Source organism: Lithobates pipiens, unplaced genomic scaffold (assembly GCF_037356315.1).
Source record: "Lithobates pipiens isolate NorthernLeopardFrog02 unplaced genomic scaffold, aLitPip1_a1.2 Scaffold_27, whole genome shotgun sequence".
Classification (NCBI taxonomy): domain Eukaryota; kingdom Metazoa; phylum Chordata; class Amphibia; order Anura; family Ranidae; genus Lithobates; species Lithobates pipiens.
The window spans coordinates 43,277,380-43,333,277 of NW_027507788.1; the positions used below are offsets into that span (position 1 = coordinate 43,277,380).

General features: G+C 42.4%; 1 protein-coding gene across 1 annotated transcript; it reads right to left on the bottom strand.

Moving 5' to 3' along the window:
• Positions 1-1,591: 1,591 nt before the first annotated feature.
• Positions 1,592-52,309, bottom strand: CXCR5 (C-X-C motif chemokine receptor 5). Its single transcript, XM_077456905.1, has 5 exons — positions 52,141-52,309; positions 39,474-39,500; positions 35,113-35,139; positions 23,805-23,831; positions 1,592-6,770 (listed from the first exon to the last, which is right to left on the bottom strand). The coding sequence occupies exons 1-5, from the start codon at positions 52,201-52,203 to the stop codon at positions 5,751-5,753; spliced, it is 1,164 nt and encodes a 387-aa protein (XP_077313031.1). The 5' UTR covers positions 52,204-52,309; the 3' UTR covers positions 1,592-5,750.
• Between the last annotated feature and the right edge of the window lie 3,589 nt (positions 52,310-55,898).

Sequence of the window (55,898 nt, forward strand, 5' to 3'; positions counted from 1 at the left end):
TGGTGCTTACTTCAGAAATTACTTAATCAGATTTGGGCACCATTCAGTGCTGTAGTACTGTGAGCCCAGAATGATGTGATAAAGCCTCCCCCCCCCAGGGGGTTGTGTCCATGGAGTCTAGTTGACCTCTGTCACAGAAACATAAATGGCTGCTTTCCTTTCTTGCAGTAGCATCCAGCTGAATTGTCATTTCATTTGGCGTGTCATAGTATGCTATTGGTCCCGATCATCATGTAATGTTTTTTCATTTTGTTAAATGTATTGTTCCGCTGTGTTACTGCGAATTAAGCATTTTTTTTCCCAACTATTTATTATTCTAAAATAAAACCAATCCAATCACATTTTTTTAACCATTTTTATTGCTTTTATCTGTTTTATATTGTTTATAATACAGAATGCTGTACAGTAAAACATCTAGTCTACAAAGTGTAAGAACAATTGTAAATTACTTCTGAAATATTTGTAGATAAAAGATGTAGCATCACAAGGCACATTACATGAAACAACTAAATAAATATATACAAACAATAAATCAAATAGTGGCTGCATTACATTGAACTTGTCAGGAAGACTGGCATCTCCCATCCAAAACTGGATGTCCAAGCCCTGACAGCACTGGTAGTTCCCAGGCAATAAACACACCCGTAGCTGTGACGTTCTTGCCCTGGATCCACCAATGCTTCTGGCAGTTGAGTAATAGCAGCCCTTACTGGACAGGGGCTCTTCTGGGAAAAGTCCTAGCAATCTCCCTTTACAGTTTGTTCTGCAAGTCAATTCATACACATTATACATCTCAAATCACATTATAATTGTATACAGTCCATTCCACCAATATAATATTTCTGTAAAAACAACATCAGGAAGAGGTAGACCCTAACAAGCAGAGTTAACTGGTTGGCCTGAGAACTCAAGTACAGTGGCCTGGCCACTAGAGTGATGAAAAAGTTATATAGTTAGTCATGTTGAAAAAAGACACACGTCCATCTCTAGCTCAACCAATAATAATAAAAAAAAAGATTGACAGCCCCTACAAGCACACCTACAAATAAATGACATATTTTAGGACATACTGACAATTTAAAGGGGTTGTAAAGGTTCATTTTTTATTTTCTACATAGGTTCCTTTAAGCTAGTGCATTGTTGGTTCACTTACCTTTTCCTTCGATTTCCCTTCTAAGTGTTTTTTTTTCTTTGTCTGAATATCTCACTTCCTGTTTCTCCTCAGTAAACTTCACACCATCATCTGAGTGGTGTTTAGTCAGCCAGAACAGCTTATTGAACAGCTTACTGAGGAGGAACAGGAAGTGAGAAATTCAGACAAAGAAAACAAAGAAAAAAAACATTTAGAAGGGAAATCGAAGAAAAGGGTAAGTGAACCAACAATGCACTAGCTTAAAGGAACCTATTTAGAAAATAAAAAACGAACCTTTACAACCCCTTTAAGGACTTGTTTAACAAGGCTGTCTAGTTACAGCGATGCCTGCCAGAACTGGACTGAACTATTTCAGAGATGAGCTTCATCTAAAGAGATACATAGAGATTATAAACACATAAAAATATATATAATTCTATATAATACTGAGGTCACTTTACAAAAGTCTGTTTTACTGAGCATCTTAATCCTACTGTTTTTTTTTCCACTCTGAAAAACATTGAATTACTGTACATTGGTCACACTTTTACAAAATGCAAACTCAAAGCAAGAAATACTGTAAACAAAGTTTACTAAAAAAGAAATACTGATGAGTCATTTTCCTCCTATCTCTGTACAGCTCATGCTGATCTACCAGAAAATTAGATCGACCTACAAAAAAGTAATAAAGTATTGCTTATAAAAATAGAAAAAAAATACTTTCAAAAAGTAATGTGTATCAAAATAAAAAAAACTACCTTTTAAAACTTGATGTTTTTAATTGAATTTTTAATTTACAATTTATTTATATGTCCTTTTAAATAGGTGATTTGATGGCTGCAATTTTCACAGTTGTTAGAGGGTGGAAAAGGGCCATTGTTAAAAGTGTATGTAAACCCTAACAATTAGCTTCTCTTATTTGCTCCTTTTTGGTCTGCTAAGAATACCATTGATAACACTTTGTTATATCGTTTGAAAGTTACAAAAAAAGGGCTGTGTCCTTTGTAATTCATCAAAGATCAAAAGATGCGCCAAGATAGAAAGAAAGGTGAAGACTATATTCTGAGCACATCTACAGTTATTTTATTGTACTTGTGGCAAATCTAAAAAGGATAAAACATAGGGAAATGTTCATGCATTCAAGATGTACTTACCATGTTTTTTTAATTATTTTTATTTTGCATTGTACATTATATGCTTAAATGACCACCAATTAGACACCAGCTGATGATGTCTGTTGCCATTTGTCAACGCACCTGTAGTTCATCTTATAGCTGCATAATATTATATTACAGTAACAAAAACTATACTGTTAAAAAAATAATATTCTACCTATGTACACTGAGCAAAATTATAAACTCAACACTTTTGTTTTTGCCCCTATTTATCTACGACTTTTTCTATGTACACAAATGGCCTATTTCTCTTAAATATTGTTCACAAATCTGTCTAAATCTGTGTTAGCACTTCTCCTTTGCCAAGATAATCCATCCACCTCACATGTATGGCATATCAAGATGCTAATTAGACAGCATGATTATTGCATGGGTGTGCCTTAGGCTGGGCACAATAAAAGGCCACTCTAAAATGTGCAGTTTTATCACACAGCACAATGCCACAGATGTCGCAAGTTGAGGGAGCGTGCAATTGGCAGCTGTTGCCCTTGAATTGAATGTTAATTTCTCTACCATAAGCTGTCTCCAAAGGTGTTTCAGAGAATTTGGCAGTACATCCAACCAGCCTCACAACAGCAGATCACATTTAACAACACCAGCTCGGGACTTCCACATCCAGCCTCTTCACCTCGAAGATCATCTGAGACCAGCCACCCGGACAGCTGCTGCAACAATCGGTTTGCATAACCAAAGAATTTCAGCACAAACTGTCCGAAACCATCTCAGTGAAGTTCATAAAAAAGCTTGTCGTACTCATTGGGGTCTCGACCTGACTGCAGTTTGTCATCATAACCAACTTGAGTGGGCAAATGCTCACATTCGATGGCGTCTGGCACTTTGGAGAGGTGTTCTCTTCATGGATGAATCCCGGTTTTCACTGTACAGGGCAGATGGCAGACAGTGTTATGGTGTTGTGTGGGTGAGCGGTTTGCTGATGTCAATGTTGTGGATCAAGTGGCCCATGGTTATGGTATGGACAGGCATATGCTATGGACAACGTACCCATGTGCATTTTATTGATGGTATTTTCAATGCACAGAGATACCGTGATGCAATCCTGAGGTCCATAGTTGTGCCATTCATCCAAGACCATCACCTCATTTTGGAGCATGATAATGCATGGCCCCATGTTGCAAGGATCTGCACACAATTCCTGGAAGCTGAAAACATCCCAGTTCTTGCATGGCCAGCATACTCAGCAGACATGTCACCCATTGAGCATGTTTGGGATGCTCTGGATTGGCGTATACGACAGCATGTTCCAGTTCCTGCCAATATCCAGCAACTTTGCACAACCATTGAAGAGGAATGAACCAACATTCCATAGGCCACAATCAACAACTCTATGTGAAGGAGATGTGCTGCACTGCGTGAGGCAAATGTTGGTCATACCAGATATTGACTGGCTTTTGGACCCCCCCCCCCATACAGTAAAACTGCATATTTTAGAGTGGCCTTTTATTGTGGCCAGCCTAAGGCACACCTGTGCAATAATCATGCTGTCTAATCAGCATATGGTAATGCCACACCTGCAGGGCAGGTGAAGGCATTCTGAAGGGCAATTACACCTGTACCGGTTATGTTGCTCTCCTCTTATTAAGAGAGGTCAAACCTTGATATACCCGAAGGTATGTTCCTTTCAGGGCCTTCCTTCAGATTGTGCTGAATCTGGATCACTCCCGGATTTGACCTGCCATCTTTTTATACGTGACTCCTCTGCCTATGAACTCATGACTATCTCATTTATTTTTGTGTATATTTGGTACTGGTATAGGGGGGTGACAACTCCTCCTGTTGCACTTAGTGCAATTTCGTAATGTTTTTGTATTCAACTCTTGTAAAATTTCCTACAAACTTTCAATAACATTTATTGAACCAGAAAAATGTAAATAAAAGAATAACATGAATACATGTTCCAGTTGTCTTATCTGAGCACATTTGTGCCTTGTGCCTATTCTTTAAATTATGATTTTCTGCAGCAATTTTGTTGGAAAATCTTTTTGAAGAGTTGTCGTTGGGCATAATTTTTGTAGCTAGGGCAGTGGAATTTTTTTCTATTTGTCAAATCAGGATTGTTACTTGGTGGTACATCTAGCATGAGATCAACTGGATATTGTTTTTTGAGGTTGTCAGAGGAGAAAGCCAACCAGGAGGAAACACACATGTAGTAATATCTGAGAGCACCATGTACTAAGCTGGCCATACACTAAATCAGGGGTGCCCAACCAGTGGCCCGCGGAGCCCTCTGATGTGGCCCTCGACCTCCTGCTCTCTGATGGTGGGTTGGCAAGCCCAGATTGTGGGTTGCTGACCCACCATCCCAGACAATCAGTGTTGTTAATGATGCCGGTGGTAGAGAAAGCAAGTGGCTACAGGCGGAGCAATACCAAATGCACTCTGCCTGGGACATCAACAGCCGGCGATACCTGAATGGAAGACTGTTATTAAAGGTAAATTTATTACTAAAATCACAGTGTATATATATGGGCATATCTCTTTTGCAGTGGCTACTGGGCTGCTTTCAAACTGATCCGCAGGTACAGCGCAGAACACCTGTGGGTTGCCTACACTGAGCCATAGACTTTTGTTATTACCTGCAGGTGTGGTGAGCTTTCAGAAAGTGCATCACACCCGCAGGCTATAATAGAAGTCTAAGGCAAAGTGTAACAAAGCCACAAGTGTACTGCACTGCACTTGCAATACAGGTAAACCACAGCACAAGCAGCATTAGGCCCCTTTGGCATGATCGGTCCGACCCAATCGTACCCTCCGTTCACCTCTATTGAGCCACAGATGTAAACGGACTTGTGGCCATATACACCCACCTACCTCCAATCCGGACAACTAAAAAAAACAGAAGGGGGGATCTGTCCTATTCCATCATGGCAGATCAGATCGGAAGGCCCATAGAGTAGAGCGAGCCATGTCCGTGTTCGCTCTGCATATGCAGGGTGGACATGGATCTGTCATCCACACATTGTGGCCCGCAACTGGTTACTAAGTCGCTTAAGAGGCCCTCGTTCTTTAAAAAGTTGGGCACCCCTGATCTAAATGTTGTCTAGTCAATGCTGAACTGCCTGAAATTCACTCACCATCCCTTGCTTCAAAAATAAAAGGAGCCAGATAAAAAATTTTCAATGGAACAGCAGCTGTATCCAATTTGCATAATTTTTGTTTAGTAATCATGTAAATACTGTATTTTTGCATTGCATTATATCAGCCGTTTTATAATACCTTTGGCAAATCCCGTATTTTGTTGATAGTTGTTCTTTAAGCTAGAACAATTAAGTGTGTGGAAAGTTCATTTTGAAATAATATTTTTAACTTATCAATTGATCCTATACCTTCTCTGCTTTTCTTCTGATTTGAATGGTGGCCTTCAGATGGTCCACACTATTTTTTATAATTAATACTGTTGTACATTTGAGAGGGGTTTTTACATTTTAAAAACTGGACATGACTGTACCACTTTCAGATTCTATACTACTTCCTTTCCTTTGAAGTGTGTTTAGCTTACTAATCATCTTTGATTTGAAGCATGTGATATGCATTAAAACACGCAGGGCATCATTTCGGAATTTTACCCCCACAAAGGCATAAAGCAAGGGATTCAGGCAACTGTGAATATACCCTAACAACTCTGTAATTATCATTGCTAAGCGAAGTTGTCTTAAATCTACACAACTATTGATTAGTTGTAGCCGATCCAAAGTGTCCACAATAATGACAACATTGTATGGTGTCCAGCACAAAAAGAAGACACTGGTTATCACTATGGCCACACGGACTGCCCTCTTTTTTTCTCGTCTTGGTGATTTGCACAAGGCGACTATAATGTGAGAATAGCAAAAGGTCATGAGGATCAGAGGCAATAAAAATCCTACCACATGGTTGAGGAATCTCTCAGCCTGCCAAAAACGATTTTCTTGAAAAGAGCCATCGTAGTATGCACACCTTGTAATATTTCCATCTGGAAAGGTTCCTAATATGAATAGGTTTGGCAATGATAGAAGAAAGCAGAAGAACCAAACACAAAAACATGGGATATGTGCAGTCATGGCATGTTGCTTTCTGAAAGCATTGACAGCATGGATTATAGACATATAACGGTCAATGCTGATACATCCCAGGAGGAGGCTGCTGCAGTAGAAATTCACACGGCTGATAACTCTTACAATCTTGCAAAGGCAATCTCCAAATACCCATCCAGCTAAAACGTCAGTCACACCAAAGGGGAATGTAAAAAGCATCAGTAAATCTGCAATAGCCAGGTGCACAAGGAAATTATCCGTACTTGAGCGTAAGCGACGGTGCCTCATTAGAATATAGAGGACAAGGCCATTTCCAATAACGCCAACTACAAATACAAGGCTATAAAGCAATGGGATGAAAATGCGCTGGAATTGCTGAAGTTCTTCTTGGTTTTCATTGATGGTACTATCACATATGTAGTCATTCTCATCCTGTTTATAAAGCAAAAAAAAAAAACTGAGGATTGCAGGAACAGTATGCATGATGAATATATGTAACACACATATGGCAGATGGCAGAACGTCTGTATTTATGCTAAAATTGCTACATGCATTCCAAAAAATAAAATATAAAATTACATAAAATTCACAAAAAGCTTGCACGGCTTGGGAGCCAAACCACTTTAAGTGTTTGGTTCCCATGATAAGGAACCAATTCCCCCCCCCCCCCCCCCCCCAGTCACTAATACTCTCCTTTGTTGAACTCTCCCATTGCTCTGTCCCTCTGCAGGAGCATTGAAACATACAACAAGGAAGGGAGAAGGTGAAGGTCATTAATCCTGTGCAATCTCCAACAGGCACTTAAAAAGGGTTTAGAGTCAGCGCTACTATCAGCGGAATAGCAGGTAAGAGAAGTTTATGGATAAAAGGAAGAGCATGTCCTATCAATAGAACCTGCCAGCCCTGAGGGGGCAAAGTAACAGATTCTCTTTTATGTGGTTCTAATGGCTGAAGGATTTCTACCTTAAAGCATTTTCTGCATTAAGGTAAAAAACCAGAGTGAAGCTCCCTTCCCCGGACCCCTTCTTATACTTACCCGAGCCCGATCTTGATCCAGAATTGTGCACAAGAGTAGGGGCTCTTTCCTCTCTCACCCTCCTCACAGGCCCAGAGACTTCATTGTCTCCTGCTGCTGTCTATAACACCTAGTGAGCACAGAACAGGAGGTGGGCCTGAGCCAAGCTGTGTGTGTGTCAATGGACACATACAGCATGGCTCCAGAGCAAGCCTGCATGAGTGCACCAATAGCAGGCAGCTTGCTATGGGGTCACTCGGCAGGGGAGAGAAGCCAGGAGCACCATTAGGGGACCCCAAAAGATGAGGATTGGGGCTGCTCGGTGCAAAACCATTGCACAGGGCAGGTAAGTATAACATATTTGTTATTTAAAAAAAAAAAAAGATTTGATCCTTTACAATCAATTTAAGGCTTATCCTCTGCATGCTGCCAATGGGTACTGTAGAGTGCTGCAACACATACAGATACCATACATACTGATTGCACGTAAACTGTACCTAGCTTGACAATCATGTTCATGTTTTTGCTGTCCTACAAACCAAAGACAGAAATTTCTTCCTCACTATTTTCATGGGCAGAACACATAAAGAGTCCATTATGGGAACTAAGAAAAAAGGCTTATTGACAATAAGCTAAAAGCCAGATCGATCGTGAATACAAAATTATAATTCAGTCAAAATAACTTTTATCCAAAAACCTTTTTATGCTAAAAAAAATATATGCCTGGAACTATATTAACCCAAAAAATTAAAATGTTTAAAAACAGACCCAATCACCCGGCTTTATCCAGGATTAAAGTAAAAAAAAAAAAAAAAACAAGATTTACAAACATGTTATACTTACCTCCTTTGTGCAAGGGTTTTGCACAGAGCAACCCCAATCCTCCTCTTCTGGGATGCCCTGCTGGCGCTCCTCCCCTTCATCGGGTGCCCCCATAGAGAGCCGATTTCCATTGTGGCACCCATGCGGGCACGCTCCTGAGTCCCGCTGCTGCATCCATTGACACAGACAGCGGGACGCACCCCCGCTCCCGTCTCACTGGATTAGATGGACAGAAGCAGGAGTCAATGGCTCCTGCTGTTATCACTCTATCCAATGAGGACAGAGACAGCAGCTGGAGCTGCTGCACTCATGCACATTGCTGAAATGGATGGGCTGAGGGGGGGCTCTGGGGGAAGCTGCAGCAAAGACGTTTTTTTACCTTAATGCATAGAATCTTTAGGCCCTTTACAATCCCTTTAGGGTAAAAAATAGATATAAGTGGCCAAAATGACCACATTGGAGTGATCTCTTATTCGTTATAGACTAACTACTAATTATGATGACAAAGTACACTTCACAAGATCTCTATAATTGATGCATAAGGAAAGCGGAAATGTCCCATAGTCATCCAAATTTTTCATCATATTGCAATTACATACCTTCCCTATAATAGATTAACTGGTGGACTTAAGCCAGGTACACAATATTCATTTTTATTCGTTCAACCCATGCAAGGTTATGTGATCTCCCCTATTGAGCGTGTTCTGACAGGGGGGGCGACACCCCCACCGCAACACTCCAATCAGCACTCTCAGCCAATGGCAGCCAATGGTTTTCCAGCATGCACGTCCGACAGAAGCCAACCAATCGACCAACTTCTGTTTGACAGACCGAAATACACACAGGCCGCATGTTGGCCGATTTTTTTTTTTAAACGGCCATTGTCTCCCGACATTCGGCCTGTATGTACCCAACTCAGAGACAATATTAGTGGCACAATAAGGTCTTTGTTCTGTCTTATTTGCTTTCCAGCAGACATGCAACCAGTTTAGGTATCTCCAACTATTTCCCTATTTGTCTTAAGCATTGATAACACTCCAGAATGTAGTATAAAACTGTTTAACAGTAAAACATCCATACTGTTGTTCTGACTTTCACAGGAGACATGTAGGTTTTCAAATATGCATGGTAACACGCATAAATGTCCTGAAGGCAGTGTTGCCAACCGTCAGTATTTTTACTGGCAGCCAGTATAAAACAGGCACTTTCTCCTGCCAGTAAATGCCAGAAAGAGGAAAAGCTTGCCAGTAAAAAATATAGCTGTGACGCTTGGCTCGGAACTGGGCCAGCACAGCTCAGGTCCAGAGCCAGCCAGGACCATCCAAGTGCCTGCTAAATTGTGTTCAGGTGGCACCAGTGGGGGGCAGGTCTGGCGGAGACGGTGCCTGAGCGTGTCGTGTGATGTCATGGCACAAGTGAGCTGAGCAGAGCAGCCAGAGCCTCGTGTGCGGGTCTGTGGGACGGGAGAAAGGTTAGCCAGCAGTGGGACTATCAGTCCTGTTTGGACTGAAGGAGACTGAGAGGACCACCTGGCATTGAGAGAGACTATCATTGTGACTCAGGATGGGACGTGTCAGTGATCTGTGCCGCTGCACAGTCCTGTCCCTGAGCCACTTTCTTACTATATTGAAAATAAAATAAGAAATATGTTTTTTGCTTTAATATCTACCCTAAATCACATTGCAAATTACATATTATATTTATTTGTAGCCTAAATACTGAAATTTGCACTTTGCACAATTTGCACAACTGTAATTTTGTAACTTTTGGAAATGGCAGTAAAAACTAGGCTGTGCCAGTAAATCTTGGGTGTTGTGTCAGTAAATTTCAATCTGGTAGGTTGGCAATACTGCCTGAAGGTCAAAGACCAATGCATTCACAGTCACTCCAATTCATACATATACTAGTCAACTAGTTGAATGGAGCCACCAATCCACACCAATAAATAGGATTACTGAATATAATATGTACTGTAGCTCATAAACCTTTGGAGACAATGTATTAAGGTAAGTGTAAACAACATACATTTCGATTCTGGAGTGTTATTAAAGCGGGGTTCCACCCTAAAGTGGAACCTCCGCTGATCGGATCCCTCCCCCCCCTCCGGTGTCACAATTGGCACCTTTCAGGGGGGAGGGGGGGTGGAGATACCTGTCAAAGACAGGTATTTACACCCACTTCCGGGCATAGACTCCCGTGGGAGTCTACGCCATTTCCTGTCCTGCCGCGCTGTCTGCTGGGCTACACACGGGTCCCAGTGACAGCGCGGAGAATTTCTATTGCGCTGCGCGACTCGCGCATGCGCAGTAGGGAACCGGGAAGTGAAGCCGATTCGCTTCACTTCCTGATTCCCTCACCTAGAATGGTGGCGGCAGCAGCCGAGGGCCGAGCGATCGATCGGCCTCGGCTGCTGGCATCGCTGGAACCCGGGACAGGTGAGTGTCCATTTATTAAAAGTCAGCAGCTGTAGTATTTATAGCTGCTGGCTTTTAATATTTTTTTTTTGGTGGAATCCCTAAGTGTGTGACTACAAGGGAAATAATTGGAGATATCCAAACTTGCTACATGTCACTAGAAAGCAAATCTGATAACAAAACAAAGTCCTTGGTTTAAACCTAGAACTGCCTCTGACACCAACTAATCTAGAAAAAATATATAATAAAATAAAAATATGTAATTGAAAAATAATTAAACATTTGCATGTATATGAGACATTTTAGGTTTTCATAAAGTTATTTGTGCTTTGCAATAATTATTTATAGTTAATTTATAATATAAGATATATATATATATATATATATATATATATATATATATATATATATATATATATATATATATATATATATATATAATAAGAAGTCACTCCAAGGCACATTTTGGTCATTAGTGAAAAAAATTATTTTGAATGAATATTATGTTACTATATTCATGATGGATTTTGTTTTTTAGCTTATTGTGTCTCAATGCACCTTTTTTCTTAGTTTTAATGTCCACATAAGCATTTTTGAAAGATAAAACTGCACAGCAACAGATTATTGCTTGAAATGTTATTCACTGATTTGGGTATATTTAATAGTTATCGTAAAAACAAAGTAATAAATCCTTGCTTTATAATAAATTTTCACTATAGATCCAGTAAATGTTCATTAAATTGCTTCAAATAGTGCTGACATTACACATCATAACTTTGGTAAGCACCTCTTATCTGCTTTTGTTTCAGGTAGAATCTTAACCGCTCATTTGCACATTACAGCTACAGAGCGCGGTATTTTTCCATTCACCCACCCATGTTGGAAGCCTGTTCACACATATTTACATGGTTACTGAAAATGAAAGTTCTATTACTGCTTTTCATGCACTGATAAGCATTGCTTTGCTACTAAATTCAAATCAGCACAACCTCATTTAGGGTAATTTAAAGGGCAACGTATGTAAGTAAAAACTGATGACAGGGATAAGGGAAAGTGAGTATAATATGTAAATAACACCTCCAAGCCACTTTTCTGATGATTTACTGTTGTTTGCACATTTGTTTTAGCAAATCATTGTCAAAGGCTTTATAGAGTTCTCAGTATAGTAAAGTTTTGTAGTCTTAAGGTACTAACCCTTACCAATACGTAATTCTGACCGGTCCTTAAAACAATCAACAGAGTGTACTCACCTCTCCTTCTGAATTAAGGGAACCTGCCCTAAGCTTTCCTATATAATAAATATTTCCTTTTTTTGCTAGTTTTAACCAACTTGACCACTAAGCACTTAAACCCTCTTCCTAACCAGACCGATTTTCAGCTTTCTGTGCTCTCACAGTTTGAATGATAATTACTCAGTCATACAACACTGTACCCATATGAAATGTTTGTCCTTTTTTTATACAAATAGAGCTTTTGTTTGGTGGTATTTAATCACCGCTGGGTTTTTTATTTTTTGCTCTATAAATCAGAAAAGACTGAAAATTCTGTAAAAAAAATAATAATAATTCTTTGTTTCTGTTTATTGTAGAGTATTGGCAGAGTATTGACAGAATACTGCAGAGCATGGGCACTGAGCAGAGCTGTGGGCACTACAGATCCAGCCCTCTCTCCTCGCACTGTATAGATCGGTACAGAGAGGGGAGTGAGAAACTGGCGTCATGACATGACGCCGGTTTGTTTACAATGCATAGGATGCATTAAAGTGAAAAAAAAGGAACCTTTACAACCCCTTTAATACAGCTTTAAGCAATGTTGCGCTACTGCTGTGTTGCCGTGCATTAAGGAGGAAGGGGCTGCTTCCAGGTCAGCTTGTTTTTGCATTGCTATATACTTATATAGTGATATGTTTGTTCTATAGCTGATAGTACAAATAGTTTACATGCTTTGCAAACGTGCCCTCATGCGGCAATGGCTTCACATGTATTTTCAAATGTGTTAAACCCAAGGGCTTTCACACTGGACCGGTGCCCTTGCAGTAGGGTCAAAAAAGTTCTGTAAGCACCATCTTTGGAGTGCTGCAGGAGTGGTGTATTTACTGCTCCTAAAGCGCTCCTTCCTATAGAAAACCATGGGGCAGCGCTGCAAACCCGCCGCTAGTGGCCGGCCGCATAGTGCCGCTAAAACGACGGTAAAGTGGCGCTAAATATAGCGCCGCTTTACCGCCAGTGCCTGCAATACCCCAATGTGAAAGTAGCCGAAGATCTGTGCTTTTTTAGTATGATTTCTTCAATAATAGCATTGGTAAAAGAAAATAGTCTGCCTACTGCCTGAATGTGGGACAAATACTGTATATCTCCTATCCTACAACCAGCTGTTTTCCTGGCCTCCTATCACAGGTTGCCAGGCATGGGTGAACCTGGGACATACCATTTGCATTTCCCCATCCATCCTAGGTGGTGTTACACTGTAAAGCTAAATTCTTAAAGGACCAAGAACCACCTATTAACCTTCCTAATGGTTTCTTTGTTCTGTGCCATACAATTTAATGGAGCATGATCCGTAATCAGCTCAAAAGCTCTATCCATATCGAAGCCCACTTTACTGCTAAATTCTCTTTTTCAGTGGCGGCATAATTTACTTCATGGGACTTCAGTTTCCTGCTAAGGACAAATATAGAAAGCTCTTCCTACTTCCAAATCTGAGAAAATACAGCTCCCGACCCAATGTCCGATGCATCGGTCTGGACCACAAAGTCGCCCGAGAAGTCAGGAGAGTACAGCACTGGCTAACCACACAAAGCCTATTTTAATGACTCAAAAGCTGCTCCGGCATCAGGGATTAACTTGATCCTGACATATTACTTTCCACTCTGTCAAATTTATTAGCAGAGCAGCCTGGGAGGCAAAATGTGGAATAAAATTCAGGTATTAGTCAGCAATCCCTAAAAAATGCTTGTACCTGCTTCTTGCCAGTGGGGCGTGTCAATTTGAATTAGTGTCAATTTTGTTCACCTGGGGCTTTATTATACCTCTTCCTATGGCAGGGATATGCAATTAGTGGACCTCCAGTTGTTGCAGAACTACAACTCCCATGAGGCATAGCAAGACTCTGACAGCCAAAAGCATGACACCCAGAGGCAGAGGCATGATGGGACTTGTAGTTTTGTAACAGCTGGAGGTCCGCTAATTGCAGATTCCTGTCCTATGGTATACCTCAGATACTTTGCCTTCTCTAGCCCAGTGGTCCATTTTTGTGGACTGGCTTAAAAAAACAGACTTTGCAGATAGAGTTTAACATGGCCTGAACCTCTGGCAAATGCGAGTCCCAATGTTCACTATGGATGATCATGTCATCTAGGTAAGCAACAGCATAGGCTTGATGGGGCTGAAATTAAAAAACAAACAAACTAGGAGGTAGTAAAGCCTGATGTCCAGATGTAAGTCAAAGTGAATTTTTGAGTTGAACATTATTCCTCCAAAGGGTCTGAATCTGGCCATCAAATAGTTTGCTTTGAAAAAATGGGTAGATCCCTATTAACAATAAACCAACAGTGATGCTTATCAGACTAAGACACTTAGTAGTGTTAAGAATTGTATGTATGTTTTTAGATATTTGTATATACACTATATTGCCAAAAGTATTGGGAACCCCCCCAAATCAGAGCTCAGTAAATTCAAGCGTGGTACTGTGATAGGTTGCCACCTGTGCAGTAAGTCCACCCGTGGAATTTCCTTGCTGTTAAAAATATTCCACAGTCAACTGTTAGTCAAATTATAACCGAGCAACAGCAACTTAGCCACAAAGTGGTAGGCCGCGTAAAATGTTAGAGCGGAGTCAGCGCATGCTGAAGCGCAGTGCGCATGAGTTGCCAACTGTCTGCAGAGTCAGTAGCTACAGACCTCCAAACTCTGTGTGGCCTTTAGATTAGCATAACAGAAGTGTGTAGAGAGCTTCATGGAATGGGTTTCCATGGCCAAGCAGCTGCAGTCAAGTCTTACATCACTAAGTGCAATGCAAAGAGTCGGATTCAGTGGTGTAAAGCACGCCACCACTGGACTCTAGAGCTGTGTTCTCTTGAGTGACGAATCACGCTTCTCTGTCTGGCAATCTGATGGATGTGTCTGGGTTTGGTAGTTGCCAGGAGAACGGTACTTACCTGACTGCATTGTGCCAAGTTTAAAATTTGGTGGAGGGGGGATTATGTTGTTTTTCAGGGGTTGAGCTTGTCCCCTTAGTTCCAGTGAAGGGAACTCTTAAGGGGTCAGCATACCAAGACATTTTGGACAATTTCATGGTCCCAAATTTGTGGGAATAGTTTGGGGATAGCCCCTTCCTGTTCCAACATGACTGTACGTCAGTGGACAAAGCAAGGTCCATAAAGACATGGATGAGCGAGTTTGGTGGAGGAACTTGACTGGCCTGCACAGAGTCCTAACCTCAACCCTATAGAACACCTTTGGGATAAATTAGAGTGGAAACTGTGAGCCAGGCCTTCTCATCAATCAGTGTCTGACCTCACAAATGCGCACATCAACATTTCCATAGACACACTCCTAAACCTTGTGGACAGCCTTCTCAGAAGAGTTGAAGCTGTTATAACAGCAAAGGGTGGGCCAACTCAATATTGAACCCTACGGACTAAGACTGGGATGCCATAAAACTTCAAGTGCATGTAAAGTCAGGCATCACAATACTTTTGACAATATAGTGTATATGGGCAGTGCAGTGGCCAAGTGGTTAGCACTTCTGCATAGTAGCACTGGAGTCATCAGTTTAAATCCCTGTTTTTCTACAGATGGGAGATTTTATCATTTACATTTATAAAGATATACAGTATATTATTATTTTTTGCACTTTATTATATTGATATGAGTAAAAACATTTTATTTTTTATTATTTGATATTGTATGTGCGTGCGCACACACACATGCACACCTATATATATGTTATAATTTTAGAACGTTAAAAACATATTTTACTTTTTTTTTCTTTACCTGATTTGATTGCCGGCTGCAGTCATTTGTGCAGTGAAGGGTTCATTAGTGGATCCAGTGCAAGAAGACAGTATTTAAAGATAGCAGTGTCCCCTGACCAGCCTTCCTTTCAGAAAGATTAGCGATATCCAATTGAAACATGTCGGTATAGACAGGAAGTGACACCACCAGTACAGGGGAATTGCTGTGGAGTGTGCAATGTCATCAGAGTTTTTTACTATTGCCTGCATGCTTTCGCTGTTTTGTCAGATTAGGCGACCCATCAGAATGTGTAACGGAAGTGATGTTTCGTTGCCACTATCTTGGTACACTCTGCACTCCTCCAAAGTAAGGATACACTGAGAAAGGGCAAGCGGACATCTTGTTACACCCACCGGAGTTTTGCATTTTACACTTTTTTAACAGTAAACTGAGTTTATATCGTGAAATACAGTACTTACTAGGTGTAAATGTTTAGATGTTGAATTTTAACTACTTCCCACCTGGCCAATGTACATAATCGGCCGGGTAGGCACTCTCTCCTTCTGAGTGGACGTTCAGGAACTCAGAAGGAGGGGGATCGCGCGCTCGTGCCCGTGCAGTGGCGCGATCCCGATGCGCTTGTGTCACCCGGACATGGCGCATCTCCGATCGGCAGGAGGGCTCTGTGATTGGCCCTCCTGATCACATGACGGCCGTGTCCAATCATAGCCTTCATGTGATGTAAACACAGAGCCAGTTACTAGGTAATCTGCTCTCCTCTCCTCCCACAGAAGTTGTCGGTGAGGAGAGGAGAGGGGATTGCTGCAGCCGGCTGGTGATCAATGAGTATGAGCTGTTTTTTTACAGCTTTTTACTCACTGATCACCAACCTAGTGTAAACACACTCATATCCCCAAAACACGTCTCCAAATAATAAAAACACCTGTCCCCCACATATGTCCCACTAAAATCATATGTCCCAATGATTATTTGAACACATATGTCCGTGATCACCTGCGCTCATCTGTACATGATCATTTGCGTACATCTGTCTGTGACCAATTATTATACACTTAACAGAATTTTTTTACCCAAAACATGTAGCAGAATACATTTTAGCTTAAATTTATGCCAAAATTCAATTTTATTGGATTTCTTTTAAAATAGAAAGAAGAAAATATAATTTTTTTTTCCCCAAATTTCTGCTCTTTTTTCGCTTATATCACAAAAAAAAATAGAGTCGTGAATAAATACCATCAAAAGAAAGCTCTATTTGTGCAAACAAAATTATAAAAATTTCATTTGGGTACAGTGTAGTATGACCACACAATTGTCATTGAAAATGCGAGAGCACTGAAAGCTGAAAATTTGCCTGGGAAGGAAGAGGGCAAAGTGCCATGTATTGATGTGGTTAAAAGCAGCAAACTTCTGTCAGATTAGCAAACCTGTGTAATCAGCAGGCTTGCCACTGCTTTTACAATTCAACATCTAAACAGTGAGATGGAGTTTTAAGTACTGTATTTCACTATATAAACTCAGTTTACTGTTAAAAATAACTATAAAATGCAAACCTCCAGTGGGTGTAACAAGATGTCCGCTTGCCCCCTTCTCAGTGTATCCTTAGGCCGCGTACACACGGGCGGACTGTTCGCTCAACTTTGTCCGCTGAACAGTGTTTCAGCGGACAGTCCGCCCGTGTGTGGGGCTTCAGCGGACAGTTTCAGCGGACAGTTTGACGAACAAAGTTTTTCGGAAATTCCGAAAAACTGTCCGCTGAAACTTTGTTTGAGCGAACAGTCCGCCCGTGTGTAGGCCACTTTCGAAATGAGCAAACTGTTCCCGCTCGGAGGAAAGTCTGCTCATTACGAGCGCGCCTCCAGGTAGGCGGGGCCCGCGAAGGAGACGTCGCGGGCCCCGCCGCCTGGTATGGACTTAAAGGGGGACCCCAACGCCGAAAAAATCGGCGTGGGGTTCCCCCCAAAATCCACAACAGACCCTTGTCCGAGCACGCTACCCGGCCGGCCAGGAAAGGGGGGCGAGCGAGCGCGCCCCCCCCTCCCGAGCCGTACCAGGCCGCGTGCCCTCAACATGGGGGGTGCCTTGGGGAAGGGGGGGCCGCACGGCCCCCCCACCCCAAAGCACCTTGTCCCCATGTTGATGAGGACAAGGGCCTCTTCCCGACAACCCTGGCCGTTGGTTGTCGGGGTCTGCGGGCGGGGGGCTTATCGGAATCCGGGAGCCCCCTTTAATAAGGGGGCCCCCGGATACCGGCCCCCCACCCTATGTGAATGAGTATGGGGTACAATGTACCCCTACCCATTCACCTGTGAAATAAAGTACAAAAAAAAACACAACACAGGGAAAAAATATTTTATTGCACAGCTCCGGGGGTCTTCCGTCTTCGGGGGTCTTCTCGCCGGACTCCTCCGCTATCTTCTTGTAGCTCTTTTGCTAGCGGAGGAGTCCGGCTTTCTTCCTCCCCGCCGCCGGCCTCTTCTCCCGACTTCGGGGGTCTTGTCCCCCTCTTCGGTTCTTCTGCCGGGCCACCGCGCCTTCTTGTAGCTCTTTTGTAGGCGGTGGCCCGGTCTTCTGTCGCCGCCGCCTTCCGTTCTTCGTCTTCGTCTTCTTCTTCTTCTTCTTCTTCTTCTTCTTCTTCTTCTTCTTCTTCTCCAGGAGATGTTGACACGTCGCTCTCTCCGGCCGGAATGCCAGAGCCGCCCTGCGCTGCCACTTATATAGTGACAATGGGGCGGTGTCACATGGTATATGTCACATGGGTTGGTCACATGGGTTGATGTCACATGGGGACTATGACATCGTAAGGGGGTGGGGTCACCATGTGACCAACCCATGTGACATATACCATGTGACACCGCCCCATTGTCACTATATAAGTGGCAGCGCAGGGCGGCTCTGGCATTCCGGCCGGAGAGAGCGACGTGTCAACATCTCCTGGAGAAGAAGAAGAAGAAGAAGAAGAAGAAGACGAAGACGAAGACGAAGAACGGAAGGCGGCGGCGACAGAAGACCGGGCCACCGCCTGCAAAAGAGCTACAAGGCGGCGCGGTGGCCCGGCAGAAGAACCGAAGAGGGGGACAAGACCCCCGAAGTCGGGAGAAGAGGCCGGCGGCGGGGAGGAAGAAAGCCGGGCTCCTCCGCTAGCAAAAGAGCTACAAGAAGATAGCGGAGGAGTCCGGCGAGAAGACCCCCGAAGACGGAAGACCCCCGGAGCTGTGCAATAAAATATTTTTTCCCTGTGTTGTGTTTTTTTTTGTACTTTATTTCACAGGTGAATGGGTAGGGGTACATTGTACCCCATACTCATTCACATAGGGTGGGGGGCCGGTATCCGGGGGCCCCCTTATTAAAGGGGGCTCCCGGATTCCGATAAGCCCCCCGCCCGCAGACCCCGACAACCAACGGCCAGGGTTGTCGGGAAGAGGCCCTTGTCCTCATCAACATGGGGACAAGGTGCTTTGGGGTGGGGGGGCCGCGCGGCCCCCCCTTCCCCAAGGCACCCCCCATGTTGAGGGCACGCGGCCTGGCCGGCCGGGTAGCGTGCTCGGACAAGGGTCTGTTGTGGACTTTGGGGAACCCCCACGCCGATTTTTTTCGGCGTTGGGTGTCCCTTTAAGTCCATTCCAGGCGGCGGTGCCCGCGAAGTCTCCTTCGCGGGCCCCGCCTACCTGTACACGCGCTCTAAATGGGCGGACTTGCCTCCGCCTTACGTGGGCGAGTCCGTTCATTTCAAAAGTTGAGCGAACTGTTTGGCAAACAGTTCGCTGAAACAGTCCGCTCAAAAAGTGCCGTGTGTGGGCAAGTCCGCTCATGCAAATTTTGAGCGGACTGTTGCGGCAACTGTTTGACGAACAAAGTTTCAGCGAACAGTCCCCGCGTGTGTACGCGGCCTTACTGTGGAAGAGTGCGGGGTGTACGAAGATGGCAGCGACAAAACATGACTTCCGTTACACATTCTGATGGGTCGCCTAATCTGATCAAATGCAGCCGCCATGCCTAACTGCACTTTCTAACTGGCCCAGTGACAGAGGAATAAGGAGAGGGGCTGGAGCGCCGTCTCCCGGAAGTTAGGAAGGGAACCTGTCAAAAACAGGTACCCGTTCCCTCCCCTCCCCCTGAAAGGTGCCAAATATGGCACCGGGGGAGGAAGCAATTAAGCAGAAGTTCCACTTTTTGGTGGAACTCCACTTTAAGTTGTTTGTGCTCCTTTCCTTTGCTCTGCTCCTATTATACCTGCCATTAGGCACATTTGCACTGCATTAGCCACATTGAAGCAACACAGCTCAGAAGCAACATGCAGCTGGCAATATAGAGTGAGTGTCTTGTTTTATTGTTATACACGTTATTTATTGATTCATGTTCATTTTTGCACAAAGGATTTGTGTGTGAGCGCAGCAGGAATTGTTTATAGAGTTTGAATTTGATTCATTCCCTGGTGGGGTAATAATGTCATGTTTAGTCACAGAGGCCCAACCATGTCTCTGTTATGGAGCACATATTCTCTAGCTTCCTGTTCCTGAGCTTTTGACAACGTTTCTGCTATCCTTACTTCAAGAATTATAAAGTCAGACAAAGTGGGAAGTAGGGTAGTCTCAGTAACTAAAGATCCCCTATCTTTCCACAATCTAGCAAATTCACATGATACATCTGCTTGGTTTCCTATCTCTCTGGTTGGTAAATCACTTCACCCACTTTTTCCATCATTTTATAGGGGCCCTGCCATTTTAATTATTACAGGTACTTGTATAGCGCTTGTCAATTTACGAAGCGCTTTACATATATATTGTACATTCACATCGCTCCCTGCCCTTAAGGAACTTACAATCTAAGGTCCCCATCTCCCATTCATAATACACTCTGAGGCCAATTTAGACAGATGTCAATTAACCCACTAGCATGTCTTTAGAGTGTGGGAGGAAACCAGAGTACCCAGAAGAAACCCACGTTGGCACAGGAAGAACATGCATACTCCAGGTAGGTAGTGTCGTGGTTGGGATTCAAACCGATGACCCTAGTGCAGCTAGGCTGAACTGCTAACCACTTAGTGCTGCCACTTGGCTAGAAATGTACTTTCCACCATGGGGACCAATACCAATTCCCTATTGGTACAAAAAGAACAGACTTAGGTCCCAGGTCAACTGAGTTTGGGCCAATTGTTTCTTAACAAACAGCATCATATGCGCAATTCTATCTTGCATTTTGCACCACATGCTCAATCACACTTCAACAAAGGGTACTCTTAAGCCTAGTACGGTACACAATTGTCGGCCAACAAACACAAATGTAATGATGTACTATGAGGAATTTCAGCTCTTGAGTGCCACCCTTTGGGCCCCTTCTGCTAATTTCGTGCTTGGTGAGTATTGATTCTGAGCATGCGTGTTTGTACTTTCGACTTTTGTGTAACAGACTTGTGTACTGACCATCAGAAAATCTGACAACAGACTGTTGTCTGCCGAAAATTTACTAGCATGTCATCCAACATTTATAGGTGGAAAGTTGAACAAAGTTCATTAACTACAGATAAAAAAAGTCTTAGTGTGAGATGATATATCTCAAGTCCAATAAAGTGCAAAGATGATTGTGCAAAAGAAACCCATCTACAGACGATTTCCGGTGGTGATTCCAGCAGAGAGCAAAAAAGAATCCTTCACCACACCACTTGTGCCAACCCCTGAAGGTATTGTACTTACCAGCTGGTTTACACGCCCATCAAGTTACACAACTGAACGATCACAGAATGCTGGACATCTCTCGTCTGTATCAAGCTCATAATCAGATAGAGGAAAACAATGTAATAGCGTAATCCAGTGCCACACGATTTTATTAGTAAAATTGTATCTCATGATAAAACACTCACAAAGGTAACATCCAAATCAGTCATATAGAGCATAAGAACATCATAAGTCGCGCCATTTTGCCTGACCTTTCACCTCTCCTGCGGTGTTCCCGGGAAGGATTGACAAGCTCACGGCCGACACAGAAGGGTGCTGCGTAGCGACTTATGATGTTCTTATACTCTATATGACTGATTTGGATATTACCTTTTTGAATGTTTTATCCTGAGATACAATTTTACTAATAAAATCGTGTTGTACTGGATTATGCTATGTTGTTTTTCCTCTATCTGATTATGAGCTTGATACAGACAAGAGATGTTTTATTGGCTTCTGATAAAGTCACATGTTTGAAAAATGTTCCCAATCATGTGCTGATCAGTGTATTCCGACAACTTTATGTGCCACTCTCAGAATACAATGTACGACAGCGGTGATTCCTCCATTCACCTCAATTGTGTGGCTGGAGAAATCTATTTTTTTTCCTTTAGCCCACTTTTTTGTAGCTTGCTCACTGGATTTGACATTGGGACACATTGGAAGCCTGCAGCTGCCATTGTGCTTTTGCTGAGCTTCCAACTTGTCCCATGGCCTTTAAAAAGGGATGGGCTCCGTCCAGGCACACCTGCTCTTGATTTATCCACTGCTATATATACTCCAACATAAGGACTCTCAAACATAGAGTTAGAACTGCATGGGAGCCATTGCAGCTTCCACATATATTTGCAAATGTGTGCAACTAAAACCCTCCCCCCTGATCTGCCTGCCCCCCTCCAGTGGGTAGATAGCTTTAAATACTTAGGTATCCAGATCCATAGACATCTACCAAGTTATATGGAGGCCAATGTTCGTCTGGTCCTACAGCGATTCCTTCATAAATGTTCAATCTGAAAAAATTTGCCACTTGCGCCAGTGGGTAGAGTAAATTTAATTAAAATGTCCTTCCTCCCTCAGTTTTTATATGTGTTTAGACACACCCCCATTAGTATACCTATTTTTTTTTATACTAAACTTGACGAAGCTATCAGCGCCTTTGTATGGCAGGGGTCAGTCCCAAGGGTGGCTAGATCCATGCTCCAACTTTAATTGTCAGAGGGGGGCCTGGCACTACCACATTTTAAGAAATATTATTGGGCGGCTGTCCTGGCATTGGTGGTGGTTTACCCAGGATTAGTCTAACCCATCGCAATTGTCCGAAGAAACTCTATAAAATCTGGTTGGCATGGGTGGAGGCCAGACGCCTTACAGTGTAGCCTCCTGCAGTGCCCCTTTTCCTTTCCCTTTCTGCCCCCTCCTCTCCCCCGCCCAACTCTATTTCATGTCTCGTATGTCCTCTCCCCCGCCCCCCCTCCTGTTCCTAATAAACCCATACACCACTTCCAAACCTGAAAGGCTCCTTTATTTTCCTTCTGTCCAAATGAAACCCTTGTCAGATGAATGTAACGTGTTCTGATGGTATGTTATAGACTTAAACATTGTTTTCTAATGTAACACCTGATGTTATTCACATGTAACCTGATGATTTATCTCAATAAACATTCCTTCTGAAAAAAATAAAAATAAAAAAAGTCCTTTTTGCTACATTCTTGGTGTGTGTTTAATTTAAAAAAATCTTGTCTATAGTGTTGGCGCAGGCGCACTTTAAATGTTAACTTATTTTGGACACTGTTGGCTAAATCTTCCCAGACACACACACTTTATAGAGTATTGGTTTATTAGAAACAATCAAATCTAGTAGAGTTTTCCATATAGTTCATTCAGCCACCAATTGTGTAAGCCCTTGTACACACGGTCGGAGATTCCGACGGAATGTGTCCGATCGGACCGTATTGTCAGATAATCCGACTGTGTGTGGTCTCCATCGGACTGTTTCCGTCGGAATATCCGACGGACCAAGTTTTCCAACTTGTCTATAAAATTTTCCGCCAACATGCTCCGATCGGGCATACTCCGATCATGTGTAGCCTACTCCGACGGACAAAGTGCCACACATGCTCACATCATATTCCTAGACCAAAGCTATTGGCTACTAGCCTGAACGTAGTCCCGTCGTAACGAAATAACGTCATCATGTTATGTACAATCGGATTTTCTGACAACTTTGTCCGACCGTGTGTATGCAACAGTTTCGGACAAAATCCGTCTGACAAAATCCAACGGATTTGGTTGTCAGAATGTCCGACTGTGTGTACAAGGGCTTAGATTATTGCCTTGAAATTGGGATGCAAATTGTTATTAAAAAAAGCTACTAGGTCAATGTCCTAATTGATATATGGATACCCAAAACAATTATTTATTACGCTACTTTTTTACTTACTTTTGGTTTTCATTACTTATTTAAGGTGACTTATGACAAACTAGTACAAAAAAGTACATTACAGTTATTTTTTTCTGTGTATACTTACGAATGGTGTGTTTTCAGAGAAGTCAATCTAAAAAACAGAAAATGCCTATGTTAGAGAAAGGATGCTCAATTTGATCTATCTAAAAAAGTAGAGTTTATTATAAAAGTTCATACTAATGAAAATGTCATGTCATCTGACCTGTTTGCATTTTAAAATTTTTTAAAATTTTTACATTTTTTTTAAATGAATTAATTTAAATTTTTTAATTTTTTAACAATTTTTACATTTTACACACACATGTTGTAACTAATTTCCTGTTAGAAAATAATGAGATACCTGTATTGATGCCACCCGCACCTTAATAAGATTTTATCAATATTTTTTTCCAGAAACCGGCTAACGTCCTCTTTCTATACTGATGTAAATTTGCCGGTAGATTTATGTCACCTTGGGGAGTGATATACCATCCGCCAGGGAAGGCTTACAGTAGATGACCAGCCAGAAGTATAATTTGTACGGGTACACTGGTGCAGAGCAACATGTGGTGCAGAATTAACTACCTGTGCCCGAAAATGGAAAAATATCCCTCCTCTCTCTGACCAACCATCCAATCAAAGGAAGTTCAAATATCAACGTGAATGTATGCCTGCTAGATGTCCCAGGTGTCGCCAACTCAATCTGATTGGTTAAAGCTACAGCATCGAAGCCATTTACTATAAGCTACAGGCATCAGCACTGTTGATTCTGAAGGCCTCAAGGCAGATTTATTTGACCATGGCATCAAATGATGGCTATCATGGCTGAAATATGATTGGATAAAAACTCTAACATAAACATACACTACTGAAAGCAGCGAAACCAAGAGAAAAGCTATGAAAGGAAGAGAATAGACTATTGGGAATAATACATTCATTAAAAAAATATATACAGTATCTCACAAAAGTGAGTACACCTCACATTTTTGTAAATATTTTATTCTATCTTTTCATGTTACAACCCTGAAGAAATGACACTTTGCTACAATGTAAAGTAGTGAGTGTACAGCTTGTATAACAGTGTAAATTTGCTGTCCCCTCAAAATAACTCAACACACAGCCATTAATGTCTAAACCGCTGGCAACAAAAGTGAGTACACCCCTAAGTGAAAATTTCCAAATTGGGCCCAACTAGCCATTTTCCCTCCCCGTAAATTTGGTGTTTTCGCTCTCACTCTCTCATACTGATCACTGGAAGTTCAAAATGGCATCTTATGTCAAATAACTGTCTGATGAGCTGAAAAAAAGAATTGTTGCGCTACATAAAGATGGCCTAGGCTATAGGAAGATTGCCAAGATCCTGAAACTGAGCTGCAGCATGATGACCAAGACCATACAGCATTTTAACCGGACAGGTTCCACTCAGACAGGCCTCGCCATGGTTGACCAAAGAAGCTGAGTGCATGTACTAAGTGTCATATCCAGAGGTTGTCTTTGGGAAATAGCCATATGAGTGCTGCCAGCATTGCTGCAGAGGTTGAAGGGGTGGGGGGTCAGCTTCTTAGCGCTCAGACCATACGCCGCACACTGCATCAAAAAGGCCTCTTCTAAAGATGATGCACAAGAAAGCCCGCAAACAGTTTGCTAAAGACAAGCAGACTTGTAGACTTACTGGAACCATGTCCTGTGGTCTGATGAGACCAAGATAAACTTATTTGGTTCAGATGGTGTCAAGTATGTGTGGCAGCAACCAGGTGAGGAGTAGAAAGACAAATGTGTCTCGCCTAAAGTCAAGCATGGTGGTAGGAGTGTTATGGTCTGAGGCTGCATGAGTGCTGCCGGCACTGGGGAGCTACAGTTCATTGAGGGAACCATGAATGCCAACATGTACTGTGACATACTAAAGCCAAGCACGATCCCCTCTCTTCGGAGACTGGGCTGCAGGGCAGTATTCCAATATAGCGACCCCAAACACACCTCCAAGAGGGCCACTGCCTTGCTAAAGAAGCTGAGGGTAAAGGTGGCCAAGCATGTCTTCAGACCTAACCCCTATTGTGCATCTGTGGGGCATCCTCAAATGGAAGGTGGAGGAGCACAAGGTCTCTAACATCCACCAACTCCGCGATGTCGTCATGGAGGAGTGGAAGAGGATTCCAGTGGCAACCTGTGAAGCTCTGATGAACGCCATACCCAAGAGGGTTAAGGCAGTGCTGGAAAATAATGGTGGCCACAAAAAATATTGACACTTTGGGCCCAATTTGGACATTTTCACTTAGGGGTGTACTCACTTTTGTTGCCAGCGGTTTACGGGGAAGGGAGAGCAAATTTACACCATTATATAAGCGGTACACTCACTACTTTACATTGTAGCAAAGTGTAATTTCTTCAGTGTTGTCACATGAAAAGATATAATAAAATATTTACAAAAATGTGAGGGGTGTACTTACTTTTGTGAGATACTGTGTATGTGTAATATATATATATATATATATATATATATATATATATATATACACACATACACAGTATGTACAAAAGTAAGTACACCCCCTACATTTTTGTAAATATTTTATTTATTATTGTAGCACCCTCTAGTGCTGGAAGTACAGATAGTTTCTTTTTTTGGGTGTTAGCCTAGCTAAATTTTTGCAGGGTTGGCTAGTAGCCAAGCTTGTCTGTGCTTTTGTCCTGGGTTGGGGAGAACTGCAGGACTCACAAGCAGCATCACTGAGACGCCCCCCCCCCCCCCCTCCACTTCTCGGATGTTATGGAACCTTCTAGAAGAATGGGAGGAGAGGTAAGGTGGAGCTGCCTTGAGTATTCTGAGGGTCCTGACCAATCCCCAACTAGGATTTGCAAGGGGAAGGTCCCCTCACATACATTGGGTCAGCCCAGCTGGGAAGGAGTTGTTCAGGTGGAAGCTGGAGATGGAGTGTTAAGCTGTCATGGCCTTTGAGAGAGCTCCCCAGTCTGGGGGGGGGGTGACCTTGAGCCTAGGCTTGGGTGTGGACGAGACCTTCCCAAAACTATAAAGGTGTTCTTGCTAGGAGGCACTGGAAGCAAGGAGAGGACAGCGGGAGAACACTGCTGGGCAAGTCTGCAGGAACAACAGGAACAGACAGGAGGGCTGGTGAGTGACACACAGTCAGGAGGACTGGGAGGCACGTCTGACAGGACTGGGATGGAGCAGTCTTGGATAGGTGCAAAGCCAGTTCGTAGGATTGTGGTGGCTCTAGCAGTGGAAAGGGGCAGCTGCAGCCAGAAGGGCTAGCAAGGCCTGAAGCAGGGATGTGTAGACAGGGGAGGCAGGTGAGGCAGAACAATAAAAACAATGGATCAAACTTTGAGGGTTGTAGTTTGGGGTAGTGACCCTTGGGAAGTAGGTAGCCAAAGTCCTACCCCAACACTGGTCATTATTTGGGGTTCCTGGAACCTATGGTTCTGGAAATACGGGGCTCCTTGTGCAGCCTGTCAGAAGCTACATACAGAGTGGCCAGTTCAAATACAAGCTGGTACACTCTGTTTCAAATGTCCTCTTTATTTATATTTTAAAACATACAATACATCAACATTATCCATTCTTAAATCTTTAATCATACTAACATATATCCCAAAAACAAAACAAAACACAACCCTCCCCGCCCACCCCCTTATCCATTCTCTTACATATATTCTCTCAATTTCCCTGAGGTACAGAACTCCTCCCATTTTTTCCAATACTTTGAGATCTGATTTTCCACATATCCTTCTTTTCTTATTTGTTTCTCCATATAGTATACTTCACTCATCTCACATGCCCAATCTGTTACTGTTGGACCAGTTACTTTTTTCCATTTACGTGCTATTACTACCTTTGCTACTGTAGTCATATAATGCAAAAACTCTATCTCCTTCTTTTTAGTATTTTCGGTGTATGGGAAAATTACACTGTATTTATATCTGGTTTTAACCCTATTCTTGTCACCTTCTGATATATTTCTATTATCTTATCCCAGAATACTCTTATCTTACAGCAACTATACCATATATGTTCTAAAGTACCCTTTTCTACCTTACCTCTCCAGCAAATTTCAGAGTTCCCTTTATTTATTATGTTCATTACCACTGGACTCCTATACCATCTTATTACAATCTTATAATTATTTTCTTGATGTTTAGTTGCTATGGATAATTTATGTATTCTACCGAATATTTCTTCCCATTCTTTCTCCAGCAGTTCTTTCCCTGTTTCTTCCTCCCATTTTTTTCACTCCTACTATTATCTTAATGTCTCCAAAAGGGAGTAATAAATTATATATCTTAGATCGCTTTTTTATTCGCTTTATCTTTATTTACTGCTATTTGTTCAAATGTAGTTAATTGCCTATTGATCGTCGTCGCAATTGGGTCAATAAATGTTCTCAACTGACGATATTGTAGCCATTTGTTTTTACATTCATGTCCCAATTCCTGGAGCATTGGCAGTTTTCCATCAACCAAAATTTGTATTACCCGTTCATACTCATCCATATTCCATTTTAGATATTTTGTAACTTTAAAAGCTGGCTCAAATTCAGGATTAGCAAATAGTGGAGTCATAGGGCCTATTAAAGAAGACAAGTTTCCTTTTTTATTATGCCATCCCAAGTTCTTAATGTTATTCTTACAAAAATAGGTAACTCCTTCTCTTTTGGTCTTAAATTAGATTTTATCCATGGTTGGTATTTTATTTTCACCCCTAATATATCTTCTAAATGTACCCATTGTTTGTTTTTCGCATTATGTTGCCAATCTATTATTCTTATTAATGAGGCTGCTTGTAAGTATTTAAAAAAAATCAGGCAATGCTAATCCTCCATTTTTTTTGTTCTATTTCGTACTTCTCTACCTACTCTAGGGGTCTTATGGGACCATACAAAACTTTCCACCATTTTTCTTAAGTCTTTCATAATCTTATTTGATGGTATAATAGGTACTGTTTGAAAAATATACAACATAATTGGTAATATCTCCATCTTTACAATACTTATTTTCCCTAGCCATGAATTTGTTATTTTATCATATTTTTCTAAAAGTTTTTTTTACCTTATAAACTGCCACATTATAATTCATATCTTGTAAGAGCTTTAAATCTTTTGGAATATATATTCTCAAATATTTAATTGCATCTTGTTTCCATTTAAATGGGAAATCCTTTTGTAAGACTATCTGCATACTTTCCTCCAACGTGATGTTCATCAGTTCGGATTTATCATAATTTACTTTAAAGTTATTCAATTCCCCAAATCTATCCAGCTCTTTTATTAAGTTTGGTATTGTTATTATAGAGTTGGTTATATACAGTAAAAGATTGTCTGCATATGCAGCCATCTTATATTCTTTACCCTTAACCTTTATCCCTTTAATGTCCTTATTTCCCCTTATAGCTTCCATAAGATGTTCCATTACCATTATGTATAGTAATGGGGATAAAGGGCACCCTTGTCGAGTTCCATTTGATATTTTTATATATTCTGATAGTATTCCATTTGTTCTAACTTTAGCTCTTGAGTTTTTATATAATGCAACAATCCTTCCTAACATTTTGGGCCCAATTCCTGTTTGCTTCAATACTTCCTCTAAGCCCTTGTACACACGGTCGGAGAATCCGTCGGAATGTGTCCTATCGGACCGTGTCGTTGGATAATCCGACTGTGTGTGGTATGCATCGGACTGATTCCGTCCGAATATCCGCCGGACCCAATTTTCCAACATGTTGGAAATATTTCCCGACCAACTGGTTCGATAGGACATACTCCGATCATGTGTAGCGAATTTTGATCGGACCAAGTGCCACGCATGCTCAGATCAAATTCCTACATCAAAGCTATTGGCTACTAGCCTGAATGTAGTCCCATCGTAACGAAATTACGTCATCACGTTCTGAAAGATCGGATTTTTCGACAACTTAGTCCAACCGTGTGTATGCAAGAGTTTCAGACACAATCCGTCGGACTAAATCCGACGGACAAAATCCGATGGATTTGGTTGGCAGAATCTCCGACCGTGTGTACAGGGGCTAAGAACTGCCATCCCACCCTATCAAATGCCTTCTCGGCATCTATGGCCAATAGGCATGCTGGGATGGCAGTTCTCTGAGCGTATTCCATCAGCCTACATGTCTTAATAATATTGTCCCTTGTTTCTCTCCCTTTCATAAATCCTGTTTGTTCCAGATTTATATGATCTGATATAATCGCTGTTATTCGTTTAGATATAATCTTTGAGTATATTCTTATATCTATATTTGTCAAAGATATAGGTCTATAATTCTAGCATAATGATTGATCTTTTTCAGGTTTTGGTATTAATACAATATGAGCCTCTGTACTTTGTACCGCAAATAGCTGCGTTTGAGATATAGAATTATATGTTTTCTTAAGTATAGGTATAATTAAATTCTTAAATATCTTATAAAATCTAACGGTATACCCATCTGGGCCTGGACTTTTTCCCAAAGCTAGCTCTGCAATTGCTTGTTGTATCTCTTCTGTTGAGATTTCCTGCTCCAAATCCTCAACACTTTCTTTTGAAAATTCAGGTATGGCTGTTTTCTTTACATATTTTCGTATCTCCTCTCCCTTATCCCCTTTCTCCTTATATTCCTGCCTCTCTTTTATATTGTATAATTTAGAATAATAAGTATGGAAGGTTTCAGATATTTCTACTGGGTCATACGTAATTTCCCCATTTGGTTTTAAAAAAATTTCTATATGACTCAGAGGCTGCTGTTTTTTTAATACTCTGGCCAATATTTTCCCAGATTTATTTCCAAATTTATACCACTGTGCTCTATTTTTATCTCTTATCCGAAGGGACTCTTCATCAAGCACTGATTGCAATTCCATTTGTTTTTCCTTTAATCTTATTCTGTCATCCGAGTTCATACTCAGCTTGTGTATCCCTTCTAGTTTTCTGATCTCTAATTCCAGTTGAGATTTTTTTTGTATTTTTTCTTTTTTTATTCTTGATCCGTGTTTGATGAATGAATTGGAGGTGAAGTTTCATCTCCTTCATGGATTATTAAGAATTCTTTTATAGTTTGTTGAATCTCCATTTCACATTTTTCATCTTTAATTAAATTGTCGTTTAACCTCCATACTCCATTCATTTTCTTTGTTTCAATTATTTTAACTTCTACAAATATTGGGCATGATCCGACCATAGAAATCCCCCTATTTCTGTTATTGGTTTTATCATCAGACCAGCTTGATTCACAAAGAAATAATCTAGTCTGATAAGAATTATGAATATTTGAATAGTATGTATAATTTTTTTCCGTTTGATGCTGAGCCCTCCATATATCGTTTAGTTGATATTTTCTCAATGTATTTTTAAATTCCTTTATTTTAATATTATTTTTCCTTTGAGTTTGGGTATTAGTAGTATCTTTTTTTATATCCATTAAAAAAAATTTAATCTCCACCCACTACTACTATTCCCTCCGCTTTCTCCATTGCGTCCGATAGGGCTTTCACTCCAGCCTCTATTTGCCCATAATTAGGAAGGATTGATTATTGTGATTTTTTTGCCACAAGCTGGTACACTCTGTTTGCAGCAGACTGAAAGGATGAGCTCACAAGGCCTCTGACTTCTTGTGAGAGGCACTGCTCTCAATGGACAGCCTGGAGCCTTGAACCAATGGTAAAAAAGGAAATAACATGGGTTTATGGGTATAAGATTTACCCATAATCCCAAGTTTATCTCACAGGCACATCAGGGTTCCCTCCAGGCACATCTACTCTTGATTTATCCACTGCTATATATACACTACATGGAGACTCTCAAGCATAGAGTTAGAACTGCATAGGAGCCTTGGTGCGGCATTGCAGCTTCCACATATATTTGCAAAGGTGTACAGCTAAACCCTCTGTTTTTTAATGTGTATTGTTAGACAGGGTCAATTTGATTTTGTTGCAGGCTAGCTGGAAAGTGTGCTGGAAAATCGTTTGTTTTTGGTGAAGTTGTGCGTTTTTACTCAGGGTTTTTCTACCAGCAAGATTCTCTACATAGCCATCAATAAATAATGAAGTCCATTTGCAAGATGCCTTAATGGTACTGCTCCCTAAGGTTACTGCAGATTTAAAGCATACTCAAAGCATGTTATTTGAAAGTTTTCTGTATTTTGAATATTGCCCTTCAAAGTGGTGGTAAACGCTGTACTACCACTTGTACCTACAGGTAAGTCTATGATAAGGCTTACCTGTAGCTACTGTGAAAATCTCCCAAACTTATACAGTTTAGGAGATATTCAGAGTGCATGCAGCTGATGACATCCTTGGCGCATGCGCTTGCTCTGAAGGTCCGGGTTACAGTGCCGGAATTGGCAGAGTGACGTCGTGGCTCTGGCCAATCAGATAGCCAGAGCTTGTGAACCTGCAAGAGAGACGGGGTAACATGTCAGCCCTCTCAGTGGTGACTTTACAACGCTGGAGGGCTTCATTCCGAGGTGCGATGCATACTAGCACATTGCAGTGCAGGTTTTTTTTTTTTCCTGAACATTGGCAGTTTACAACTGCTTTAAGCTGCATAATGCATTCTTTTAAATCCAGTGGAACTCTTCAATGGTCAGTTGCATTATTAAAAGTCCCGTTTGCTGTTGAGCCATTGGCTATGCTGCTTTGATCTTCTCCTACAGTCACTGGCAAATCAGTGCACCCCATTGTCGAAAAAGTGTCAATGTATGCGGACGAAACCCTTCTCTATCTTAACGATGCCAACCAATCCTTGACAGCCGCCTGGCACTTATTCACTCTTTTGGTAGATTTTCTGGTGTTAAAATAAACTGGGACAAATCAGTGCCATTTCTCTTAAATCAGACGGGACCCCCCCCCCCCCCCCCCGATCTGAGTGGGTAGACAGCTTTAAATACTTAGGTATCCAGATCCAGAGACATCTACCAAGTTATATGGAGGCCAATGTTTGTCCGGTCCTACAGCTATTCCTTCAGAAATGTTCAATCTGGAAAAACGTGTCACTTACGCCAGTGGGTAGAGTAAATTTAAGTAAAATGTCCTTCCTCCCCAAGTTCTTATATGTGTTGTGTTTAGACACACCCCCATTAGTATACCTATTTTTTTTTACTAAACTTGACAAAGCTATCAGCGCCTTTGTATAGCAGAAGTCAGTCCCAAAGGTGGCTAGATCTACGCTCCAACTTTCATTGTCAGAGGGGGGGCCTTGCACTACCCCATTTAAAAAAATAATATTGGGCAGCTATCCTAGTGTCGGAGAGGTGGTGGTTTACCCAGGATCAATCCAACCAGTCGGTGAACCTAGAGGCGGCCATACTGGAGTCCTATTCTGAACTTAGCAACCTGGTATATCGGGGGCCTAGATCCAGCACACAAATTACCACCCCCATGAGGAGGAAGGTCTCGAGGCTTCTGGTTGAGAAACAAAAATTCTCTTATACCCCCCTATGGGGTATGGGGTAATCCATCTGTGTCTCACCTGGGGACTGTGCCTGATCCACAGCTGGTGTGAGAACGCTATGTGATATCATGCCTGAGGGGCGTTTACTCTCCTTCGTGAGCTGAAGAATAAATTTGGGCTTCCCCCCCAGATGTACTTTAGGTTCTTGCAGCTCCGGCATGCGGTTCTATCACTGTGGTGCCCCATTCAGTTAAGATGCTTCTTACGGCCTGCATTATAGATATAACACTATCCTCTATTTACCTCTGACTCCCATGTACGGGTGGTGCTTGGGCTTGGCAGCATGACTTACCGGCCCTGACACAGAAAGACTGGTCCTAGAGCCTCCAACAGTACATCCCTCTTGTGATTTTGGCTAGGGATCATTTTATATCATTAAAATTCCTTCATAGGGTGTATTATATGCCACAGAGGCTATCGGTTATGTATTATACCTCCGATGATGTGTGCCCAAAATGTAAAGGGGGAGGTAGCAAACTACAAACATATGGTATGGTTGTGCCTGCGTATACAGGAATTTTGGCAGGTGGTGGTTGCTGAGATGAGCTCAATTACTGGGGTGCCCCTTAAACTTGATGCCTTGATCCTGCTACTGGGCATGATGGATAACCTACCCACTACCACTCACATTAAATTATTTATCTTTTACATTGCATATTATGCTAGGTAAACAATCTTGCTTCAATGGAAGGCACTGTATCCGCCTAGGACTTCCGCCTGGAAGGAACAAGTCAATTAGACTCTCCCATTATACAAGCTGGCATACATGGGTCGTAATTGTCTGAACAAATTCTATAAAATCTGGTCGGCATGGGTGGAGGCCAGACGGCTTACAGAGTAGCCTCCTGCAGTGGTCCCCTTTTCCTTTTCCCTTTCTGCCCCCTCCCCTTCCCTTCCCCACTCTATTTCATGTCTCCTATTTCCTCTCTCTCTACTCCACTCTCTCCTGTTCCCATAGGTGTGAGCACAGGGTGTGCCAGGGCATACCCTAATCACCCTGTGCAGTGCAGATTCCCCCTACTGCACTGACTCCCCCCGCAACGCTGTCGGCTTCCGTCCTCTTCTCTCCCACCAGCTGCTGATGCAGATACACACAGGGGAATGTTTTAGAATGATTGAGGGAAATGGCCTGTAAATATGTAATTTACTGGCCACTTCCCTTTCTAAATGAACACAGTGAGTGATTGGTAGTATGTGTTTGAGCTTTGCAGTGCGCACCCTAATACAATAGGCTGCGCATTCCTAATAAACCCATACACCGCTTCCACTGTACCCCTTGCTGGTCCAAACGCAGCAACTGCTGTGGTATTGACTGTTTTGTTCTGAGACAAGCCTGAAAGGCTCCTTTATTTTCCTTTCTGTTCAAATAAAACCCCTGTCAGATGAACGTAATGTGGTCTGATGGTATTTTATAGACTTAAACATTGTCTTCTAATGTAACACCTGATGTTATTCACAGGTAACCTAATGATTTATCTTAATAAACATTACTTCTTTAAAAAAAATAAAAAAAATAAAAAGCCCTGTTTGCTACATTCTTGGTGTGTGTTTAATTAAAAAAAAAATCTTGTCTATAGTGTTGGCGCAGGCGCACTTTAAATGTTAGATTATTTTGGACACTGTTGGCTAAATCTTCCCAGACACACAAACACTTTATAGGTTATTGGTTTATTAGAAACAATCAAAGCTAGCAGAGTTTTCCATATAGTTTATTCAGCCACCAATTGTGTAAGATTTTTGCATTGAAATGATGCAAATTGTTATTATAAAAAGCTACTAGATCAATGTCCTAATTGATATATGGATACCTAAAACAATTATTTATTATGCTACTTTTTTACTTACTTGTAACATTTGGTTTTCATTACTTATTTGAGGTGACTTATGACAAACTAGTACAAACAAGTACATTACAGTTATTTTTTTCTGTGTATACTTACCAATGATGTGTTTTCAAAGAACTCATCCTAAAAAACAGAAAATTGATATGTTAGAGAAAGGATGCTCTATTTGATCTGTCTGTCTAAAAAAGTACAGAATTTATTATAAAAGTTCATACTGATGACTGATTGTCATGTCATCTGACCTGTTTGCATCCAAGACAATTTTTAAATTTTACACACAAATGTTTGAAATATAATTTCCTTACCTGTAATGATGCCACCCGCACCTTAACCGCTTGCCGGCCACCTCACGTCGGCAGAAGGCAAACTAACATACCTGTATGTGGCCCTATAAGAGGCAGCCAGAGACACGATCACCGCGAGGATACCCGCGATCGTCTCACGGGGAGGAAGAACGGGACGATGCAAATGTAAACAAGCATCTCCCCATTCTGCCTAGTGACAGTGTCACCGATCTCTGCTCCCTGTGATCGGAAGCAGAGATCAGTGACATGTCGCATGTAGCCATGCCCCCCCCCCCCAGTTAGAAACACTCCCCTTCACTGCCAGTGTAATTTACATAGCAATCAGTGCATTTGTATAGCACCGATTGCTGTATAAATGACAATGGTCTCAAAATGTGTGTCAAAAATGGGAGATGTGTCTGCCATAATGTCGCAGTCACGATAAAAATCACTGATCGGCGTAATTACTAGTAAAAATAAAAAAATTATTAATAAAATGAATAAAAATGCCATAAAACTATCCCCTATTTTATAAACGCTATAGCTTTTGTACAAACCAATCAATAAACGCTTATTGCGATTTTTCTTTTGCCAAAAATACGTAGAAGAATACTTATTGGCCTAAACTGAGGAAAAAAAATGTTTTTTTACATATTTTTGCAGGATATTTATGCATATATATTTATAGCATAATGTAAAAAAGAATGCGTTTTTTTCAAAATTGTCCCTCTTTTTTGTTTATAGCGCAAAAAAAAAAAAAAAGGCAGAGGTGATCAAATACCACCAAAAGAAAGCTTTATCTGTGGGAAAAAAAGGACGTCAATTGTGTTTGGGAGCCACGTTGCACGACTGCGCAATTGTCAGTTAAATCGACGCAGTGCCGAATCGCAAAAAGTGCTCTGGTTGGTCAGGAAGGGGGTAAATTCTTCCGGGGCTGAAGTGGATTTTATCTATATATATATATATATATATATATATATATATATATATATATATATATAAATTTTATTTTATCAATATTTTTTCCAGAAGCCTGCTAATGTCCTCCCTTTATACTGATGTAAATTTGCCTGATAGATTTATGTCACCTTGGGGAGTGATATACAATTCGCCAGGGAAGGCTTTCAGTAGACGACCATCCAGAACTATAATTTGTATGGGTACACTGGTACGGAGCAACATGTGGTACAGGATTATCTACCTGTGCCCGAAAATGGAAAAATGTCCCTCCTCTCTCTGACCAACCATCCAATCAAAGGAAGTTCAAATATCAACGTGAATGTATGCCTGCTAGATGTCCCAGGTGTCGCCAACTCAATTTGATTGGTTAAAGCTACAGTATCGAGGCCATTTACTATAAGCTACAGGCATCAGCACTGTTGATTCTGAAGGCCTCAAAGCATATTTTCTTTGACCATGGCAACACATGGTGGCTATCATGGCTGAAATATGATTGGATAAAAACTCTAGCATAAACATACACTACTAAAAGCAGCGAAACCAAGAGAAAATCTATGAAAGGAAGAGAATAGACTATTAGGAATAACACATTCATAAAAAAAAAAAATATATATATATATATATATATATATATATATATATATATATATATATATATATATATATATATATATATATATAAAATGTAGCACCCTTTAGTACGCTGGATGGGTGCAGGAGGACTAGCAGGGCCTGAAGCAGGGACATGTAGTCAGGGGAGGCAGGTGAGACAGAACAATAAAAACAAAAGAAAAGTTACGTGGAAATTTGTGTTCTACAATGTCAACTTTATACGTGTTTATTTGTTCTCATGATCAATAAAAATTATTTGAAAAACAAAAAAAAAATCATACAAACTTTGATGGTTGTAGTTCAGCGAACTTTGAGAGGTAGGTAGGCAAAATCCTACCCCAACACTGGTCAAAATTTGGGGCTCCTGGAGCCTATGGTTCCAGATATACAGGGCTCCTTGTGCAGCCTGTCAGAAGCTACATACAGAGCGGCCAGTTCAAATACAAGCTGGTACACTCTGACTGAGAGGATGAGCTCACGGTACCTCTGACTTCTTATCAGAGGCACTGTGCTCAATGGACAGCTTGGAGCCTTGGACCAATGGTAAAATGCTATTGGCCCCAGCTGTCCAATAAATGTGCTGCAGTGGAGGCTGTCCTCTGACTGCAGTGTCATAGAAGGGGGCATGTGTCTAAAAGACACATGCTCCCTTCCAGCCCAGCCCTCTTAACTAGAAGGAAAAAATATGTGTTTATGGGTATAAGATTTACCCACAATCCCATGTTTATCTCACACAGTTAAGAGGGAGAATGAGAATTTTCTACTGCTGAAAAAGTACTGTTTTAATCAAGCTAAATCATATATTATTATGCTATATGTTATAACATAATAATGTATTATTTATCTATTTACTGTGAAACTACTGGTTTGAAGTTATCGTTCTAAAGTTCACGGCGTATGTAACCTGTGTGTATCTGGCTCTGATACTAGCCAATGCCTCACCAGTCACTGACCTCACTGCACATCCCTGGTCTGAAGAGCTGGTACTGGGAGCAGGGCTGTCTTTAATATTGATTAGGCCCTGGGCAAAAATTCTCATGGGGCCCCCAACGCCAAAGCCCAACCCGCCCCCCCCCCCCCCCCCATGCAATTTCGCTCTCCGCCTGCTCTGAGATATACAATAAATAGCAGCTAGATTCAAAAACAGTTTACTGTATCAGATCAGGCATGAATGAAAGGATTCTACACCAAGCCCCAATGTAATGAGAAGATTTACACTGACCACCAATTTAACTGAGACATTTAGCCTGCGTTCACATTTGTGTTTCAGGAACGCATGCAAAATCTGCAGCTGCCCTTTAGCAGATACGCAGTAATGACATCAATTGTTAATGACACCCTCACACATCTGCTGACATGTGCCTCGGCACCATGTGATTTTAAAAAAGGGTTAGGGACCTTCTTCCGCATTTCTAGCACATAGAGCAGCCCATTGAAATTAATGGGCTGCCCCACACGCAACCTACATCTTTATCCACCCTGTCAGTACACCTTTGCATTATAAAACCCCTGCTAATGTCTGCACCCCAAACCTCCCCCATCCTCTCCACACCAACCCGCCACCCCCTTTAACTCTACCTGTCTACTGTGCTCATCTTTGGACCCACCTATTCGCTTGCCTTTGCAGAACAGGCAGATGTTAGGCTTAATGACCACAGTTGTAGGCAGGACTTTAAAGCATGCCCTTTTACCTCCCCAGTGGGCAGCATTCAGTATAGGTGATGGTGGATTTGACCTGGGGGGGGCATGATATACATATGAATGCCGACACTATTTACATGTAAACACAGGGTCTGCAGGCGAGTCATCTGTACACAACAATAGGGCAGAGCTGGGCAGCATTAGTAGCAGCATTTCACATTGAGATATTGGGACACGGCACAGGACTAAAACTTCAAGGAACAAGGGAATTTAAACCAGGATAGTTGGCAAGTATGTGGTAGCTGCTTTGGGCCCCACAACAATGACAGGGCCCAGGGCAGCTGCCTCTTTTGCCCTGCCTTAAAAACGGCCCTGACTGGGAGCAGTAGCCACATGTGGGACAGCTAGCACTAAGGACTACCTATATCTGCAACACCATAGGGGCACGTGGTCCTTGCCTGCAAAATACATTTTCTTTGGCTCTGGCTGAGCCAGTGTCAGACTCTTTATAACAGTGCTAGCTGTTCCTGGGAGTGATAGTCTCCAAGCAAGTGCATGTGCTGGCAGTGAAGGAGAAGAGGTTGTATATACCAGAGTGAATATAGTTCAGTCCCTGTATATTTCTTCAATCAAGCAGGCATTCCATATGCACCCTATCCCCATCCAAGTTCTATTCCCCTAATAAAACAAAAAACGAAATAAAGTACAAGGACTGTTTCTTGACTAAGTGTGTCTGGAAATTTGTGTGCCTGGCTGTGCAGGGTGGGAGACGGATCGCAATCACCAGCAACCCCTTTGGGGGTACCGCTACATATATTAAAACGTAAGTCAGTGATTCTGATTTGGGTAATGTTTAGGCCATGCCTTGCTGGCACTGACGTCCCACCACTGATACTTACCAATGCTATGTTTTCAAAGATGACACATACATTATAGTTATTATTTTATATGTATACTTACCAATGATGTGTTTTCCAAGAACTCATCCTAAAAAACAGAAAATTGATATGTTATAGAAAGGATGCTCCAGAGTTTATTACAAAAGTTCATACTAAAGAAAATATCATGTCATCTGACCTGTTTGCATCCAGGTAATTTTTTTTATTTTATACACACACAAGTTGAAATCTAATTTCCCACTGGAAAACTATGGGATACCTGTATTGCTGCCACCCCCCCAGCTTAATAAGATTGTATCATTATTTTTTCCCAGAAGCCTGCTAATGTCCTGTTAATGTTAAACCACTTTTCTTCTAAATTTAATGAGTGGCCATGAGTCTTGTTAAACTCCCTTCTGTGAAAACTTTTTATCCCTATTGTGGAGTCACCAGTATGGTATTTGTATATTATAATCATATCCTCTCTTAAGCATCTCTTCTACAGAGAGAATAAGTTCAGTGTTCACAGCCTTTCCTCATAACTATTATCCATCCTCCAGACCCTTTATTAGCTTTTTTTGCCCTTCTTTGTACTCGCTCCATTTCCAGTACATCCTTCCTGAGGACTGGTGCCCAGAACTGGACAGCATATTCTAGGTGCGGCCAGACCAGAGTCTTGTAGAGCGGGAGAATTATTGTTTTATCTCTGGAATGAATCCCCTTTTTAATGCATTCCAATATTCTGTTTGCTTTGTTAGCAGCAGCTTGGCATTGCATGCCATCATTTACTAGGACCCCAAGGTCCTTTTCCATCCTAGATTCCCCCAGAGGTTCTCCCCCCAGTGTATAGATTGCATTCATATTTTGGCCACCCAAATGCATTATTTTACATTTTTCTACATTAAACCTCATTTGCCATGTAGTTGCCAACCCCATTAATTTGTTCTGATCTTTTTGCAAGGTTTCCACATTCTGCGGAGAAGTTATTGCCCTGCTTAGCTTAGTATCGTCCAATGTGGCGTGACAACAGCAGACATCGGGACACAATAAATAAACTGGGACACACTGGGAGCAAGGCAAGAAACAACCTGGGACACAGTGGGAGTAAGGCTGGAAACAAGAGAACACACACTAGGATCAAGGCAAGAAACAACCTGGGACACATTGTGAGTAAGGCTGGAAACAAGAAAGCACACACTGGGAGCAAGGCAAGAAACAACCCGGGACACAGTGGGAGTAAGGCTAGAAACAAGAGAGCACACACTGGGAGCAAAGCAAGAAACAACCTGGGACATACTGGAAGCATGGAAAGAATCAACATAGCACACATTGGGAGCAAGGTTGGAAACAAGCGGGCACACACAGGCAACAAGGCAAGAAACAACCTGAGGCACACTGAAAGCAAGCAGGGCCACACGGGGAGCAAGAATGGTGGTGTGCTGGCAAATATTTACACTGCATCATGTATGTTCCAGTTTCTAGCTGGTGGTTGCCGCAGCCGCACTGTTTTAGAGCTTGTTCCAGGATTGTGTGCGATGGGAATACGGGTGGTTACCTGGAACCCAACTGAGACACAGTAGGAGCAAGGCTGAAAACAAGCTGGGACACACTTGGAGCAAGTCTTTAAAAAAGCTTGAAGAATTAGGAATGCTGGTGATCAGAAGAAGCACAGGAAACCACTTGATCACATAGGTGGGAGATCTGGCTGCTAGCATTGCTCAAACACAGAGCAATCCCCATGCTAGCCCTTTAAAACAGCGCCCCGCTGTGATTGGCTGGAAACATGTGGCTGCACACAGAGGGGAAAAACCCAGCACTGGAGCGTGAAACAGGTGCAGCAATACAAGAGGCGGCATTTCTGTACGCTCATTCATAATGACATCACTTTTCTACTAAATTACTATACCAAAGTGCCGTACCATCAATACTTCTTGTTGCAAGGTTACTTTAAACTGTTTATGGAATATATTTATGAATGACAACACAGAAAATACCCATTGTCTGCTCTGTCAGTCATGTAAAAATTAAAGAACAGAGAGTAAGCTCACGATTCTAGGCTTAGGAGTATGCGCAAGAAATAAGTAAGTAGTAAGTAATATTCCATTGGATCGGATTCTAGATAAATCTGACACTGCCAAGGCGATTTTGAAACAAGTACCTAAAAACAGCAGCAAAGTGGCACGTCTGTTACATTTTTATGATTTGATCGATGCCTGGCACGAGGCCCAGCCCTCCACTAGAGATTACACTCACTTTTCACAGGTGCACCATACATATTCTCAAATAGACCACATTCTTGTACACACTTCATTACTATTGTACATAACGTCAGTGAAAATATTGTCCGTCCTCTGGTCAGATCATTCTCCAATAAAGTTATTCGCTGATGATGCTAGCTAGAAAATTGGTACCCTGGGTGAATACCCCTACTTTACCTAAACTACGCCTATCTACTGGACACCCAACCCAAAATTCTGAACTGATTTTACAGGAATTCCATGAATTCTATTCTACGTTATACCATGCGCCTGTCCAGTTTTTTCGCAGGATAAGGCAGATGAATTTCTTTGAGATATCTCACTATCACAGCTTAAAACAAACCATGTCAAGCTTATGGATAAGGAGTTGGAATCTGAGATTAGAATGGCCATAAAAATCATGCATCCCTCTAAAGCTCCAGGCTCGGATGGCTTCTCTGGCCATTACTATAAGAAGTATTAGGAGATACTGACCCCCCATCAGTGCTCCTGTTTTAATGACTTAAGACGGGGTAATAGTATCCCAAAACACAAAAAAATGTGGCATACATTCACGTTATACCGAAACCGGGAAAAGTTCATGGAGTTTGTTCTAACAATTTCCTTGATAAATGTGGACTTAAAAATAATGACAAAGGAGCTAGCCCCAAGATCAAATTCCTTTATTTCACAATATTTTCACCTAGACCCGACGGGATTTGTCCCCAATCGCCAGGCATCCGACCAGACCAGGAGAATTATAGATATAATTTCAGCCATTCATTCTGATTGGGACTCCAACAGGGCATGCTGCTCTCTTTAGATATCCATAAAGCATTCAACTCCCTGTCATGGGACTATTTATTTCATGTTCTATCTCGATTCAGTCTTGGTCAAAAAAAAGTTATCGCTTCTCCAAGCATTATATAACACGCCCACTGCGTCCTTAATGCTTCAGGGGTATTCTATTACAGAGGAACTCGGCAGGGGTGCCCATTGCGATTTGTTTTAGCAATGGAACCACTTGCAATTAAAATCCAAAATTGTCCAGATGTTTGGGGAATAGAATGTGAGGATGTATAATGTATAATATTCATGGATGACATCTTGATGGTCATATCATCGCCCGTTACCTCCCTTCCCAACCTGTATGCAATACTTTAACCTTTTTCAGAAATCTCGGGTCCTACATTCAATCATGACAAATCTTGAGCACTAAATAGGTCACCACCAAGCAATTACAATATCAACCGAACACAGTCCTCTCCAAACAGGACGATATGGAGAATCGTCTCCGTAGATGCAACTTGCACTTTATGGGGCCCCCCGAGAGGTCTGAGGGAGTGGACCCCCCCACGTACCTGGAAAACCTGCTGATCAAGACTCATGGCAGGGAAGCATTCTCCTCCACGTTTGTGGTGGAGCGCACCCACCACCTGATTTATGTATCAAAAAGGGTAATGGTTGGGAATGGAAAGGAAATAAAAAAAAAAGGAAAGATAAGAAAGCTCCAGTCCATCGAATCAGCTGTACATTCTAATGAGACGTATTAGCCCTTGTACACACGGTCGGACATTCTGACGGAAAATGGCCGATCGGACCACGTTGTCGGATAATCCGACTGTGTGTGGGCTCCATCGGACTGTTTCCGTCAGAATATCCGACGGACAAAGTTTTAGAGCTGGGCTATAAAACTTTCCAACAACATGTCCAATTGTGTGTAGAGAATTCCGATCGGACAAAGTGCCACGCATGCTCAGATCAAATTCCTAGACCAAAGCTATTGGCTACTAGCCTGAACGTAGTCCCGTCGTAACGAAATAACGTCATCACGTTATGTACGATCGGATGTTCCGACAACTGTGTCTGACCGTGTGCAACACAAGTTTCGGACAAAATCCGTCAGACAAAATCCGACGGATTTTGTTGTCGGAATGTCCGACCATGTGTACAAGGGCTTAAACTAATATCATGGCACATAATACATTATAAATAAAATAAAATAGCGTGGAGACCTATTCTAATAAACTGCATGTGGTGAGATAAAATTCCATAAACATACAATTTCAAATTCAGGAATGATACACAGGAATATTAGGCAAAACACATTAATTGGCTGTGTAGAGGGATACATACAATATATATGTACATACACACACACACACATATACATATATATATATATATATATATATATATATATATATATATATATATATATACACACATTTTTTTACACACACACACACACGTGAGATAGGACAAAGTGTTTAAGGTGAATATCCAGAATGTTTCATTGCGGCATAGTTTCTGAAAACGTTTGACCCGAGAGTTGCAAGGTGAAATGAGATTCTATTACCCAGACTCTCAGGCCTTCTGTGGATTTGTTACGATGAGTAAGGAAGTGCCTGGGTACATTATGGTCCCCTTCTCCCTCCTCAATGAACCTCCTGTGTTCTCCAAATTGGGCCCTTACCATGCAAACAGTGCGGCCCACATAGAGGAGAAGATCACATAGGCAGGACAATCCATAAACCCCAAATTCAGTGGAACAGCTAAAAAAGCTTTTTATAGGGTAAGTCTTGCCTGAAGTGTCATTAAATGTCTTTTGGCAGTGCTGTACAAAATGACACATCTTGCATCTGATCTTTTTTGCATTGGAACATACATGTTAAATTGCAAAAAGAAACCAGAGAACTATAAGGGGTGGTAACAGAATGGGAAATCCTACTGGGGCAACAATGTTTTTAACGTTAAGGGCTCTTCTATACATTACCCTAGATCTAGCTGGCAGAATGGGCCCTAACTTGGGATCCTGCAGGATACCACAATGATGTTAAATGATTTTCTCCATCTTTTTATGTTTAAAATGATATTGGGTAATGAACTTGACTTCTGTGCTGGTTATGGAAGATGCAGAACTATTGTTTGAGGTTAGGGATAGGTAATCTTTAAAGGCTTGATTGACTAAATCAGGGTCATATACATTATCTATAAACCTATCTACAAGGATGTTCCCCTGGGGTAGGTAATCCCCATCTCGGGTGCAGTTTTTTCTTGGGTGGCAAAATTGGCCCTTAGGCTGGGTTCACACTGCTGCGGGGGGAGATCCGGATGTGATTCGCACAGCAAATCACATCCGATCTCCGTAGCACTGCGAGTTCAGCCATACAGATAGTATGGCTGAACTCGCAGCTGTCCCGCAGCAAACTCGCACAGGACCCTTTTTTGGGTCCGCAACGGAATCGGATCGCATGGGGGTTCACACCATGCGATCCGATTCCTGTGCGAGTCGGCAGATCGCACTGCGATATGCCGACGGATCTGGGGGTGTCATTAACATATCATTGACACTCCCAGCCGTCCGCATAGGGCAGTGTGAACTGCCGGCGGGAGGTGAGCGATGCGGGAAAACGCCGCGGATTCGCGGCGTTCCCGCATCGCAATAGTGTGAACCTAGCCTTAGGCTAGGTTCACACTATTGCGATGCGGGAACGCCGCGAATCCGCGGCGTTTTCCCGCATCGCTCACCTCCCGCCGGCAGTTCACACTGCCCTATGCGGACGGCTGGGGGTGTCAATGTTATGTTAATGACACCCCCAGATCCGTCGGCATATCGCAGTGCGATCTGCCGACTCGCACAGGAATCGGATCGCATGGTGTGAACCCCCATGCGATCCGATTCCGTTGCGGACCCAAAAAAGGGTCCTGTGCGAGTTTGCTGCGGGACAGCTGCGAGTTCAGCCATACTATCTGTATGGCTGAACTCGCAGTGCTACGGAGATCGGATGTGATTTGCTGTGCGAATCACATCCGGATCTCCCCCCGCAGCAGTGTGAACCCAGCCTTATGGATATTTTTTTTCCATTTGGGATGGTGACAGCTAACAAAATGGAGATAGGAGTCCCCGCAGGGGGCTTAAAATGGGTTTTAGATACAATGTGGCCTTCTGCATGGGATAAATCCAAATCCAAAAAGTTAAGAGATGTGGGGCTACATACGAGTAAAAAAAAAATACCCAAATGGTTATTGTTGCAGTATTGGACAAACGGGGAAATAGAGGAAAAGGGGCCATCCCATATGATGATCATGTCAACAATATATCTGCCCTAGTATATCATCTCCAGATGCATAACTTCTCCCATCAGCCCATGGTGAAATTAGCATAGCAAGGCGCAAAATAAATGCCAATGGCAGTGCCATGAATCTAGATATAGTACCCCCCCCCCAGGTGTTTGAAATAAATATGCTCCAAACTGATTTTCTACACTGTCCAGGACAAACTGGGCTTGTTTATGGTGAAGGTGAGGTTCTTTTGTTATAAAATGTAGTACTGGGGTGAGTCCATCCTCATGGGGGATTGATATATAGACTGACGTAACATCAAGGGATAACCAGGGCTCAAGTCCTGCGGGAACGCATGGGAACGGAGTTCCTGTACTTTTTCCACAACAGGAACTCAGTTCCCGTTAGCAGCTGCATCCTGCAAGACTTTGAAGTATGCAAGCTGTGTGGCAGGTGCTACACCAGCAGCTGCCGACACAGCTCGCAATAGTAAATGCCACACACCAGGGGTGGACTGACCATTCATGGATTGCCAGTAGGGGGCCCCATGACAGCTTCCTCATCAATCTACCTGTCAATCACAGCTAGTTGATGGGTAGATCAGGTCCCTGCTGCTAAGAGATTGTATTTAGTCAGACCTCTCGTGATGCGCTCCTCCCCACCGGCCCCTCCTGATTTTCTCTCTCCTCATTTCTCCCCCAGTCTCCTGCATACTTGCTCTGTGTGTCCCGCTGAATCCCCCCTCCTCTATCTTCAGTACCATATGATGAAAGAACCCAGAGGAAGAGCACAGCTATTCTGCTCACAGGACATGCAGGGAGAGAGGTGAGCTGAGGGAGGAACATGAGTTTGGGGTGGTAAGCTGAGCACAATACCTGGCAAAGTTTAATGCCAGGAGGGAAGTTCATGTGGAAATATGTGAAGGGTTGGAATAGCAGAGAGTGTGTGTGTTGGAGCCCTGCAGAGTTTGCAGCCCCCCAAGCTAACATACATCTCCTAAGCAGGAACACATCACTATCTCCCCAAGCATTCTGTCCAGATAATGTGCAGTTAATTTATGACCTTTCCTTTTAACCCTGTGTTATCCCAACTCTGTTCAATGAAAAGTGTAAACTCACCATATAAACACTCTATATACAAAATAACATTCCCCAATAAAGATCAGAACATGATGTTCATTTGCATGGAAGCACAGTTGAATGAATGCTGATTATTCAGAGAATTACCGTATTTATGTTTATTGAGGATTTTTTTTTTTTATGTACTGATAGTTAAGTTTCATACACACAATACGAAAATTGGATGAAAAATACTACTTTTGAAGTGTTCGTGTATATAAGCGTATCATTTTATTTTTTTGGGTGGGGGAGTGGATCTCGGATGGGAGTTCCCACATTTTTTTCCCCAGGACTTGACCCCTGGGGATAACCAAGTGTAGGAGTCCTCCTCACGTGTATTTAGAGAGAGCCTTCAACAAATGAGAGGAAACCCTGCACATAAGACGGTAAGGACTGGACTATAGGTTGAAGGAAGCAGTCAATAAACTGGGAAAGGCCACTAGTAAAGCTATCCATAGCAATAATGGATCTTCTGGGAGGACAGATGGAGTCTTTGTGCACCTTAAGTAGGTGGTAAAAGTAGGAGTGCTTGTACAATTCTTTGTAAAGTAATTGGTATTCTCCCAAATGAATGACCTTGTCATGGTAGGCTTGGTCAACTAGTGCCTTCAATTTGGACTTAAATGCATCAAGTTCTTTGTAGATGTTTTGGTCTTGCAATAATCTGCCTCTTTAAACTGGCCTATTTTGTATTACTATGCCCCCTCCCTTGTCTGTCTGATTATTAGGTCATTGTTTTGTGATATTCTGTCTAGTGCCTGTTTTTCTTTATGGGTCAAATTTTGATGTTTGTATTTGACAGAATGAGCAGAAGAGCATAGTTGTCTTAATTCTGCAAAAGTAACATGGTAATAGGCAGCTCTTAGCATGTGTGGGGTAAAATATGGCAGGAGGTTTCAAGTCTGTGTGTATAACTGAAGTGTATGAAATCAGTGCAAAAGAAGGATAACCCTCACAGGTCTGTTCAGTCTGGAGTTCCACTAGAATCTCTAAACACCCTCAAATCTTCTTCATTGTAGTCGCATTGGAGGAGAAGGATGCAGAGATGTCATAGTTCTGGGACGTTTTAAGATTAAAATATCACTTACGAGTGAATTTCTGGATAAAACTATTAAAGTCTTAAAAAAAAGCACAAAAGGGTTGGGAGAATTAGTTGGGGCAAATTATATTAAACCTTTTTTTTTATATAGACGTTTCCTCAGAGGACAGTATATGGGATGATAAATTAAATATTTTTTATTGTCTGTGGTATTTTCTTGTGATATATTCTGTTTGATTCCCACCTCGTCTACCTCTTCTCTTTGTTTTCTTTTTCTGGCCTTCTCCACTGGGTGGAGAGCTGGGATGTTCCCAAAAAAAAAATACAAAATTAGAACATATGAGGTTCTCTGTGGAAAGCGTGAGGGTATCCCCAAGATTAGCTGATGCAAAAAGATCTGGGATCTGTGAAAGTTCTGTACAGTGGCGCCTGTCCATAGGGGGCGCCCGGGCGCTGTCCCCCCAAGCTTTTGACAAAAAAATGAAAAACAAATTTAAAAAATGGTCACTTTAAGAGTGTCCGGGCACTGGACACACAGCGGTCTATGGGAAGCTTCCCAGCTTGCAATCAGCTGATTGCAAGCTGGGAAGCTAATCTGCCTGTGTTTAGGGCATGTGCAGGGCGCAAGCTGTGCGCCCGCACACACTCCTACTCGCCACTGATTTGCCCTGGCTCCTGTCTTGCTTTTTTATTGGCCGGGACCGGAGGGTGATTGGGCGGTGCTTTTTCGGCACTGCCGCGTCACTTCTAGTTTCCCAGCAGGCTCACTGATAGTGACTTGTGGAAAGCGGACTCCGGAGACTGACTGCAGCTATCCGGAAGTGGGGACCGAGACCCTTTGATGTGAGGCGGGGAGGATCACAGTGGCAGCGGATGGATGGACACAGAGCTGGCAGACAATGTTCCAGAGAGCACCAGGTGAGTGCGGGGATTGGAGAGGATTGCTGTATTTTCTCCCCCTCCCTACATGTCTCTCTCTCTCCCGGCATCATGCTTCCCCCACCTCCTCTGCAGAGCAGCAAACTGAGTGTGACTGCTCCACAGTGAGTACTGAGTCCTGCCGTGAGCCAGGCTCCCTCCCCACCAGCTCTGATCACTTTCACATTTCTCAGCTGCTACAGGGCTTCATGGAGGGGGGAGGGTGGGGCTGCTGAGTGTTGTTGTGTGTGGCAGTGACTGGCAGCTGTGGGGTTTCTTCACCCCACCTGCATCTCCCCCTTAACATCCCCCTGCCTGCATCTCCACCCTAAACATTCCCCCTGCCTGCATCTCCACCCTAAACATCCCCCCTGCCTGCATCTCCCCCTTAACACCCCCCTGCCTGCATATACACCCTAAATATCCCCCTGCCTGCATCTCCACCCTAAACATCCCCTCTGCCCGCATCTGCACCCTAAACATCCCCCCTGCCCGCATCTCCACCCTAAACATCCCCCTGCCCGTATCTCCCCCCTAAAAATCCCCCCTTCCTGCATCTCCACCCTAAACATCCCCCCTGCCTGCATCTCCCCCTAAACATCCCCCTGCCTGCATCTCCACCCTAAACACCCCCTGCCCGAATCTCCAAACTAAACACCCCCCGACTGCATCTCCACCCTAAACACCCCCAGACTGCATCTCCACCCTAAACACCCCCCGACTGCATATCCACCCTAAACATCCACCTGCCTGCATCTCAACCCTAAACATCCCCCTGTCTGCATCTCCACCCTAAACAACCCCCCGACTGCATCTCCACTCTAAACATCCCCCCTGCATGCATCTCCACCCTAAACATCCCCCTGCATGCATCTCCACCCTAAACATCCCCCCTGCGTGCATCTCCACCCTAAAGACCCCGACTGCAGCTCCACCCTAAACATCCCCCCTGCATGCATCTCCACCCTAAACATCCCCCCTGCATGCATCTCCACCCTAAACATGCCCCTGCATGCATCTCCACCCTAAACATCCCCCTGCATGCATCTCCACCCTAAACCTCCCACCTGCATCTCCACCCTAAACACCCCCCTGCCTGCATCTCCACCCTAAACATCCCCCCTGCCTGCATCTCCACCCTAAACACCCCCCCGCCTGCATCTCCACCCTAAACACCCCCCGCATGCATCTCCACCCTAAACATCTCCGCCTGCATTTCCACCCTAAACATCCCCCTGACTGCATCTCCACCCTAAACATCCCACCTGACTGAATGAGGGAGGGGTCCTGTGTAACAATGGGGGGTAGTTTTGAAGAAAGGGTCCTGTGTAATGATGAGGAGATGAGGAGAGGGATAGTGGTAGGGAGGATTGGATTTGTTTAACCATGGGAGGTATGTACTCTGTCCTGTGATGCTCGGGATGCATACTCTGTCCTGTGATGCTGGGGCTGTATACTCTGTCCAGTAATGCTGGGGCTGTATACTCTGTCCCGTGATGCTGGGGCTGTATACTCTGTCCCGTGATGCTGGGGCTGTATACTCTGTCCCATAATGCTGGGGCTGTATACTCTGTCCCATAATGCTGGGGCTCTATACTCTGTCCCGTGATGCTGGGGCTGTATACTCTGTCCCGTGATGCTGGGGCTGTATACTCTGTTCCGTGATGCTGGGGCTGTATACTCTGTGCCGTGATGCTGGGGCTGTATACTCTGTCCCGTGATGCTGGGGCTGTATACTCTGTCCCGTGATGCTGGGGCTGTATACTCTGTCCCGTGATGATGGGGCTGTATACTCTGTCCCGTGGTGCTGGGGTTGTATACTCTATCCCGTGGTGCTGGGGCTGTATACTCTGTCCCTTGGTGCTGGGGCTGTATACTCTGTCCCTTGGTGCTGGGGCTGTATACTCTGTCCCATGATGCTGGGGCTGTATATTCTGTCCCGTGATGCTGGGGCTGTATACTCTGTCCCGTGATGCTGGGGCTGTATACTCTGTCCCGTGGTGCTGGGGCTGTATACTCTGTCCCGTGGTGCTGGGGCTGTATACTCTGTCCCTTGGTGCTGGGGCTGTATACTCTGTCCCTTGGTGCTGGGGCTGTATACTCTGTCTCTTGGTCATGATGCTGTATACTCTGTCCCTTGGTGCTGGGGCTGTATACTCTGTCTCTTGGTCATGATGCTGTATACTCTGTCCCATGGTGCTGGGGCTGTATACTCTGTCACAGGGATTCCTATTAGAAGGTCTGATCTGACTGGAGGGGAAGCCAAGTGGAAGAATGGTTCCCACTGTCGCCTTCCTCATGTTTGTCAGTGTTTGAAAATGAAGAAGGGTCTCTGGGATTTCCAGAAATATTGAGGGGTGACAGGGGTTTATCTCACCACATGTGTTTCATTAGAATTTGTCCCTATACTACTTTATTTCATTTATAATTTATTAAGTACCTTGATACTATTTGAATACATCTCATTAGAGCGTACAGTTAATTAGATAGACTGGAGTTTTCCTATCTTTCCCTTTTTTATATTTATTTTTATTTCCTTTCTACTACCTGTCTTTCCATGCCCAACCATTACAGTTTGTCCTCCTCTTTTTCATACATATACACTAAATATATATATATATATATATATATATATATATATATGTATATGTATATATGTATATATATATATATATATATATACATACATTTTTAAACTATTAATACGCTTGATTTGGCACCTGCATCAACCCTGAGCTGCATGCAGCCTATGGAGGTGGAAGCAGATACAGCCGCATGTCAAAATTGGACAGCCATTAAGGTAAGATAAAAGCTGGTGCACACAGAATCTGGTGAAGGTGTGCATAGTAACAAATCAGCTTCTAACTTTAGCTTGTTTGATTAAGCTTTGACAGTAAAACCTAGAAGCTGATTTGTTACCATGTAAATCACCTCCACTGTCTACAACCTTCAACCAACAACTCACTGCCTCCCATTCCTTATGTGCCAGTTACCTGGCTCTGTACACCACTGGCTTGCCTTATTTTGCCTTTCATTTTCAACAATATATCTCCTACACCCTCTTCCATCTATCCCCATTAAAGGTCTGTCCAGCCCCAAGCAGCAAGCAATCTTGGGCTCCAATATGGCACAATATCCATTTGAAATGCAAAGCTTATGAGAATGCAGCATTTTCTCAGTTGCACTGAGAATCTGGGTCAGGGGCACTTTCATCACAGCCACAAGCAAAATCAATAACATCTGTTTTAATATAACTTAAATAGTTTAAAATTCATAATTAGAGAATTCTTTATCCTGATTGGAGCCCAGAGTTGTGCTTAGAATAGCACATAGTAAAAATACATTCTAAAAAGTATACTAAACATAACTTACAGCTTTGAAGCTCAAAGTGTTGTCGAACATTTCCAATATCTTCTCTATATTCTCTTCTGTCATACCGTAGAGCCAAATTCACAGATGGTTCTGACTGCACCTGTCAGTAAAGTACAATACAAAAAACAGACTCACAGCTTGCTGTTAACCAGATCCTACTGTAGGCAAATCAGGTAGCTGCAAAGATACTATCTGTGAATTTCTTACAAAGAAAGAAAAAATGAGTATAACATTCACCAGCATCCTGAATGAAACAACACTCATTGTCTAGTATCTGTTTATGCCTTCCTCCTTTTCCTTTTGCAATATTTTTTTATTGTTTTGCAAACATTTATGTGGACCAGAGGGCAGTAAGAAAGCAGTAAGTCACATTAAGTATTATATCTCAGAACATAAACATTATATGCACCAATTAGACCAGATAAAACAGATACAATGTTTCTAGAGAACTAACCACAGTGAAAAAGATAGTTCTTGACTTACATTTAATTTCCTTACATTAAAAATTTGGAGCATATAGCTCCATTAATCAATGACCAGGATACTGTACTGTGGTCCATCCCATATCATCAAATAGAGAACCTGTGATCCATTGCTACTGTAAGTAGCCAATTGGAATACAGGCAAATACTACAGAGTAAAAGAAAGGGAAAATAAGAGGAACTAGGGGTTCCACATCTTTTAAAATCTAGTGTTTTTGTCCTGAAGGATTCTAGCCAACTTCTCACACAAAATTATCTAAGAAATTTGTTCTTCATTTCAGCTATATGGATTACAAGATATTTTAATGCTTTCGCAATGGTAATTTTAGCCGCTAAGAAGATATAAAATACAAGAGCTTGGATATGTCTGGGGGTGTCCTCTACTGATTCATTCAGAAGAATCATTTTGGCAATTTTGGCAGTTTTTGGTACCGTTATATTAGTCCCTGAAAGAATCATAGTGAACATCCTAGTACAGAAACTCCCAACCTTGGGACAAGTTCACCAGGTGTGATATATAGTGCCATCCTGTCTACAGCCCCTGAAACAAAAAGGGGAAGCACTGGGATACATCTTAGCAAGTCTGGATGGAATCACTGCGAGAGGACTCTGTAATTTGCTTCTTTTAGTGTTAAGTATCCCTTGATATAGTATATCTTAGTTGTCCAGGGGGACCAATCTTTCCCACATACTTCCGTTCCTAAATCTGCTTCCAACGCCAATTTGTGACGTTACTTCTCTCATATTGAACAGTTGGTATAGTGCCGAGTTACCTTTCCTTGGACCTGCATACCGCATACATCTATTTTCAAATATAGTTCTTGTCGTAATATCCTCCAGGGATTGTTTGATTGAGCATAAGAAATAGAGAATTTGGTGCACAGGAAACACTTCAGAGGGGGGCATCTTAAGTGTTTGAAGGACATATTAGGGCAATCTGGATCCTTTGTGGGCTACAGAGTGTTCTATCCAATATAACCATTTATTTATAATGATTGGTGAAGGGTGAGGCCTGGAGAAAATTGCCAGTGAGTTCTGGATTAAATGCAGGATTGCATTTAATGCTTTACACACCCTATCTCAAAGATGTAAAAAAGTGCAATAAATTGGGGCATAATATAACCTTACAATTATTTGATGGTATTCACATAAGGAGATCTATTGGGTGTGGGACATCTGTTTGAGATTCCAGCTTGACCAAAGCCTGTCTATAATTGGTAGAACAAGCTGGATCAGTTGTGCTGCAATATATCAGGAGATGTGGGACTCCCAGACCTCCAGAAATTTTGGGAGCATATAAAGTCTTACAGGACACCCTACACCCCTTAGATCAGCATATACTTTTTAATATAGGAGTTTGATTTTTTTTTAAATGAGGACAGGGACCCTTGTCGAACATTGAGCAATATGAAAAAATGTGTAGGAATATTCTGGATAGTGTGGTATCGAATAGTTTCCAAAACTGTAATAGAGAATTTCTGTAATGAAAAGCGAAACATTATTTTGAAGGCACTTCATAGGGGCACCAATGACAAGAATACTTGGAATTTTTTAAACATTAAAGATCCTAAGATCCCAACATTCTATCTATGCCTTACCCAAAATACATAAATCAATGACATATAATATCAGCTGCGCAAGCCTTGTGGACAGCTACCTACATCCACATGTGACCTCCTTTTTTTCATATATAAAAGATACTATAGACCTTCTCAAAACTATTGAGGGTCTCCATCTTCCTAAGAATACATGGTTAGTGGCAATTGACATTGAATGTCTATACAATACCATCCCCCACACTAAAGGTATAAAAGTCATAGAAAATTATTTACGAGAAAGAGGACAATCAGCTCAGAATTACAATGAATTTGTTTTACAATTGCTTATGTTTATTCTTACCCGGAATGTCTTTGTGTTTGGCCCCTCCCACTACCTCCAGGTGCAGGGTGTTGCGATGGGGACACAATGTGCCCGTCCTATGCAAACCTGTACCTGGTGGGGTGGGAAAGGGAACTATTAAAGTGTGAGGCCTTTTCCGAACTTCTAATGCATATCATTTTTTGGTATCGATATATTGATGATGTGCTGCTATTTTGGTCAGGAACAAAGGATGAACTAATGCAATTCATGCATGCCATTTCCATTAATAAATATAATTTGAAATTCACAATGTATTGTGTTCAGCAAAAGATTAGTTTACTGGTGGGCTCTTCTGTATACAGAAAGCCTTCTGCAGGCAATACTATTTTGCAGGCTGATAGTTCACACTCAAAGCCTCTACTCAGAAGTATACCATATAGCCAATAAATGCACCTAAGGAGGATTTGTAGCCAGGAAGTTGATTACAACATAGGGAATAAAGTCATACATGCCTAAATAAAAGCACATAATAAAGTAAAAAAACAGGAAAAGAATTCCCTCATCTTCTCCAACAAATAAAAAAAAATCATCCCAATCAGTTAGAATAATAACTCAATACTCTAGACAACATACCGTATATACTCGAGTATAGGTCGACTCGAATATAAGCCGAGGCCCCTAATTTACCACAAAAAAACTGGGAAAACTTATTGACTCATGTATAAGCTGAAGATGAGACATGCAGCAGCTACTGTTACAGCTTAAAAGAGTGGAAAAGAGGGTCAACAATGCCCATCTGCAGCTGCATACCTCCCTGTGTACCTCCCTGTGTCCATTGCAGCCTACCTGTGTCCTGTGTATGCCTCCGTGTGCCAATCTGCAGCCTCTGTGTCCTTCTGCAGCCTCTGTGTCCTTCTGCAGCCTCTGTGTCCTGCTGCAGCTCCGTGTGGCATTTTGCACCGATCAGCATGTATCAGCATGTCATAAAAACATACGGCGGCCATTCCAGGATTCAAAAGCCGCACCTCTCCTCCTCGTCTGTGACAGACGGCGGCCATTCTACTGTTCAAAAGCCGCGCCTCCCTGTCTGTGATAGGCGGAACACTCAATTTCCCAGCATCCTCATCCATAGTATGAGGATGAGCGGATGTCCGTGATAGGCGGAACACTGACTGCTGGGAAATTGAGTGTTCCGCCTATCACAGACAGGGAGGCGCGGCTTTTGAACAGTGGAATGGCCGCCGTCTGTCTGCACGACACGCTGATCAGGTAGGCAGACGGCGGTGACTCGAGTATAAGCCGAGGGGGGCACTTTCAGCCTAAAAAAAGGGGCTTAAAATCTCGGCTTATACTCGAGTATATACAGTAAGCAAACTAGAAATATCATTAGTAAATTTTGGCCTCTGCTAGCAGCAG

Bases quoted from the DNA above. Each gene is read 5' to 3' on its own strand.
- CXCR5 (XM_077456905.1), bottom strand. From the start codon at position 52,203: ATGACAGAAGAGAATATAGAGAAGATATTGGAAATGTTCGACAACACT. The intron at 39,501-52,140 runs GTAAGTTATGTT...TCTGTTTTTTAG, and splicing joins ACACTTTGAGCTTCAAAGCT to GATGAGTTCTTGGAAAACAC. The intron at 6,771-23,804 runs GTAAGTATACAC...CTTTATAAACAG, and splicing joins TCTCTGAAAACACACCATTC to GATGAGAATGACTACATATG.